This window comes from Urocampus carinirostris, chromosome 6, assembly GCF_059441175.1.
Source record: "Urocampus carinirostris isolate Australia breed hairy pipefish chromosome 6, RoL_Ucar_1.0, whole genome shotgun sequence".
Taxonomy (NCBI): Eukaryota; Metazoa; Chordata; class Actinopteri; order Syngnathiformes; family Syngnathidae; genus Urocampus; species Urocampus carinirostris.
This window is the reverse complement of record NC_142354.1, coordinates 40,725,820-40,782,696: the sequence shown is the minus strand read 5'-3', so window position 1 is coordinate 40,782,696 and position 56,877 is coordinate 40,725,820. Positions and strand designations below refer to the sequence as shown.

The 56,877-nt window shown below is 42.0% G+C and overlaps 1 protein-coding gene and 2 pseudogenes across 1 annotated transcript; 2 read left to right on the top strand and 1 right to left on the bottom strand.

Annotated features, from left to right (window-relative positions):
* Window positions 1–7,292: 7,292 nt before the first annotated feature.
* Window positions 7,293–56,501, bottom strand: ppm1j (protein phosphatase, Mg2+/Mn2+ dependent, 1J). The gene is made up of 10 exons (XM_088339005.1): window positions 56,031–56,501; window positions 37,998–38,112; window positions 25,821–26,153; window positions 24,518–24,630; window positions 20,284–20,368; window positions 18,035–18,153; window positions 16,316–16,379; window positions 14,923–15,030; window positions 12,882–13,033; window positions 7,293–7,440 (listed from the first exon to the last, which is right to left on the bottom strand). Exons 1-10 carry the CDS (start codon window positions 56,321–56,323, stop codon window positions 7,293–7,295), a joined length of 1,530 nt encoding a protein of 509 aa, XP_088195131.1. The 5' UTR covers window positions 56,324–56,501.
* Window positions 22,755–22,874, top strand: LOC148364809 (U2 spliceosomal RNA; annotated as a pseudogene).
* On the top strand, window positions 23,121–23,280 carry LOC148364808 (U2 spliceosomal RNA; annotated as a pseudogene).
* Window positions 56,502–56,877: the final 376 nt, after the last annotated feature.

The following is a 56,877-nucleotide window of genomic DNA, read 5'->3' as shown; positions in this document are numbered from 1 at the left end:
GGCCACCTAAGCACACACGGGGAGAACATGCAAACTCCGCAAAGGAAGGTTGGTAGCTGGATTTGAACCCATGACCTCAGAACTGTGCCGCACACGCGCTAACCACCGCGCCGCCGTGCTGCCCAGAAGATGGATTAATGGTTTAAAAAATAACATATATCGATGTTGTCCAAATGATAAATTTTGTGGGTAATGCTTAATGTCCAATGTCTAATATAAACATTTTTCACATTCTTTGATTGCCGAGATTTGGCCCTGCTCTGAAGAGCAGGATGACGCTTTACACCGACCAAATAATGAAGGTGCTGTATCCATACCTGTCAAGCTCCAGGGCTCCATGTCCGTACAAACTGTCGTATTTTCCCGTACAAAATACAAAATAATTGTAAACTATATCTTTTTTTTTTCGGAATGATGTATGATGGGAAACCCCCAGATTTCCTTGTGCGTCGTACTTGTCTTAAAATCCATAAAAAACGTACTTTGTACGGCAAAAACGTACAGGTTGACAGGTATGTGTATCTGAGTCAGATCAAGAGGCCTTTCTTGCTACTGGTAACTATGGAAACCAGTGCTATCTGTTTCATGTGGGGGATTAAATCCCTACCCCAAAAACGGCATGGGAAGGGATGAGGGACAAGCTGTAGTTGCCCAAGACACACCACAGGAAGTTGTGCCTCAACAATCCATGAACATAAATGTGGAGAAAAAGAACTAGTTTTTGAAAAGGGTAACTAATTAGCAATTTTGGAGTTTTGATGGAAACATTTTATTGCAGGTTGAGGTTCAAGCCTCAGCCGAGTCATACCTAAGACTTAAACATTGGTACCTGTTGCCTCCCTGCTTGGCGTTCAGCAATAGGGGTTGGAATTGGGGGGTTTGGTCACCTAATGACTCCCAACACCTCAGTTGGGTTGAGCGAGGGGGCTGGGAATCCCCTCCTCTGAAGCAATCTCCCAGAAAGAGTCAGAAAGGACTCTAGCCACCCCCCATTTGGGGGATATGGCTGTGGTATATACTGGACTGTCTCAGAAAATTAGAATATTGTGATAAAGTTCTTTATTTTCTGTAATGCAATTAAAAAAACAAAAATGTCATACATTCTGGATTCATTACACATCAACTGAACTATTTCAAGCCTTTTATTATTTGAATATTGCTGATTTTGGCTTACAGCTGAAAAAAACTCAAAAATCCTATCTCAAAATATTAGAATACTTCCTCAGACCAAGTAAAAAAATAATTGTATAACAGCAAAACTAAATCAAACATTTGAAAATGTCCATTGATGCACTCAGTACTTGGTTGGGAATCCTTTTGCACGGATTACTGCATCAATCCGGCGTGGCATGGAGACAATCAGCCTGTGGCATTGCTGAGGTGTTATTGATGCCCAGGATGCTTCGATAGCGGCCTTCAGCTCATTTGCATTTGTAGGTCTGGTGTCTTTCATCTTCTTCTTAACTATACCCCACAAATTCTCGATGGGGTTCAGGTCAGGGGAATTAGCAGGCCAATCAAGGACAGTGATGCCATGGTCAGTGCACCAGTTACTGGTGGTTTTGGCACTGTGGGCAGGTGCCAGATCATGCTGGAAAATGAAATCCTCATCTCCATAGAGCTTTTCAGCAGATGGAAGCATGTAGTGCTCTAAAATCTCTTGGTACACAGTTGCATTTACTCTGGACTTGATGAAACACAGTGGACCAACACCAGCAGCTGACATGGCTCCTCAAACCATTGCTGACTGTGGGAACTTCACACTGGATTTCAAGCAACTTGGATTTTGCTCCTCTCCAGCCTTTCTCCAGACTCTGGCGCCTTGACTTCCAAATGAAATGCAAAACTTGCTTTCGTCTGAAAAGAGGACTTTGGACCACTCTGCAACTGTCCAGTGCTTCTTCTCCATAGCCCAAGTCAGACGCTTCTTCCGTTGTCTTGAGTTCAGAAGTGGCTTGACCATGGGAATACGGCTATTGTAGCCCATTTACCGGACACGTCTGTGAACTGTGGCTTTTGATACCTGGACTCCAGCTTCAGCCCACTGTCTTTGAAGCTCTGGAAGGGGCTCTTCTTCACAATTTTGTTAAGGCTGCGGTCATCTCTCTTGGTTGTGCAGCGTTTCCGGCCACATTTTTCCCTTCCAACAGACTTTTTGTGGATATGCTTTGAAACTGCACTCTGTGAACAGCCTGCTCTTTGAGAAATTTCTTTTTGTGTCTTACCCTCCTGATGGAGGGTATCAATGATGGTCCTCTGGACAGCAGTCAGATCAGCAGTCTTCCCCATACTTGTGATTTAGTTTACTGAACCAAGCTGAGTGTTTTTAAGGCTCAGGAAACCCTCGCAAGGTGTTTCGAGTTAATTAGATGATTCAGGTGATTAGTTGAATAGCCTACTTGTATACTTTTTCATGATATTCTAATATTTTGAGATAGGATTTTTGAGTTTTCTTAAGCTGTAAGCCAAATTCAGCAATATGAAAAATTAAAAGGCTTAAAATAGTTCAGTTGATGTGTAATGAATCCAGAATGTATGACATTTTTGTTTTTTTAATTGCATTACAGAAAATAAAGAACTTTATCACAATATTCTAATTTTCTGAGACAGTCCAGTATATATATAAGAAACACAAAATCCTTTACTGGACAAAGACCCTTTGAGCCGTTTTCGAAAGCAAATGACGTAATGTCATAGCCACAAAGTTTGTTTTTCAACAAAAATATAAAAGCCACAAGTGACACAATGTGATAATCAACATTTCAGAACAAAATTGTTTTTCCCTATTAATTTAGGATTTGGTATTAGTATAGTCACATGCCCTGCCCATAAATGCCAGGGTCCAGCTCCTCTCTGAAGAGTGGACTAACACTTTACATCGAAAAACAACAGGGACCAGATGATGAAGGTGCAGTATCTGAGACAGACCAGGAGGCTTAAACAGTGTTCTCCAAATGTAATTGAATAAAGATGCAAAATTGATTTTTAAAAATATGACTGTACAGTATCTGCAAGCCTTCTGCCAATAATATGTTAGAGAAAAGATTATAAAAAGTCGGTTCGGGCAAATAATACTTAATGCTGTGTAACATTGCACCTTTATTATGAAATTTAACATGATATGTAAATACATATTAATGTGTGGTGTCAAAGGAAAGGAATCGGACGACAAAGGATACATTACCCTACCTTTCAACCTGTACGTTTTTGCTGTACAAAGTACGTTTATTATGCATTTTAAGACATGTACGGCGTACAACAAAACCTGTACGGTAAAACGCAAACTTGTCAATTATGGGTACCATCTGGTATACACCGACTATCACGAAACGTCAAATCAATCAAGTCTAACGAGTTCGCCGCGGAAGCCTCTATCTCGGTATCGTTTTTTTCGTTGCAAACGAAGCGAACGGTTTGATGCTAATGTGCGCATGCGTCTGCCGCCTGGGGATTTCCCATCATGCATCATTCCGGAAAAAAAAAAAAAATATGGTGTACAATTATTTTGTACGAGAAAATACGACAGTTTGTAAGGGCATGGAGCCGTGGAGGTTGACAGGTATGCATTACTGTAGCGTCTGCCTGAGAGGAGTCCTTAATAATTTTCTATCACCATTCTTCTATACCAGAAGAGGTCAGATGTGCACACCCAGGAGTTAGAAGGAGTGGGCTCTCTATTTACAGTCACCAATGATGATAAGTAGAGCTTGATCCGTACTTTTCCTCCTGAAGTCGAGTATATGCACCATCAACCAAAATAGAGCAGGTGTCATAACAATCTGTCTTTTGCATTTTTTTGTGCCAAAAAGGGACACCACTTAAATTCCAATATTTTTTTCCACCTACCTCAAAGGTTTAAACAATATTTTAAAGGTGATTAGGCGAAATTGATTATAATAAAATATTAATGTTTATTAGCCTGAGCTGAAAAACTCAGGGCCAGAATGGAGACAGGAACCACTTGCGTGCGTTTCTCATAGTTTTATCCGGAGGAAGGGAAAGGATTGTACACCCGATCCGGAGATCGCTGGTCGCGGGGAGCAGCGGGCTCAGACACGGAAGTGTTATTTCCGTGGCGAGCGATGGCGGTGTCAAGAGCCGAAAAAAACAGGTCAGTAGCAGGGGAGCAAAATTCGTGGTCGAGATCAGAAAATGGGCCGAAGCTGGGAAACAGACGGGAGCCAGAACAGGAGAGAGTCTGGGTCGAAAAGCTTGCCTAGCGCAAGCTGAGGTTTGCAGATGGACTGACAACAAGTGACAGAAAGACGGGGGTTTAAATAGTGACACGGAGCCAATCAGTGTCCGAGTCAGATGGCGCCAAGGAGCGTGCAGAGGTGCCTCGCATCAATAATCATGACATTCACATACAGCAACACGTGGAATCAAAATACTAGACAGTGTGCCTTATTCTCTGTAGTATTTTTTTCAACTTGATGTATTGATATGTTAACATATTCCGATAGAACAATCTGAATAACCACAGTATATTTAGTTCAAAAACCAGTGTAGGCAAATATCTAAAATGATTTATTGGGTTTAACTGTCATTTGAACTATAGCAAAGTGAATGGCACACTTGCACTCAAATTGCTGAGAATTTTACAGCAGCTTTACTTGACGAGAACTTCTAATAAGAATGGATAAAGCATTCTAACTGTTAAACACAGGATAGGAAACTTCTTAACAAGATACCAGCGTGGTTTGATAGCTAATTCCATCATTATCTCCTATTCTTAATTACAACTCCAAACATGCAGGGTTGGGTAGGGTTGCTTTAACTGGATTACTTTCAATTACTTTTGGATTACTCCTATACCAAATATTCTAATAAAAGACAAAAGAAACTAAATAGGAATAAAATGATGACTCACAACACGTGGTAAGCTTTCTCTCCTGGCTTTGATCTCTTTGATCTCCGGCAAAACGAACATAAAATGCGACAGAAACAAAATGAAAATAAATCCAAACAGCTTGCCGACATCATTTTTGCCAAAAAGGTTGCAGACACTGCCTCGAAGAATCCAACATAAATGTTTGACATCTTGCTACTTCGGGTAACCAAAAACCTCAAAATGTCTGTGAAAAAATGAGAAGTAAAATGGTGCATTTTGGTCACACCGACCCTGCGTGATTTGCATTCTTCCATGTACTTTCTAACGCTCATTTTCGGTTGGACCAAACAATACAGTGACATATAATTGTCAAAGAAATACCCACTGTCCCTTTAAGGCTTTTAAGCCTTTGCAGAAAAATACTGCTAGCAGGGGCGATATTCAAATATACCAAACAAACACATATGCGTCATGTTAAAAACAGTAAATGATAGCCAGGGGAGACAAACAGGAATATTGTGATTTATTTTCAAAGAGGAACTTAACAGCATTCACATTTCAGTCACTTTTTCTAGTTTTCTTCCAAAACAAGCACTTATGGATGAGATACAAAATAAAACATTTCTAAAACTCATTTAAAAATATATGGACAATCTAAATAACAATCATAATGACACAAATTATAAAGATCCAGTAGATTTCAGGTCAAGTCCCTCAGATGGTGTGATAATACAAACGCTTCAGTCGTCTTTCGATAAGGCATATGTGTGAATTTGATCACAGCTTATTATACCTAAACATTACTGTCATCAGTGTTCCCTCTAAGCTGCGCGCGTGCGCAATTGCGCACTGCTCGCACATTATCAGCGCACAAGAAAATCTAGCCAGCGCACAAAAATCAGGGCTCAAAATTGCTAAATAAGAAGCGATTAAGTCAAAGTTAGAGTGCATGAAAGTAAAAATACACGGGTTCCCCTGACTTTGTGTCCCAAATGTGGTATTTTGAAGTCCAGTCGAATTAGAACGAAGTTTAGTAAAGTTAGTAGAGTTTGTCAAGAACCGGCTTCTTCGGCTCGGCTCACTAAAAGGAACCGGCTCTTTCGGGTCCTAAAAGGCTCTTCAGGTTGTTTTTGCTTCTTTAATCCCAACATGACCAATTATTATGTAAAATTATGCACAAAATGACTTAAAGGAGGGGGGGAATAGAACAAAAAAGAAAAAAATACCAAAATGGAAAAGTAGTGAAAAGCTGAGAAATAAGGAAACAAAAGGAAGAGAAAAAAAGAAGGAACAATTTAGAAAAGAGACAGAAAAAAAGAAAAGAAAGAAATGTAGGAAAAAAAGAAAATAGAGAACAAAAAGAAAAAAGTAACAGCTCGGAAAAAATAAACACAATGACATTTTTTTTAAAGGAATTTTTAAAAAGTAGAAAAAAACGCAGAAAAAAGAAGAAAAAGTTTGTGTTGCATTCAAATAATTTCTAATTATATCAAGTGAATCTTGTTGCCAACATTGTACTTCCACAAAAAAATGTGATTAAGTACAGTTCTGTATCTTACAACCGACTCAATAAGCCCCGAAAAATGTTAATATTATGCGACAAAATATATCAGGAAATAAAAAGAAAAGGATATCTTGTGAAAGAATTGTAAGAATTGTAAGAACAAACGACCTTTACAATAGTACATGAGTCAATTCATTCCAAAAAGAAAAATAATTTTACATTGCTGGAAACTCAGCAAAATGTAACTTGATGTCAAGTTTTGGACATGTTTGATAATGAATTATCTTGCCACACTTGGGATTATGGTTGCTCACTGTTGTTTCAAGCGCTGCTCACCGACTTTGTGTGAACGCTCAGACCCGTAAGGAAAATTACAGGGAACATTGACTGTCATCCTAAAATAACATAAAACAACGATTCTGATCGTTGGTGATTAACATGTAGAGTGTCTGCTTTTTCATAATATAAAAAAAACGACACCATGTGTGCAAACATTCTTCTCGTGCTCTTCTACCCTCGTGGAGAATACAGACTGCTAATGATCATGTGGCGCAGGGAAAGATCCATTCATCTATTTCGACCCCATGCCTTCTCCATTCCAAGATGTCTTTACCTTATCTTAGTGCCACAATGGACATCTCTTTGGTTTCCTCACATTATCGGCGCTACAAAGAGGCTCATTTATACAAAAAGGGAAACACGTTTGTGCGATGCACCCTCCATGCTGAGTTGTTAAAGCTGCTCTCCAGCCATGAATGGAAAGAAAAAAATATTACGCACAGGAGGAACCCCAGGCACCGAGCAAAACAACACTGCTGGAAAATGTCCTGTTAGTAATCAGAAGGTGTAGGGTCCGATAGATTTAGAGGTGGATGAAGGTTCTGCTCGGACCTGAGTCTTCTTCCGTAGGGGCTAGGGGGATGTGGTCATTCCTTTTTGTATTTAAATCAGAAAAGTTCATGTCTCTGCCTCATGTCCTGCAAGTGGAACCACAAACACAGTGATGTCATCGCCCGAACCCAGCCTGTCGTTGGGAAGGCGCCAGCCACGCTCTTTGAGAACTCCCCGGGAGCGCATCAGCAGGTCCTGTGCCGCCAGTGTGTACCTGAAAAACGAAGAAGCCACATTTCATGAACGTAGCTGAGCTATTTTCACTGACGCAAGCACAGGAAAATAAACACAACGAGCAGATCTTCATCTAATTTCATCTCATCTCATCTTATCAGCCGTACCGCTTATCCTCATTAGGGTCGCAGGGGGGCTTGAACCCATCCCAGCCATCTCCGGGCAGTGGGCAGGGGACACCCTGAACTGGTTGCCAGCTAATCGCAGGGCACACAGGGACAGACAACTCATTCGCTCATTCACACCTAGGGACAATTTGGACTGGCCAATTCACCTGAAATGCATGTTTTTGGTACGTGGGAGGAAACCGGAGTGCCCGGAGGAAACCCACGCAAGCTCGAGGAGAACATACAAACTCCGCACAGGAAGTCTGGAGCTGGATTTGAACCCACGACAGGTTCCCATGACATGAACTGTGCCGCACAAGCGCTAACTACTGCGCCGCTGTGCTGCCCCGAGCAGATCTTAAATACCGTAAATTCCGCACTATAAGCCGCAACTTTTCCCCCAAACTTTCAACCCTGCGGCAAATTCAGTGATGCGGCCAATTTATGTAATTTTTCTAACGGCCGCCAGCGGCGCTCGAGTACAAAAGGTAAGATATAGACCGGTGGAATATATGCGCCGAGGAAGACTGCAACTTCACTAAAACTGGCCGCATGCGAAAGGCAACTTTTTCGCAAGTCTGCCAGTGGATCCTGACAGCGTGGGGCAGCATAAAAAAACCCACCATCACCAACGGGTTCCGAAAAGCCGGTCTGCTGCGTGACGCAGAGGAGGGCACAGAATTAGGAGTGGATGGGAGCGTGGGACGACGTCTATATAACAAAGTTTCTTTCCGACACTGAGGAAGACGACTTTGATGGCTTCAGTTCTAAGGAGGAAGATGAGGACGGTTTACCGTGATTTTTACAAGTACGGTATGTTTTTTTAACAGACCCGTTTACTGTGTTGCGAGCGTGTTGCTAGCATGTGGCTACCATTAACTGCCCGAATGAAAGTTTTATTATTATTATTAAAGCTTTGAAAACTCTCTCGGTGTACCGTCTTTCTTTGTAAATATGTGTAACTATGTATAATATGTACTTGCAACTGTATATTTTTGTAATGTATTTATTTGAGACACTTATTCTGATATGTTTTGGACAGGCAAATTAAAAAGAAGGGGCGTAACAAACGCGGGCTGACAGGAAGTGGGGACCGGTAAAGGTGAGTGTTTGTGGACACGGCGGACAATAGTGGATATATATTTTTCCCACCCTTACCTTTGGAAATATACACTTTTTTCCTTGGGTTACTTTCAACGGGACCCGGACTCTGCAGGTCTGCATCAAACCTTAAGTACCGGTATCATATTCCGTTCATTTTGCCGGCTGTGATTTTTGGACTGTGTACTTTAATGAAGGATATTCAGTTACAATCGTGTGACTTAAATTCAGGTCTGGGTTAATTTTGTGTTTGTGTTACACTTTTTAATGTGGGCGCATGCGGCTTATATACAGGTGCAGCTTGTGTAAGTACAAAATCGGTTATCCTCTTAAAATGTGGTGGGTGCGGCTTATAATCAAGTGCGCTCTATAGTCCGGAATTTACGGTAATCTGCTGTTGGCCTCGGCTCTTAAAGTGGGACACTAACTCACATAGCTAACCCGAAAAAGCCCTTCTTCACAAAGGTACTGTCATTGCATACTGCATACATAAAGAGGGGAAAAAAGCAGAGATGATAGATTTCCTAATGGAGTGGTTTTATAATCCCTTGGTTAATTTTACATATTTTCCATCTTGTTTTATTTTTAATTAAAAATTAAAGTGGCGTTAGGGTCAATGTTCCCTGTAATTTTCCACGGGTCTGAGCGTTCACACAAAGTCGGTGAGCAATGCTTGAAACAACAGTGAGCAACAGCAATCCTAAGTGTGGCAACTAAATCATTATCAAACATGTCCAAAACTTGACATCACGTTACATTTTGCTGAGTTTCCGGCAATGCAAAATTACTTTTCACTTTTGAATGAATTGATTAATGTACGATTGATTGCAAAGGTTGCAGGGCCTACGAAAGTCATTTGTTTTTCTCATTTCTCTCCACATAGCCAAGATATTTTTTTTTTTCAGTCTCATGCGCTTGTATAGGGTACTTATCGCCCTGGGGAAGAAACTGTCTCTTAGCCTGTTAGTCTTTGTTTTACTTACATGCTGAGAAAATACAGGTCTCTCTCTCTCTTTTTATTTTATTTTTTTAATTTTTTTGCCTTAGATTCAAGGCTCGGTGGCCTTTGGGGGGTATGGCGCCCGCACCGAGACTGGGAGGTTGTGGTTCAAGCCTCGGCTGAGTCATACCTAATACTTAAACATTGGTACCCGTTGCCTCCCTGCTTGGCGTTCAGCATTAGGGGTTGGAATTGGGGGGTTTGGTCACCTAATGACTCCCAACACCTCAGTTGGGTTGAGCGAGGGGGCTGGGAATCCCCTCCTCTAAATCAATCACCCAAAAAGAGTCAGAAATGACTCTAGCCACCTCCCACTAGGGGGATATGGCTGTGGTATATATATATATATGGATTCAATTTGAGCAATGATCTCAAATGGGGTTAAGTAAAGGCACTCTGGTAGTATCACAAGTGAAGTTTTATGGAACGTGGAAAGAGACAGAAAAGGCAGGACTCCCACTGACAGTGTTAAAGACAGACCAGAAAATCCTAGGGATAAAATTCAATGCGGATGGAGGAGGCGAGACCAACTGGGATGACGTGAGAAGGAAAGTTAAGCAAAGACTTTTTTTTGGTCACTAAGAAAACTGACAATAGAGGGGAAGGTCCTAATCATCAGAGCGATCGTCCTCCCACTGCTTTTGTCAATCAGTTTAGTTTTTATGCCCAAAAGAAGCTGTTACAACTGGACCGAGCTATCTTTCGCTTTGTCTGGGGCTCAAAGTGGGAAAGGATAAAAAGCCACCCTCCCAAATGACTACATTTTGTGCAGGCTTGGGGAGTAACGGAATACGTAGAACGGCAAAAATGATGTTGGATTTATTTTCATTTTGTTTCTGTCGCATTTAATGTTCGTTTTGCCGGAGATCAAAGAGATCAAAGCCAGGAGAGAAAGCTTACCACGTGTTGTGAGCCATCATTTTATTCATATTTAGTTTCTTTTGTCTTTTATTAGCATATTTGGTATCAGAGTAATCCAAAAGTAATTGAAAGTAATCCAGTTAAAGTAACCCTACCCAACCCTGGCTGTACAATATTCTAATGGAGCATTATTGGAATTAGTTCGGCCAAAACAACATTGTAGAACAATTGACCAATGACATGCGCCTTCAAGATAAAAAAAGTTTAGATAACGTAGTACTGTGAGTAAAAATAGTGTGATGAGATAAAATCGAATGCCTTTTTCTATGTCATCCAGATTCCTAGTGGTATTTTGAATAAACATTGGATTTGGGCCATTATTATCATTATCATTAGTAGCAGTATTACTCACGGCTCACAGATCCTATAACCAACAGCGTAATTGGGGCACTACTTCCTTTGGTGTGTCTTGGGCAATTACAGCCAAGCGGTACCCATTACTCTCCAGTCTGTTTTTTATTTTGGCAAGGGGTTTGATCCTGGTTTCCGTGGTTACCAGTAGGAGGGGAAGCCTACTGATCTGACTCAGACACAGCACCTTCATCATCCGGTCGCCATTGTTTTTCAGTGTAAACCGGCATCCCACTTTTCAAAGATCATCCAGGCCTCGGTATTGACATGCAACGGTGTGTGACAATACTGATCCTAGATCATTGTAAAAAAACAATTTTGTTCCGGAATTTTGAGTATCACATGATACATTATGCATTGCATCACTTGTGGCTATCATATTTTACTATCGGGATCTGGATTCAATTTCCGGTGCATCCACTGTTGAGAAAACGAGGTTGGCAGTATTTGGCAGCATAGGGGCGGCAGTGGCTCAGGAGGTAGAGCGCTCGTCTTGGGATCAAGAGATCGCAGTTCGAATCCCGGCTCCTCCTTACATGTTGAAGTGTCCTTGGGTAAGACACTGAACCCCTAATACCCCCAATAAGCAGGTTAGCGCCTTACATGGCTGCACGGCCGCTATTGGGAAATGTGAAGCACACTGTAAAGCGCTTTGGGAAGTCTTGACTTGAAAAGCGCTATATAAATGCAGATCATTTAATTTCATTGTCGACTGTCAACCATTGCTTAAATCTGGTAATTTACCACATCATAAACTTTGAAGGTTTTTTGGGGTAAAAAAGTGTGTTTACACAAATAGATACCAGTATAAGCAAAATTCAAGGGCAACTTCTTGTCTTTCTGTGCAGGCCGGTACTGAAGACCCACAGCCTGGTACCTGTCTGCACTTTGGTGGTTGCCAACCACTGATGTACTTGATGCTTTGCTAAAGAATTACAGTGGAACCTCGGTTTTCGAACGCCTCTCAGTTCGAACAAATCGGAGTTCGACCAAAAATTTCCAGAAATTCTTGCTTCGCTGTTCGGTCAAAAAATTGGAGTTCGAACGCCGGTAATGTGAGTGAGTACGCTAGGGTGCGATGCTGAGCGGCGTACAGGTGTAGATCGCCCCCACCCCTCGTGACCAACTGTTATCACGTGTGCACTTGCCTCTTTTTGCTTTCGCTTTTTATATCGGTGAACGGAGTGTTTTAGCCCCTAACTATGCCTCCGAAGAAGGTCGGTGCAAGCAGGACAGGTGAAAAAAGAAAAGTTGTTTGTACAACTATTGCCTTTAAGAAAGACATAATAGCCAAATATGAAAGAGGTGTGCGAGTGTCTGATCTTGCCTGCGCCTTCTGCTGACCACCACAAAAGTAAGAAATCCTATTCATAATTCTTTTTTGTATCCTTTTTTTATTTTTACACGTTCATGTTAGCGTAATCTTTTGTACGGAAGATAACGATAACACGAATGTACGATTAGCCTGGGTTAGCTTTATGATTACGTTGAACATTTAGGTAAACATTCAGGGTGTTGGAACGGAGCCCAAAAGTCAGGGTGTTGGAACGGAGCCTCCTTTCCAATGAAGCGCTAGCCACTTGTTGTAGAGACCCGGGTGCTAAATGACTTGTAAACGACCTGATTTTTTTATTTTTACACCTTCATGTTAGCGTAATCTTTCGTACGGAAGATTACGATGACGCGAACGTACGATTAGCCTGGGTTTGCTTCATGTTTACGTTAAACATTCAGGGTAAACATTCAGGGTGTTGGAACGGATTAAAACGATTTACATTATTTTTAATGGGAAAATTGATTTCGGTGATTGAACAAATCGGTTCTCGAACAGGGTCCTGGAACGGATAATGGTCGAGAACCGAGGTTCCACTGTTATTCATCTCTGTTCCGTTTCAGTTGCCACCAGTGCCAAGCTTTCCCCTTAACAATGACTGTAATTACCTCATGGGATCTGACGGATCACAAGACGCTAAGTAGGCCAAAACTGCTTCCGCCACCTCTTTGTCTGTGGTGACATCCCAAAGACCATCCGTGCCCATGACCAAGACGTCGTCTGGGCCGTGTTTGTTGTTGTCAAAGTCGTAGACCTGCACCTGTAAGATCAGTGTTGATTCATGTGTTATCTAACTGATTTGGGTTGTAGCAAGGTCTTAAAGTACATTCAGGTAACTTGATATCCATGCTTTTTGAAATATAGGTTGTCTCAAAAAAATGCAACCAACACACTTTAACAGATAATTATTTATTTTTTACTTTTTTCAAGACTGAACCGATTGAACTGAGTGATGGCATCTAAACTTCCTTGGACTTAATGGAAACTTTTCCAGTAGAGTGGAACCTCGGTTTTCGAACGCCTCTCAGTTCAAACAAATCGGAGCCTGACCAAAAATTTCGAGAAATTCTTGCTTCGCTGTTCGGTCAAAAAAATCAGAGTTCGGACGCCGGTAATGCATGAGTGCGTACGCTAGGGTGCGATGCTGTGCGGCGTACGGGTGTTTTAGCCCCTTATTATGCCTCCAAAGAAAGTCAGTGCAAGCAGCAAAGTTGCTACAGGTGAAAAAAGAAAAGTAGTGCGTACAACTATTGCATTTAAGAAAGAAATGATGGCAAAATATGAAGGAGGTGTGAGAGTGTCAGATCTTGCTAGGGAATACAGCATGGCTAAATCTACGATCAGTACGATACTAAAGAATAAGGAGGCTGTGAAATCTAGCGAATGAGTGCTATAAGCCAGCAACGGCCGCAAGTTTTGGAAGAGGTTGAAAAACTTTTGATCATTTTTCTCTCCCCACCGTCCACCTGCGCCTCCTACTGACCACCACAAAGGTAAGAAATCCTATTCATAATTCTTTTCTTTATCCTTTATTTTTACACGTTCATGTTAGCGTAATCTTTCGTACAGAAGATTACGATAACAGAACGTACGATTAGCCTGGGTTAGCTTTATGTTTACGTTAAACATTCAAGGTAAACATTCAGGGTTTTGGAACGGAGCCCAACATTCAAGGTGTTGGAACGGAGCCCCCTTTCCAATGAACCGCTCACCACTTGTTGTGGAGACCCGGGTGCTAAATGACTTGTAAACGACCTGATTTTTTTATTTTTACACGTTCATGTTAGCGTAATCTTTCGTAAGGAAGAATACGATAACGTGAACGTACGATTAGCCTGGGTTAGCTTTACGTTAAACATTCAAGGTAAACATTCAGGGTGTTGGGACGGATTAAAACTATTTACATTATTTTTAATGGGAAAAATGATTTCGGTGATCGAACAACATGCTGTCTTCAAAATACATCCATCCATTAGACCCGGTTAATGGGGAACAAAACCACCCGCTAAAAGTGAAAATCTGCGAAGTAGCGACGCCCCTTCAAAAAAAAAAAGAAAAAAAAGAAAAAAATCTCAACTCATCTCATTATCTGCACCGCTTATCCTCAGTAGGGTCGCGGGGGTTCTGGAGCCCATCCCAGCTATCCTCGGGCAGTGGGAAGGGGACACCCTGAACTGGTTGCCAGCCAATCGCAGGGCACATAGGAACAGACAACCATTCACTCGCTCATTCACACCTAGGGACAATTTGAACCGGCCAATTAACATGACATGGATGCTTTAGGAATGTGGGAGGAAACCGGAGTGCCCGGAGGAAACCCACGCAAGCACGGGGAGAACATGCAAACTCCACACAGGGGGTTAAATCTCAGGACCTCAGAACTGTGCCGCACACGCGCTAACCACTGCGCTACCGTGCTGCCTCAAAATACATTATCTCAGAAAACAGAAAAAAAATTGGAATACGGTATACCAAAGAAATATATGTAGATTCTATACAAAAACACGTAATATCCCTACACATTTGGATGTTTGAAAATATGGGATTACCTTTAAGACAAACCTATACAAATGGCTAGTAAACAAGTTAGAGGTAAACGGTTTCTCTTAAAGTTGTTTTTTGCTAATATGTATGAAAGTAGGTGCTCACCTCGGGTACGCAGGAAAGAAATGGTTTGATATAAATGTTGGAGCTATACACCTTCAGTTCATGATCCCCCAAACCACGAGTCACTCCAATAGTCGCCATTACCCTTGCCTGTTAACAACAAACACAGAATTGAATACAATTGTATTTGAGAAAGGCACAAACCACTCACTATCCAAACATAACACCATATCTTTGAATAGAGCATTTACCTTACAACCTCTGATTAAAAGTAGCAAAGAATACCAATGGATACCTCTCTTAAATGACATTTGTCATTTATCATCTGCAGGGTTGGGTAGGATTACTTTAACTGGATTACTTTCAATTACTTTTGGATTACTCCAATACCAAATATGCTAATAAAAGACAAAAGAAACTAAATATGAATAAAATTGCAAAATTTTGTGCAGGCTTGGGGATTAACGGAATACATGGAACGGCAAAAATGATGTTGGCAAGCTGGATTTATTTTCATTTTGTTTCTGTCGCATTTTATGTTAGTTTTGCCAGAGATCAAAGAGATCAAAGTCAGGAGAGAAAGCTTACCACGTGTTGTGAGTCATCATTTGATTCATATTTAGTTTCTTTTGTCTTTTATTAGCATATTTGGTATTGGAGTAATCCAAAAGTCATTGAAAGTAATCCAGTTAAAGTAACCCTACCCAACCCTGATCATCTGTGTTCATAGTGTTGTATTTTTAATCCATTTACCACATGCTGAGAAAAACGGCAGGGCAACCGTCTTTATTCATAAAAAAGTTCTTTAAAAAATGTTTTCCCGCTGCGGCAGAACGTTGTCAATCACAGGAGAATTTTGGACCTTCAGTAGGTATCCAATTCAAGACAAATGGGTCACAATTTATTCCTGCTACAAGATTGGTTTAAGAATGATCCTCTTTTGAAGAAAAATCCATTCATGACCAGGGTTGGGTAGGGTTACTTTAACTGGATTACTTTCAAATACTTTTGGATTACTCCGATACCAAATGTGCTAATAAAATACAAAATAAACTAAATCTGAATACAATTGTGACTCACAACACGTGGTAAGCTTTCTCTCCTGGCTTTGATCTCTTTGATCTCCGGCAAAACTAACAGCTTGCCAACTACAATTTTTCCATTCCGTGTATTCCGTTACTCCCCAAGCCTGCATAAAATTTAGTGATTTTATTCATATTTAGTTTATTAGCATATTTGGTATTGGAGTAATCCAAAAGTAATCAAGTTAAAGTAACCCTACCCAACCCTGTTCATGAAAATTTATATTTCTCAGGCTAGCAGTTATATATTTTGCCCAATCACATTTCAGGACTGCAGGGGTTAAACGCTGTTCTTGTTTTTCTTAAATTTGCCTGCAAAGTGCAAGTGTCAAGTCTTTGAATATGTAACTTACCTTTTTTCCTTCTCCGTATATTAGGGGAAATTTCAGATCATCTTCAACAACTGTCTTGTAAGCCCTGCAACAAAACAGGCGCCCCAAAATGTCAGTTATTGTTTATCTCGTAGAGATATTTAAGAGGTGGACCATAACTACTGATTACATGGATGGTCCAGCATTTGTTCAAAATGCTATTGCTAAATTTTACAAACAATTCCTTATTTGTTTTCCTTTTTTGACTTCTGTTTTCTTTCTTTTTTCCTTTTTCTAATTTTAATTTCTTCGTTTCCTTATTCATTTATGCCTCTTTTTTTGTAATTAGAGAAGAGGAAAAAACTGGGAAGAAAATACAACAAAAAAGAGAAGAAAAAGGATTTTTTACTCGCTTTATTATTTTTTCTTCCCCCCCTTTTTTCCCCACAATAAAGACATCAAGACATTTTGGGAATTATGTTTTTTAAAATACTTTAGTAAAAGTACTGTTAATTAACATTTTCCACAGTGATTTAGGATCTGGTATCAGTGTCATCATACGTGTGCTGGAAGGCGTTGGGAGCAAATTGGGCTGCAAGGTCAGTCTAATCTCTGAAGAGCGGTAGCATGCTTTACAACGAAAAGAACGGAAACCAGATGATGAAGGTGCCGTATTTTAGTCATATCAGGAGGATTCTCCTGCTACTGGTAACCAAGGAAACCAGTACAGTGGAACCTCGCTAGTTCGCGGTTCCACTTTTGCGGGTTCAGAGCTTCGCCGGTCTAAAAAATATACCTTACCTTCTCAATAAAAGCATTTATTGACTTGAGCAAGCGCGAGCTTATGTCAACTGAGGACACGGTGTGGACACTCTTATTGTGAAGGGGAGGCCCTGACACAATGCTTAGTCATGTTAAGTTACCGCTACGCTCACCCCCCCCCTTCAACTCCTCCCACCTCACCCCCTTCTTATGTGGCGCTCACTTTATCATGGAGGAACTCGGCGACGCGACGTAAGTATATTCTCTACTGTCACATTTCATCTCAATTCTGACTTTATTATACCAAAAGCGAGCTGTTTGTACTTCCTAAACACGGCTAATTGTGTGTGGTTTCGTGTATTTGTTGTAAAAGCCATTCGATAAAATGAACACAGACGATTTTTTTAACTGTTGTTTCCCAAAACGCTTCACAAACACTCATCAAATATCACATTTTCACTGTTTTTATTTTCAATATCCAACCGGTAGTGTTAACAAGCGCAATAAGCTGCGATGGCTGCATGTGGTTGAGAGCGGCTAATACAATCATACTGAATGGTTCGTAGTGGTTTCGCCGCAGTCCTATTCCGTGTAAATTGATTATGTAAGACATGGCTACACTTGTGGGTCATGTTTTGGTACATTCAGTTCCAGTGTGAAGAGTTCTGGATGAGTCACCCAATAACTCTTTGCCATCATGCCAGCGATCACTTCGGTTTAATGGCGGGGGGATATACTGTATACCTGTATACGTTCTTTTAAGCATTTTTGAAGGGGCGCCGCTACTTCGCGGATTTTCAGTTTTTGCGAGTGGTCTCAGTCGCCATTAACCGCGATAACCGAGGGAATACTGTACTTCACTGTCTGTTTCATATGGAGGAACAAACCTTCAACCTAAATAAACCAGCCTGAAAAGGGATGGTCCTGCATTCAAGGGATCGGTGAACTGTGCACACGAACCCAACGAAGGTGGCAGCTGTTGCTCTCGTAGGTGCTTACCAGCCACTCATGGTGTGGTCTCTGTAGAGAATCTTCTTGCCCAGTTCACTTTGCTGGATTCTGCGTGGGAACTCTATGTGAGTGAACTCGTTGCCGAGGAGCTCCGGCCTCAGGAAGCCCTGCAAACACGCCAAGAACGCACATGACAAAATGTAATGAGTCCGACATACCATTGTTAGCAAGATCAAACTATTGTGTTTTGTGTTTCCTCTGGACCTAGCAACTGCACGAAAGCAAATTCTGCGACGAGCGTTTTTGTTCTGTTCCACGTCCTCTTTGTCAAAACCAAAAAAAGGTCCAAACAAGTGATGTGCCGCCCTTCTTCTGTGCAAGCTACGTACCCTTCTCGTTTGTTGACTGTGGGACCATGTTTACGGAGTCCGCCATGACATTCAATGAGCTCACATTGTGGGTGTGGCATAGTGTGGTGCTTCCAAACCTTGATTGGCCTCCATTGGCTAGTGATATTATTAAAACTTGCCTCTGATTGGTCGGTGCTTTTAAAACTCGAACAGTAACAATTTTGGTCGGCCAAAACTCCCATAGGTCACTACAAACCCTTGGCTGTACCGCCCACTTTAGGAACCACTGATCTAATTGAATCAAAGAATAATGCTTTTGTTACATCAAACGGACTACCCAAATAGTTAAATCAATATAAGGTTTCCTCGTTTTCCTCATGTCGAGGTTTTTGAGTTTTTCCTTGCCCTCATGTTGGTTCCAGATCAGGGGATGGTGTAATAATAGTCTAAAAAAATAGTCTGTGTAATAACACGTGAAGCCCTTTGAGACTCTTTGTGCTTAAGGGCTATACAAATAAAAATGACTTGACTTGACTTATGAATAAATAAAAGCAAACCAAAAAATAGAAAATGTAAATATTGTTCAACAAGAATGTAGATTACAACTCCACCATGATCTTTGTGGGAGAAATAACATGTTGCTGCCGTTTATAATCGTTAAGTTTAGTCAAATCTCATTCTTCTATTACCAATTACAGTGGAACCTCGGTTTTCGAAAGCCTCTCAGTTCGAACAAATCGGAGTCCGACCAAAAATTTCGAGAAATTCTTGCTTCGCTGTTCGGTCAAAAAATCGGAGTTCGAACGCCGGTAATGCGTGAGTTCGTACGCTAGGGTGCGATGCTGAGCGGTGTACGGGTGTAGATCGCTCTTTTCGTGACCAACTGTTATCACGTGCGGACGTGCTTTGTTTTGCTTTCGCTTTTAATAAAGGTGTACCAAGTGTTTTAGCCCCTAATTATGCCTCCGAAGAAAGTCAGTGCAAGCAGCAAAGTTGCTACAGGTGAAAAAAGAAAAGTAGTGCGTACAACTATTGCATTTAAGAAAGAAATAATAGCAAAATATGAAGGAGGTGTGCGAGCGCCTTCTGCTGACCATCACAAAGGTAAGAAATCCTATTCATAATTCTTTTCTTTATCCTTTATTTTTATTTTTACACGTTCATGTTAGCGTAATCTTTCGTTCGGAAGATTACGATAACGCGAATGTACGATTAGCCTGGGTTAGCTTCATGTTTATGTTAAACATTCAGGGTGTTGGAACGGAGCCCAACATTTAGGGTGTTGTCCAATGAACCGCTCACCACTTGTTGTGGAGACCCGGGTGCTAAATGACTTTTAAACGACCTGATTTTTTTATTTTTACACGTTCATGTTAGCGTAATCTTTCGTACGGAAGATTACGATAACGCGAACGTACGATTAGCCTGGGTTAGCTTCATGTTTACGTTAAACATTCAAGGTAAACATTCAGGGTGTTGGAACGGATTAAAACGATTTACATTATTTTTAATGGGAAAATTGATTTCGGTGATCGAACGAATCGGTTTTCGAACAGGGTTCTGGAACGGATTATGGTCGAGAACCGAGGTTCCACTGTATTTTAAACCGGCATGTTTCACTGTACAATGGTAAGTAGCTTTGATTGACGTAGTTATTATGATTAAGCATGAAGTTCCTGAATAAACCTTAAAGTTCTGCTGTGCAGGTTCAAAATGTCAATTTTTGACTTGTCCCCCATTCCCAAAACATTCATGTAAGTACAGGTCGAGTCTCTTTTATTGTATAGCCCTTAATCATAAAGAGTCTTAAAGGGCTGCACAGACCTCCATTTCAAAATACAGTGGTCCAGTTATTATCATTTCACAGTTGCACATAAAAACACAAACCGGTTTCCTATCAGAACTAAATATCAGAAGAACTTATTCTTAAACAAGTAAATAAAGTACCAGATACTGTAGCCGTTGTCTCTCTGACTCTGGTGTGAACTCGTTGGTCATGGGAACAATTTCCTTATTCCGGATTATTATAGCCCTGCAGTGAGAAGAGACCCGTTACCAAGGGATGATAAAAAAGTTTTTTCCAAAGCAACAATTTCAAAGTATATCGTCTCATATCCGTCAACTTTGACGATAATTATTGTACGTGTTTTTTGGTCAAATATTTGTTCTTATTTTTTTGCTAAGAGTAAAACAATGCAATTTAAAATAACACAATAAAAAACGTCATTTTTTGACAATAGGGAAGCTTTATCAAAATAATCTGCCCTTTGTGTTTTTAGAAAAGTGTAGTAAACACAAAAAACTTAGTAAGGCATGCAAAGTCCAAAAACAGCTAAAGAATGAAATAAACCCAAGAACTGTCGAAAAATGGCTCTTGGTAACTACTCATCAATCTTCTGCAAAAAAAAATCCTGCTCTCAAACAGACATTTAGGCTCGGTGCCCAACTTAATGCATACCTGTTAACTTATAATATTTAAATGTATTTCATATGCAGTGTTCATTTACCTCTGAAAAGTGATGGGTCCCGGGGACTCGCATGCTCAAAAATCTATGGGTCCCAACAGAGATCTATGGGTCCCCCAAATTTTGTGTGCTCCACGCCCTTACAAACTGTCGTATTTTCCTTTACAAAATACAAAAAAAACTTTTTTTTTTCAAACATGTTTATTTATGTAGTTTAACATGTTATATTGTACATGTGTTTCCTTATATCATATATATTGTTAATGAAAATTTTGTTGTGAGACACTGAGTTGCTCGACATGAATGAGGTTTATTTTTAAAAAAGTTAAAAAATGAAGTCGCTTGGACGTTCACTGTAGAAGGAAAAAATGCATGCAAATATAATTAAGTAGAATAATACATTTTCTTATTCAAATTATGAATTCATTTTATGCATTAAATTATTGTTGGTAATATACTGATTAAAAGGGATCACCACAAACCTGTCTTTTTTCATTTTCTCCTTGCATACTTTCTTTTTTTCTTAACTTCTTTATACAGTATCATCATTCGTAATATAATGCATCAAAGCAAGTGAGCCGTTTGAGAGCCGGCTCTTTAATGAGTTGAGCCGAAAGAGCCGGTTCTCTAAAAAGAGACGGATTTTCACTACACAACTCGAACTCGAGATCGGCGTGCAGACGAAAACTCGAACCGTGAGACCAAAACAACAATGGCGGATCTTCCTGACAAAAAGTTTGGAGTGCGGTAAATCTTTGTTAAAAAATGATAATGACAACTTCGTGTCAAAAAGTTGCGTCCCGGGGACGCACGTTGATTTGACACGATGCGTCCCCAGCAAAAATAATACGTCTAAGATGCAGGGACGTAGGAAAACACTGCATATGAATCTTTGGTTCTTTTAAGAGGCACGGTTTATGGTTTTCGGGGTACCCTTAACAACAACATAGCAGACAATTATGTCAACGCCCTTTAAGTATGGCTTATGTTATGTAAAATAAGTGCTAATATCGCAACCTACGAGTATTTAAAAAAAAAAATCTATAATAGTTCACACATTTTTGCCTGTAATTCGAATAAAAATGTTTATTAATGAAGGGTTTTTTAACTACCGTAAATTACGGACTATAGAGCGCACCTGATTATAAGCCGCACCCACCACATTTTAAGAGGATAATCGCTTTTGTACTTACACAAGCCGCACCTGTATATAGGCCGCATGCGGCCACAGTAAATTAACCCAAACCCGACTTTGAGTCCCGTGGTTGTAGCTGAGGGGTTTTTAAGGGTTATTTCCATTATCCGTTATCGGTCAGGTCAGTTCATAATACGCTACAAAGCCTAGGAGCCGGGACACTTACTAACGTACACAGTTTAAAAACCACAGCCGGCAAAATGTGTCGAAAATGATACCGGTTTGATGCAGACCTGCAGAGTCCAGGTCCCGTTGTAAATAATCCAAGGAAAAAAAAAGTATATTTCCAAAGGTGAGGGTGGGAAAAATATATATCCACTATTGTCCGCTGCGTCCACAAACACGTCTCACCTTTACTCCACTTCCCATCAGCCCCCGTTGTTTTCGCCCCTTTTTTTTGATTCGCCCGTGGAAAACATATCAGAATAAGTCTCTATAATAAATACATTACAAAAATATACAGTTGCAAATACATATTGTACATGGTTACACATATTTACAAAGAAAGACGGTACACCGAGAGAGTTTTCAAAGCTTTAATAATAATATTATGACTTTCATCCCAAACCGTGCCTGTGAAGGGTAGCAAAACGCTACTAGGAACACGCTCGCAACACAATTAACGGGTGTGTTAAAAAAAAATATGCAGTACTTGTTATTGCACTGTGTACAATATCTGTAGTCACGATCGCAGCAAGGCTTTGTCCTTAGCTTGGCCTTGTTGTTTTTGGACTGTGGCTTTGATGCTATGTCAGTCCTTAGCTTGGCCTTTGCCATGATCTTTGATTTTTGCAATCTGGAGATGGAATAAGAGCTTGCTCTGTCCACTCCACACATCGGCCCGGTATTGCAGTACCTCCGGGAACGGTGCATTCGCAATGATCGCAGCAAGGCTTTAGGGCTAGGACCTTAGCTTGGCCTTTTGGCTGAGAGTAAGTGTCCCGGCTCCTAGGCTTTGTAGCGTATTATGAACTGACCGATAACGGATAATGAATAACGAAGATAGAACAATAACCCTTAAAAACCCCAAAACCCCAATCACTCTTAGGGATCATTTCTATAGTTTTTGACTTGTGAAATGTGTCTTTTAGACTCTGTACTTTAATAAAGGACATTGATGCTAGGTCCTTAGCTTGGCCTTCTTGGCCTTGCTTGGCCTTTTGATGCTAGGTCCTTAGCTTGACCTCTTTGATTTTTGCATTTCGGAGATGGAATATGAGCTTGCTCTGTCCACTCCACGCATCGGCCCGGTATTGCAGTACCTCCGGGAACGGTGCATTCGCAATGATCGCAGCAAGGCTTTAGGGCTAGGACCTTAGCTTGGCCTTTTGGCTGAGAGTAAGTGTCCCGGCTCCTAGGCTTTGTAGCGTATTATGAACTGACCGATAACGGATAATGGATAATGAATAACGAAGATAGATCAATAACCCTTAAAAACCCCAAAACCCCATCACGGTTAACCGTCCACATCTTACTCCTTACAACTGACGTCATCAAAGTCGTCTTCCCCAGCATGGGAAAGAGACTTCGTCATATAGATGTCGTCCCACGCTACCTTATTCAAAAACACGCTAGCAACACACTAGCAAAGTAAAGTTTACGTGCAGTAGCTCTGTTTCCTTCTTTATCGGACTGCTCGATTGCTTATAGCTTGAAAGCTGCGTCATGTGCCTTTCTTATTGCAATTTACATGGTGAGGATATGTCTACGCTAATTTAAATTGTGCACAAGCTAAGAAGTTGCAGTCTTCCTCGGCGCATATACAGTATTCCACCGGTCTAAATCTTACCTTTTGTACTCGAGCGCCGCTGGCGGCCGTTAGAAAAATTACATGAATTGGCCGCATCACTGGATAAGCCGCAGGGTTGAACATTTGGGGAAAAAGTAGCGGCTTATAGTCCGGAATTTACGGTACTAGGAGGCTGTAAATAATACACAATGCTCATTTAAGGGACAATTCTAATCAGTATAAAAGGAGGGTGCAGTAAGCATTAATAACACCAAGGTGACAATAATGCAAACATAACAGAGTTCTAAAAACACTTTTGGTGCCTTTTACGCTCACAACAACCAGTTCATTTGAAGAAAAAAAACAGGCCTAACTATTTTAAGATTATTCTAAATAAGAAATAGGTGTCTGTGTTTCTAAAAGTTTAAAATATATTTTTTGGAACTGAGGTCATTCTTGGTCACGACTTTTGATTTTTAAGTTCGGTTTGAATTGGATTTTGGTCCGAGTTCAGTTGAGATCATTCAACGAAAGGTAAAGGATGTGAAATCGTAGTATGCCAATGGTTATATATCCACTCATTTATTTAGGTACTTATCCTCAGAAAGAAGACACTAGTGTGTACAAACTAAACATTAACGTTAACTATATTTCCTTATAAATAGACAGTCATGCCGAAATGTATGATGTTTTCATATTAAAGCTCTCTTTTTTAGATGCAGGTAAAGATTAGACCTGCCATAGATTAGGAAACTGCACCCAAAATACGAAAAAAAACCAGATGGATCTCACCTGCTGTCTCCAGCATTCGCCACATAGAGTTTTCCCATCAGATGTATAGCAGCTAAGGCACAGCAGCCACCAGAAATGGCATACGAAGTTTTCTCCTTTTCGATCAGGTCGTCCTGAAGACCAAAAGTAAATAATTATGCTTAATACTGCCACAAAGACAGTAAACAATAATTAACAAACAAAAAAAAATACAACACAAACAATACAAATACCGTAAATTCCGGACTATAGAGCGCACCTGATTATAAGCCGCACCCACCACATTTTAGGATCAAATCCGGTTTTGTACACACACAAGCCACTCCTGTATATAAGCCGCGCATGCGCGTCCACATTATAAACAGTAGCACAAGCACAAACTTTGACCAAGCTGATCTTCAAATCCCGCGATTGAAGCTAAATGTCCTCCACTGAATAACACAGTCCATAAATCATAGCCGGCATGATGAACTCAAAATGATACAGGTACTTATGGTTTGCTGCAGACCTGCATATTTTGGGTACCCGTTGATAGTAATCCAAGGAAAAAAAGTGTTTATTTCCAAAGGTAAGGGTGGGAAAAATATATATCTACTATTGTCTGCTGCGTCCACAAACACTCACCTTTATTGGTCCCCACCTCCCATCAGCCCGCGTTTGCTCCGCCCCTCTTTTTGATTCGCTCATGGAGAATAAGTGTCTCAAATAAATACAAATAAATACATTAAGAAAATATACAGTTGCAAATACATATTACACATATTTACAAAAGAAAGACGGTACACCGAGAGAGTTTTCAAAGCTTTAATAATAATAATATAACTTTCATCCTAAACCGTGCCTGTGAAAGGTACCAACCCAATACTACTAACACGCTCGCAACGCATCAAGCGTACCTGCTGAAAAAAGCTGTACCGCAAATGCGAAATTCATGCTAAACCATTCTCATCTTTCTCCTTATAACTGACGTCATCAAGGTTGTTTTCCTCAATGTCGGAAAGTACCTATGTCGAACGTACAATTCGAACATAAACTGAGAGGATGTAGTCTACATCGGCGCACTTATTCCACCGGTTTAAATCTTTCCTTTTGTACTCGAGTGCCGCTGGTGGCCGTTAGAAAAATTACATAAATTGGCCGCATCACAGAATAAGCCGCAGGGCTGAACATTTGGGAAAAAAGTAGCGGCTTATAGTCCGGAATTTACGGTAATAACAATCACTGATTCCATGAGAGCCATTGTCTGATGCTCGGACCCCCTGATGACACTTGAACAGTTTTGATCATTTCCATAGTGACTGTTATTTTTTTCATGTTTTCTCACCATCTGCCTGAATGCTGTCTCAATGACACCCATCACCAGGCTCTCCAGACTGACGACCTTCTCCATGTGATAGCGCACCGTCAGATCGCTGACAGCTTCGGTTTCCTCAGCTTCCTGCGCTCCCCCTTTCTTGATATCGGCCTGGTAAGGACTGCCGTTCTTGGCCAAGCAGATGGGGGGCGGCGCGCCCCCATTGTTTTTCAGAATGTGGAAGATCTCGCCCAGTCGGTCCCGGATGAGCCGGTGGAGAAGCTTGGAAGCCATGATGGCAGCACCAGAACCCGCGTGTCCATCAAAGACACCCCAGAAGTAGAGGGGTATTCCTGTGCCATCCTAAAAGAAAGTACAAATTCTTAGTTTTTGTAATTTATAGTAAATATAATCATCATCAAAATTATTATGATATCTAATATAGACAAGTGAATTGATAAGAGTGCTACAGTTGTGGTGTTCAGTTAAATAAATTACAACAACAACAATGTACATTCTCATGTCCTTTTTGCATAGGTCACAGGAGTCTAATTTGTGTCACGTCGGGCGCGGTTGCCATGGCGCCAAGTCGGTCCCAGACGGGTGGCGCTGGATTCTGGCGCGGTTGCCGCGGCGCCCAATCGGCCCCGCCCATGGACACTGGCTGAGGCGCATTGACTGATTGCTTTTTGGAGTACTTAAACGCGTTCCTTCTAACTGTGCTTTGCCTGAGCGTTTGTTAAATTTTGTTAAACCTGTGAGATTTTTGTGAAGCTTCTGTGAGATTTAGTTCTGTTTGGCTCTGAGAAATGCCTAGTCTGTAGGTTTGCCTGCGTTTGATCCTGTTTTGTTTTTGGTCTTTTCTTTTGTTTGGATTTCTAATCCACTCCGCGACCATCGATCCCCGGATCGAGTGTGCGCACCCTCCTCATCCTCCCCCAATAAATTGTGAGTACGTCTACGCGAATGGGTCCTTATTTCCTGTTTCCCGCTCCGCTACATGACAATTTGCTTTAAACCACTAAGCTGTATGTGCATTAGTTAAATATACTGGACTGTCTCAGAAAATTAGAATATTGTGATAAAGTTCTTTATTTTCTGTAATGCAATTAAATAAACAAAAATGTCATACATTCTGGATTCATTACACATCAACTGAACTATTTCAAGCCTTTTATTATTTGAATATTGCTGATTTTGGCTTAGAGCTGAAAAAAACTCAAAAATCCTATCTCAAAATATTAGAATACTTCCTCAGACCAAGTAAAAAAATAATTTTATAACAGCAAAACTAAATCAAACATTTGAAAATGTCCATTGATGCACTCAGTACTTGGTTGGGAATCCTTTTGCACGGATTACTGCATCAATCCGGCGTGGCATGGAGGCAATCAGCCTGTGGCATTGCTGAGGTGTTATTGATGCCCAAAACACAATAAAAAAAAATAAAAAAAAAATTGTGAAGAAGAGCCGCTTCCAGAATTTGAGGGAGCTTCAAAGACAGTGGGCTGAAGCTGGAGTCCAGGTATCAAAAGCCACAGTTCACAGACGTGTCCGGGAAATGGGCTACAATAGCCGTATTCCCATGGTCAAGCCACTTCTGAACTCAAGACAACGGAAGAAGCGTCTGTTTGATTTAGTTTTGCTGTTATAAAATTATTTTTTTACTTGGTCTGAGGAAGTATTCTAATATTTTGAGATAGGATTTTTGAGTTTTTTTTCAGCTGTAAGCCAAAATCAGCAATATTCAAATAATAAAAGGCTTGAAATAGTTCAGTTGATGTGTAATGAATCCAGAATGTATGACATTTTTGTTTTTTTAATTGCATTACAGAAAATAAAGAACTTTATCACAATATTCTAATTTTCTGAGACAGTCCAGTATAACATAGATTACCCGTTTTTTAGCAATTTGGGTTGCAGGGAATCATTTGGAGAATATATCTTAGCTGTTAGTGATACGGAAAACGAGTGCTTTAGAGCTTTAGAGCACAATATAAGAATACAAACTATGGAGATTCAAAGTGACCAAAACTCACCATTTTACTTCTCATTTTTTTGCACAGCCTTTTCAAGGTTTTGGGGCACATGTAACAGTGAGATGGCAGACATTTATGTCAGCTTCCTTCAGGTCAGGGGTCTCCAACGTGGTGCACATGGGCACCAGAGTGCCCACCAAGGCCAGCTGAGGTGCCTGCGGACTTTCTAGTAAAGTTAGTTTTTAGCAGTTGAGTGAGTCAATTAAACCCTACTCGCAATAATTTACCTGGTGAAAAGGCAGTAACAATATAGTAAAAACTTAAGTTATTATTTCAGAAATGCATATCATACTGAGTGCCCTTTGTGATAGTTTGCAATAAAAAAAACTCTCATCACAAAAAAGGTTGGAGACCCCTACTTTGGGTAGAGCTTATCATGAAAAAGCTGCAGTCAATCATGGACAATTCATCACATCCACTACACAGCATTATATCCAGACAGAAGAGCAGCTTCAGCGACAGACTGCTGTCACTGTCTTGTACCACGGACAGGCTGAAGATTTTTTCTTCCTCATGCCATGAGGCTCTTTAACTCCACCCGGCGGAGTAAAGGCCCACATTAAACCACACCCCCTATATTGCATATTACCATATTTTTTTTGCATTGTGTATTCTGTGTAGCACTATCTAGATACTCTATATAACACGCTACAGTGGGTATTAGCACGTCGCATTGGGTATTTGTACCGTATTTTCCGCACTATATGGCGCACCATGTTATAAGGCGCACCTTCAATGAATGATATATTTTAAAACTTATGCCATACATAAGACGCACCCCATTATAAGGCGCTATAAGTGCATGCTGGTTTAAGATCAGGTAATTGTGCAATTTTGTAATTGTAATCCTGTGCAGTCCTTCGAGACATTTTTGGGATTAAGGGCTATTTACGGTAAATAAATGTGACGACTTGACTACAGTAGAGAATGTAGTTACTTTATGCAACCTCTAGATGTTGCCACGCTCAAGGGAATGTCAACAAAATATTCAAAAAGGTCAAACTTTATTAACAAACAAGCTTTCCACAACTCCATTCACTCCCAAAATAAATAAACAGCCGTTTTATTATTTTCTCTGAGGTAAAGCATTTTCGTGACACATCTTTGAACAACATCGACATATCATTTTATTTTTTGTCCATTTAGTCAACACGCAAAGAAAAAAACGTCTGATACTGTTATTTTAAATGAAACGTTAGTGCAATCGCAATAAAGTGACACTCGTAATGTGCAAAAACAACGAGTGCAAAGCAATAACATAATAACTGTAAAATGTAAAACGTAAACACACAAAAGAAAAACAAAGATCACTCTATAAGCTCCTCATCGACGAATCCCTCGAATTCTTCTTCTGCTGTGTTCGAATTGACCATATCTCAGTGAATGGGCCATCCAACACGTCCGGTGTTTTTGTGCCAGCGCTGTTGCCTTCATACGTATAGTTATCGTACTGACACTTCTGCTTGCCGCTCTTTGTTGAACAACCCACTGTTCAAGTGTCTCCTCTAACTCTGGCCATCTTGCTTTATTGCCACGGAAACTTTGTTGAGTTTTCCTTACTTGGCGGAGCTTATCTTCATCCTTTCTCCACTTCCGTACCATCGATTCATTTAAGTTTAACTCTCTCGCTGCCGCCCGAGACGAAGGTTCAGGGCGACGAAACGGTGCTCCCACCGGCTACCTTTTTCCCCGGCCAAACGCGTCCGTCGGCCGGAGCCATCGAGGGGCCGCGTAGCGCGCGCGTGGGCCGGCCCCCGGACACCGGAGTCCCTCCCGGGGCTCCGGACACCGGGGGTTCGGTTCCGGGCGGTCCGCCGCGGTCTCCTCTGTCGTGACTGATCGCTTTGAGTTTAAACTCGGCGTTGTACGTGTGTCTCTTAACAGGAGCCATTTTCTTATACAAATGCACGTATGAAAGAGAATCTCGCTCTCTCTCTCTCTCTCTCTCTCTCGCTCTCTCTCTCTCTCTCTCAAACGTGACATTCTGAATAATTCTGCGTTTGTTTAAGGTAAATTGTGCTTTACATCTTCACCAGTCATAACCCTGGATTCAGACAAATACTGTATTTGTTGAATATGAATTAAGCAGTTTAATGGGGTAGCCATTTTGCCACTTAGTAAACAAATACAACACGAGCCCCGGCAACTACCAATCGTTTAATATTTCCCAGTATGCACAGCGCGAAAAATGGAGTCGGCGGCTGTTTCTCGTAGTTGCGAGACCTTGCGAATTTAATATTGAGCCATATATAAGGCGCACTGTGTTATAAGGCGCATGGTCAGCTTTTGAAAAAAAATAAGACTTTTAGGTGCGCCTTATAGTGCGGAAAATACGGTATATTGTATTCTTTAGCTTTATTATTGTATTGTTCTCAGCGCAGGGATGCTGCTGGAAATGTGAATTTCCCTGCGGGAATGAATAAAGTATCTATTCATCTATCTATCTATCTATCTATCTGTCTATCTATCTATCTATCTATCAAGGTTTCTTCATTTTCCTCATGTTGAGGTTTTGGAGTTTTTCCTTGCACTCATGTCGGTTCCAGATCAGGGGATGGTGTAATAATAGTCTGAAAAAATAGTCTGTGTAATAACCTGTGAAGCCCTTTGAGACTCTTTGTGATTAAGGGCTAAACAAATAAAAATGACTAGACTTGACTTGACTTAATCAAAATAAATGGTGATTCTTAACCTGGGAGTATTTTAAAATGCTTTGTACGATAGTTTTCCTTATTTTTTAAATGAATCTTACTTTTTAAATAAATTGCATTTTTTAAAATCAGGAGGCACTAAATAGTACAGACTGTCTCTTTGAGTCTATTTTTTCACCACCAGGTAAATTGAGTTGAGAGCCCTGTCATTGTCCTTGTAAGATGAGGTTCATTTTAAGATGAAATCTTTGACTTGCTGTTGCTTTGTTTTTTCTACATACTGATGTTAAATTCACTACGTCCAAAGCGGTAAAGGGATAGGAAAAAATACTCGTTCACGGCACAGCATGTAACTGATGTCCAGGGATGGGTAGAGTTACTTTAACTGGATTATTTTCAATTACTTTTGGATTACTCCAATACCAAACATGCTAATAAAAGACAAAAGAAACTAAATATGAATAAAATGATGACTCACAGCACGTGGTAAGCTTTCTATCCTGGCTTTGATCTCTTTGATCTCCGGCAAAACTAACATAAAATGCGACAGAAACAAAATGAAAATAAATCCAAACAGCTTGCCATCATCATTTTTGCCGTTCCATGTATTCTGTTACTCCGCAAGCCTGCACAAAATTTAGTCATTTTATTCATATTTAGTTTCTTTTGTCTTTTATTAGCATATTTGGTATTGGAGTAATCCAAAAGTAATTGAAAGTAATCCAGTTAAAGTAACTCTACCCAACCCTGTGTCTCATGTCATGTTGACCCACACCTTTACTGCATGAAGTCTAAACTATTGGTTAACACAGTGACCAATAATGAAAGGGATCATATAGTTGTAGACAGGATCCATCCATCCATTATCTTCCGCTTATCAGGGGTCAGATCGCAGGGGCAGAAGCCTCAGCGCGGATGCCCAGACCTCTTTATGGCCAACCACTTTGTTCTGCTTATCCAAAGGGTCCCAAGGTGTTCCCAGGCCGTCCTAGAGATGTAGTCTCACCAGCATGTCCTGGGTCGTCCCCGGGGCCTCCTGCCAGTAAGACATGCACGAAACACCTCCCAAGGGAGATGTCCAGGAGGTATCTTTGTAAGATGCCCAAACCACCTCAACTGGCTCCTCTTAATGCGAAGGAGCAACGGCTCTGCTCCCAGTCCCTCCCGGATGAGCTTCTTGTGACGCAACAATGGTTGCTGACTAGTCAAAATGTTATATTTTGGGATTTTGGTTGTTTTGTAAAGCAGAAAAAGTGAAGTACCAGTATATCACCACTAGATGACATAGTCTCACAGGTCAGAGAGGGGTGATTTGGGGCAAGTCTCACGGGAACCCACGTGATTTAATGAGACTTGTTCAATAAATCACTCTTAATGGCAACAAGTAAATGGTGTCGTGTGAGACTGACATTTACCATCTATTTTGCAGGTGAGATAATAAGTGGTACAACTGATGATGATGATGATGATGATGTTTATACTGGTAACACACTTACTGTGAGGGTGATAATATGTGAAAATATGTTTGTAAAGGTTGTTTGTGATGTCTGTAAAGTTTACAAAAAGTGAAATAGTACGAGTGAGTCGTCCGTTAGCATAAGCAACAGAGTGAGGTATGCTACGTTATGCGGGGCTGGGTTAAGAGTGTACTGGGATGTTAATATGTATATTTGGTTACCATATAACACAAAGTGAGTTGTTTTGGAAGGTACAGTTATGGTGTTTTTGTTAAATGATTCTTGAAAAGTACCAATTGATGGAAATGTTATTTTGTATTTATATGTTAAAAGGGATATCACGTGGTTGAATGAGACTTGTTCAATAAATCACTCTTAATGGCAACAAGTAAATGGTGTCGTGTGAGACTGACATTTACCATCTATCTTGCAGATTAGGTAAAAGAACAACAAAACCAAAAGAAAAACACAAAAATATATAAAACAAATGTGTAACACCAGCTGGAGCTAGACCATCCACCTGTGTCCTGTTACATTCTCACCTTACCTCTAAGGGAGAGCACAGCCACCCTGCGGAGGAAACTTATTTCAGGTGCTCTGGGATGTTCCTTTCAGAATGTTTATTTCAAGTAACCACATTATATGTCCAGGCTCTTAATGATTCCCGGCTTAAATCACCAAGTCATTCTGTCTTTTGTTCATCCATATTTTTTCAAGATTTGAGACTATGCGCAATGATATAATCAAAGCTATCTTTTCACTACTGTCTCAAAAATCATATCTACAGTGTTCTCGTTTGCCCGCGTCCCTGCGTCCTAGAGGCATCATTTTTGCTGGGGACGCATGGTGTCAAATCAACGTGCGTCCCCGGGACGCAACTTTTTTGACACAAAATTGTCATTATTACCCGATTACTTTTATTTTTAACAAAGATTTAACACACTCCAAATTTTTGTCAGGCAGATCCGCCATTGTTGTTTTGGTCTCGCGGTTCGAGTTTTCGTCTGCACGACGATCTCGGCAAACGAGATCTCGTTGCTTCCAGATTACGTCATTGTTGTGGTGGTTGTCGTCGAGGGAAGGTGAAGGTTAAGTATGCCTCCGAAAAAACAGTATTAGGTGAAAATCAACACAAAATTGGTAATTTCTTCAATGTCTGTTAGAAGTCGAAACATAATGCAGAAAGTGATAACGGCAATAATTCCGGCGCGAAAAAATGGCGGAGAAATTCTTCGGAAGATCAGGAGGAAGGAAAACACGTGTGGTGAAGTGAACGATTCGACGAAATAAAATAAAAGAATACTCCTAGCAAGAAAAGGACTTTTCTGCCAAAATGGACTAAACTATATTCCTGGTTACGCTATGAGGAGGATGATAATTGAGGCTACATGTTCAGCTGTACATACTGCAGGTTGTGAGAGGGGTTTCAGCGTCCAAAACAGCACCCTCACAAAAAAAGCAAAACCGCCCCAATATCGTTACACAACACCAACTTACCAAACAATTGTGGCGGGACAGCAAACCACGAAGAATATATGAACTGAAAAATCTGAAGTAATAATTTTCTTTGTATTACCAATTAACTGTGATGATTAAAACTGAATGAATATACCGATTTATATTATATATTTGTCGCTGATTTACAATTTCAACCTGGATAAAACTAAATTTTGGGGACCCATAGATCTCTGTTAGGACCCAAAGATTTTTGAGCATGCGAGTCCCCGGGACCCATCACTTTTCACAGGTAAAATGAACACTATATCTACATTGTTGGCCTTTTGTTTGTGTTGATATTTTGACATATTTTATTGTAAACATTACAGTCATTGAAACAGAATCAAACAGACAAAAAAATAAAAGAAGTCTTATTGGAATGATGATGTGACGATGCGTTATTTAGTTCTGAGATCCACGCTGCATGAATCCAGTCTGATAAATACTGTCTTGCAAAGTGCTACTTTGTTTACCTTTCAATTACGGCAAACCTAATACAAATATGTGTGTGCAAGAGTACAACTTAGTGTAGCCTTAATGTCAGTTATATATCTGATTTTAGATTCATGAGTTGATAGCCTGTCTAAAATCAATTTACCTGCAACCACAGAATAAAGATGCTAACAAAGGTTTGTCAGAGACCTACCTACTCAAGTTAAAAGGCTTACTTGGGAGGCTAACAGGTAGGCTAGTAAAAATCCAATGAGTGCAAATAATACAATGACAAACCTCGGAGCCGTATTCACAGAACTCAGCGACAATCACAGCTGTGGAATGTAAGAAGTAGTTAAACCGGTGCTACAAGCACAACTTAGGCAAACTACAGTTGTAAAATTGAAGAAGATAGTGGTCACACATGTCAGTATCCTCTAAGAAAAGGATTAATTGTAATGATCAATTACCGGACCTTTTTGATGCTACTGGGCATTTATTGTTACTGAGATCCATGGTGTATCTTAGTAACAGTAAAGTTTTTGGGGATCGACTTTGGTTTTTCACCATTTGCAGCAGGATTCAGTTCTTGTCTCCAAGAAATCAATGGCGATTGTCTGTTTCCTGTTTTCTGAATTCTGTACTGTATGTTCTCTCTTTTATCGCTTTTGCTTAACTTTACCTTATGTTTTACCCTCAGCTGTTGTCCCTTCTCTAGTTTTCCCCACGCCTTTTCCTCCTATTGAAAATTCCCTCTTCTATTTACTAGAACTCCATCACCTTGGTTCCTTACTAGCTCATTGACTTTTTGTAACGTTCCAAGCACTCCTGTCACAGTGCTATTATCTACTTAGTGTACCGAACCCCTGCCTGACCTGTGGGACTATAAATATCACCTAATGCATTTTTTGACTTTTGACTTATCTGCTAGGACTCACTGGATTTCTGAACCTTTTGCTTGGCACAAGAACAATGTTGCCTATCTATTTAGTAGCGCTTTTTTGCCTCTGGTGCTTTAGATGTTTGTTGCCTCGCAGCCTGCTGTTCCATGAGACAAACCATGCCCAAAAAAGCACAACTGTTTAATCCTACTAATTGTTTTTGTCTGATTTTTTCACCGTAAAATTTCGAGGGTAAGCCACAACTTTTTCCCCAAGCTTTCAACCCTGCGGCTTATGCAATGTTGCAGCCAATTTATGCACTTTTTCTAAGGGACGCCAGGGGCGCCCGAGCAGTAAAAATAAGAAAGAGACATGGGAAATATTTGTGTAGAGGAAGACGCAAATTTAATGTAACTTCGTGCATGAATAAAATGAAATGATCTGCATTTATATAGCACTTTTCAAGTCAATGAAGATTTCCCAAAGCGCTTTACAATGTGCTTCACATTTACCCAATAGCGTCCGTGCAGCCATGTAAGGCGCAAACCTGCTTATTGAGGGAATTAGGGGTTCAGTGTCTTACCCAAGGACACTTCGACATGTAACACAGAGGATTCGAACTGCAATCTCTTGATCCCAGGACGAGCGCTCTACCTCCTGAGCTACTGCCGCCCTAAAAACTAGCATGAACAAACCCTTATCATGGAAAAAGTGTCGAGCGAAAGGGGAGCGCTAACTACCATATTAGAAACATTTTTTTGACTCTGTAGGTAAATGGAAACATTGAGGCTAAACGAACGAATTACAAGAAGCAACTTCCAACAAAGCAGAAATGTTTGAGGTGGATTTCTAGCTATCTGTCGGCATTATCATGTGTTTTGGAATGAATATATCACATGTTTGGAATCTATTGATTGTCGTTGATGTAACAAAGCCATTTTCGCGGACATTTAAAGAAGTTGAAGACGGGCAAGGGACGTAAGGGTGAGTTACGCCGGCCTTATAGTTTTATAGTCTTGTATTGGGGCGGCAGTGGCTCAGGAGGTAGAGCGCTCGTCTTGGGATCAAGAGATCACAGTTCGAATCCTGGCTCCTCCGTGTTACATGTCGAAGTGTCCTTGGGTAAGACACTGAACCCTTAATACCCCCAATAAGCAGGTTAGCGCCTTACATGGCTGCACGGCCGCAACTGGGAAATGTGGAGCACATTGTAAAGCGCTTTGGGAAGTCTTGACTTGAAAAGCGCTATATTAATGCCGATCATTTCATTTCATTGTATCAGACTGATCGAGAAGTTTACCTGATGAGTGTATTTTGAAAATGTCATCATATCTTTAATTCCAAGAGTGTAAGCTGTCCAATAATGTGTGGCATGACGTGTTTCAGTGACTGGTAAAATAATCCCTCCATGATCTGCACTGCGTATCCATAGTAGGGTCACGGGGGTGCTGGAGCCCATCCCAGCTATCTTCGGGCAGTTGGCAGGGGACACCCTGAACCGGTAGCCAGCCAGTCGCAGGGCACGCAGAGACAGACACCTTTCACACTGAGGGACAATTTGGACCGGCCATTTAACCTGACATGCATGTTTTTGGAATGTGGGAGGAAACCGGAGTGCCCGGTGGAAACCCACACATACACAGGGAGAACATGCAAATTGCAATGTTGCTGATGAAATCATACTGACACATGTTTGTTTTTCAAAAGTCTGAACTTTGAGGGGTTAAGGTACCGTATATTATTAAAACTCTTTCTGTGTACCGTCTTTCTTTGTGAATATCTCATGTTTCAATGTAGGTACGTGTGGCTTATAGTCAGGTGCGACTTATGTATTAAAAAAAATCCTTAAAAAATGTATTGGGTGTGGCTTCTAATGAGGTGTCAAATTTTACAGTTGTTTATATGGAACTTCTGTATAACAAGTCAATACTTAAACTGGGTCATAAGCAATGTTCACTCTAAGCTGCGCGCGTGCGCAATCGCGAACTGCCCGCACATTCTCAGCGCACAAGAAAATCTAGCTTGCTCACAAAAACGAGGGCTCAAAATTGCTAATTAAGAAGCGAATTAAGTCAAAGTTACGTTGCATGAAGGTAAAAATACACAGGTTCCCCTAATGCTGTGTTCTGAATGCAGTATTTTGAAGTCAATGTCGAAGAAGAACGAAGTTGAGTAAAGTCACTAGAGTTTTTCGAGAACCGGCTTCTTCGGCTCGGCTCACTAAAAAGAACCGGCTCTTTAGGTTGTTTTTGCTTCTTTAATCCCAACATGACCAAATGTTATGTAAAATTATGCACAAAATGACTTAAAGGGAGGGGGCAATATAACAAAAAAGAAAAAAATACCAAAATGAAAAAGTTGTAAAAGCTGAGAAAAAAAAGAAACAAAAGGAAGAGGAAAAAAGAAGGAAACATTTAGAAAAAGCCAGAAAAAAATAAAAGAAAGAAACAAAGGAAAAAAGTAAATAGAGAACAAAAACAAAAAAGTAACACAATGAGGAAAAAAAAAAGGAAAGGAACAGGGAAAAAGAAGAAAAAGTTTGCGTTGCATTCAAATAATTTCCAATTATACCAAGTCAATCTTGTTGCCAACATTGTACTTCCACTAAAAAATGTGATTAAATACAGTTGTGTATCGCGCAACCGACGAAATAAGCCCCCAAAAATGTTAGTATTATGCGACAAAAGATACCAGGAAAATAAAGAAATAGAAATCTTATGAAAGAATTGTTGTAAAAACAAATGATGTTTGTAGGCCGTAAAATCTTTGCAATAATACATGAGTCAATTCATTCAAAAGTGAAAAAAAAAATTTGCATTGCCGGAAATTCAGCAAAATGTAACGTGATGTCAAGTTTTGGACATGCTTGATAATGACTTAGTTGCCACACTTGGGATTGCCGTTGCTCACTGTTGTTTCTAGCGTTGCTCAACGACTTTGTGTGAACGCTCAGACCCGTAAGGAAAATTACAGGGAACATTGGTCATAAGCATGATGAATTTACTTGAAAAACTAACCCACAGGGTAATTTGCTTTAATGTTCACAATACTTTTTACTTATATTGCTATTTACTGGCGTTTGAAGCAGAATTCTGAAGGGACGGATGTCTGTGGAATTTTCGCCACTCAGTGTGACTTTGCCATCAAGACAATATAGCTTACACTATGAATGATAAGCTAGTGTCGCTTGCCAGACTTTTTATTGTTTGTCTCCTCTTTCAGCCTTGCTGCAGTTTTGCCCTTGGCTTACCCCGTTATCGTCCAGAAAAGTAGAATTGCGCTGTTTGCCATTGGGTTTCCTTACAAACAACTTCTCGCAGGATGCCTGGTCTTCGTTCAGCATGCTCTTGCCGGCGTTGATCACCCTGGCACGAAAGAGACGAGGTTAACAGCAGAAAAAAGTAAAAGTTTTTTTCACTCTTTTGTACGGCCTGGAGATATGTCCCGCAGAGAACTTGCAAAATGGATTAATTATGAACGTTTGACTGCAGAGGAAAATGCTGTTCAAGTAGCGCGCTGTTTTTGCTTTAACAAAAACTTTGGTTAGGAAAAAAAAAAAACATTTTAATAATTAGCGAAAACACAAGATTTAGATAGATAGATGGATAGATATACTTTATTCATCCTCGTAGGGAAATTCACACTTCCAGCTGTCTACCCCGTTGTTTATTAACAGATGAACATGATGCCCTAGGGGTGCTTGTTGCGGAGTGGATGACGTCACACGCTAGTCCAAAAGTTCGACATCCCTGCGGCAGATGGAAAACTTTTCTTGTGTCCAGGGATACACCACCTTGTGTTAGCGAGTTCGCCTCCTCTCCGATTCGCGTAGGCTTTCGTGTCTCTGTATAGCGGCGCTGAAGCTGGATAGCTCCGGGTAGCTCCGGGTGGCTACACGTTAGCGTCCGGGGTGCTAAACGTGAGCCACGTCTCCGCAAAACACAGCAACTGCGCTCCCTGTGCGCTTCGATGTTTTCCACCAGCACTCGTTGGTCTTATTTGGTAGTGAGTTCACATTTACCATGATTACGGATGGTACCGAAGACTTATAACGCCGCTAGCCGCTTAGCTAGCTCTTCTTCCACCATAGGCCCCCTCATCACGCCGGCACGAGAATTCTTCAGGGCAGGGAGTTGATTCCTCGAATAAACGCATTTTTGTGCGCTAAAACCCATGTCCATAGGATAGAAAGTCATCCAAAGTGCAGTTGTCAAACAGGAAGAAAAACACCGAAGATAGCAGCAGACAATAAAACAATAAAACACAGAAAGTGAGAGATAACAGGGCAGCTGCTGGAAAAGGCAGCTGCTGGAAAAGGCAGCCGCTCGCTGGCGGCGCCGCTTTGATCTTTTATCCGATAAACATTCATTTTTCAAAATACCCATGGGTTGCAAGATTTGCTTTTATTTTGCAAAATATGAACTTCACCTAAAGAGAGCTGACATAAGTGTCCTCCATCTTGCTGCAACAGGAACTCAAAAACATTTTTTTGAACGTCTGGGCAAATTATGCATTTTTGGTCACTTTAAATATCCATAGTTTGTATCCTTCCTCGGGCTTTTTAGCACTTTAGTTGTACTACACAACACAGGGACATCTAGTGGTCAAATAATACATAGTGTCCTTTTAAAAAATACAAACAAAAGGAAAGTGAAACACAACCTCAAACTGCTTGCCTTCCAAATGCTCACAAAAAGGCCTGATCGAGCATGAATGGACAAATCCAAATCTGGATTATATTTTTCATCCCAAAAGAAAAAAAAGGCCTTTTTTCCTTATCTAATCAGTTGAAAGCAGAAGATTGGCACTGTGGGGATGGCGTACATTAGGACTAATGCCTTGTGAGACTAAAGAGCTTGTGACAGTAATTTCAACTTTCTGGTAAATCCAAAGCCTGCTTGGCTACTGCACAGAAAGGCTCCAAATATTGGTTATGGGTTCCCTTGACTACTATAGAAAACCCCCCACATATTTTCATTGTCATAGACTGCTGAAATAAAATGAATTTTGGAGATACAGTTTTTTCACTTGATGGTAAATTGGTCAAAATAGACCCTAGGGATAAGCATGGGAGTGAACGGCAACCAACTGTGTCATGTCCAGCATGGTCGCCGTGGCGACCGGCTGGCCCCGCCCCTTTGGCACCGGCTGTAGCAGATTTCCTAATTTGCGTGTGTGCTTCTTAAAGGCGGGGTTGGGGATTGCCGGTTGCGGGTTTCATTGCATTACTTTGCATTATTCTGTTCTGTTTGTCTTGAGGAAACCTGTACTTGCCCGTTCTGAGTAAAAGCCTGTTTTGTGAGCATTCCTAGTCTGAGTTCCTGTTTGCCTGTAAGCCTGTTTTTGTTTTTGTCCCTGAGTGTTGGACGACTTTTATTTCCTTAATAAAAGTAACTGATCGTTAACGCGAATGAGTTCACCCTTCCTGCCTCTTGCCTCCGATCTGGTCCGGTCTCGTGACAAACTGCACAAAGTCAGCTGGGATAGGCACCAGCACCTCCCACAAACATAGTGAGGATTAGTGTCTGAAAAATGAATAAACCATTTATATTTTAAATCAAATCATGATATTGTAAAACTGCTTGGATTTAAAAGTGTTTGCGAGAAAACCAACTGCAGGTTACACAAACACTGCAAATTGACATAAAATGTGAATTTTCGTAGCATCCAGATGAAAGTAGGAGGATTAATTCTGCTCTGCCAACATACACGATCTGGTTGCATGGTATTTATTTAACTATCGTGACTTCTGACTACAATTTTTATTGTCAAACAGGACAATATCTGTGTAATGCAGCCTGGGCATCCTGGAAGGGGGATTACCTTCTCAAGGTTTCTTCATTTTCCTCATTTTGAGGTTTTTGAGTTTTTCCTTGCCCTCATGTAGGTTTTAGATCAGGGAATGGTGTAAAAATAGTCTGTAGTTTGCAAGAGTATGTAGTCTGTGCAGCCCTTTGAGACTCTTTGTGATTAAGGGGTATACAAATAAACACGACTTAACTTGAGTTGACATCATGTGGGTGATTATATACTTGATTTTGTTACAATAGTGTCATGAAGCCGGACCAGGGAGGCAGGAAGGGTGAACTCAATTGCGTAACGATCAGTTACTTTTATTTTGAAAATAAAAGTTGTCCAACACGCGGGGACAAAAACAAAACAAAAACAGGCTTACAGGCAATCAGAAACTTAGACTGTGTCATGGTCGCCTTGGTGACCGGTCTGCCCCGCCCCCTGGGCACCAGCTGAAGCAGTTCAACTAATTGCGTGTCTGCTATTTAAGGCTGGATTGTGGGTTTTGCGGGTGCTGGCTCATTATACCTTTTCTGTTCTGTCATGCCTTGTCCTATTTAGCTGAGTTGGAAGAAACCTGTGTTTGCACGTTTTTGTTAAAGCCTGTTTGTTCTGTCTTGTCCCTGAGTTTTGGACAACTTTTATTTTGGTAAATAAAAGTTTTTTTTCTCCCTTCCTGCCTCCTGCCTCCGTTCTGCTCCGGTCTCACCCCTTCCACTCCGTGACATAATGAGCCAGCCAAAAATGAACTCAGCGAACGATCCCAGCGTGATTTGGGGAGAGCTGGAGGACGCCGTTTGGCAAGCACCCATTGAGGTAACCTTCCCTGCCCGTTCGAACCACGGCCCCGCCCGTCGTGGCCAATGCTGTGCCTCGAATGGGGTCCCGGGAGGATTTGACGCCTGCCAGTCCGACTCCGCGGCCTGCCAGTCCGACTCCGCGGCCTGCCAGTCCGACTCCGCCGCCTGCCAGTCCGACTCCGCGGCCTGCCAGTCCGACTCCGCGGCCTGCCAGTCCGACTCCGCCGCCTGCCAGTCCGACTCCGACTCCGCCGCCTGCCAGTCCGACTCTGCCGCATGCCATTCCGACTCCGACTCCGCCGCATGCCAGTCCGACTCCGATTCCGCTGCATGCCAGTCCGACTCCGACTCCGCCGCCTGCCAGTCCGACTCTGCCGCATGCCATTCCGACTCCGACTCCGCCGCATGCCAGTCCGACTCCGATTCCGCTGCATGCCAGTCCGACTCCGACTCAGCCGCATGCCAGTCCGACTCCGACTCCGCCGCATGCCAGTCCGACTCCGACTCCGCTGCATGCCAGTCCGACTCCGACTCCGCTGCCTGCCAGTCCGACTCCGATTCCGCTGCATGCCAGTCCGACTCCGACTCAGCCGCATGCCAGTCCGACTCCGACTCCGCCGCATGCCAGTCCGACTCCGACTCCGCTGCATGCCAGTCCGACTCCGACTCCGCTGCCTGCCAGTCCGACCCCGACTCCGCTGCCTGCCAGTCCGACTCCGCCTGCCCTGTTTCCGCCTGTCCTGTTCGACTTCCCCGCCTGTCCTGTTCGACTCCCCCGCCCGTCCTGAGTCCAACTCCCTTGTTTACCTGTCCTGTTTTCGCCGGTTCTGCCTGTCTGTTTTCGCCTGTCCAGTTTGCCCGCCGGAGCCCCCCTGCCGAGCGCCGATTCCTATCCGCCCGACGCAGATGGCGCCTGCCTCTCCCCGTTCCTGCGTGTTCGGAGGAGGGAGCGGGGTTGCCCCAATCGTGAGCGTCTAACCATTCCGGGGCGCGAGGTAGTAATTTTTTCTTTTTTGGGACCTCGGGAGCTGTCCCTTAAAGGGGGGGCTCTGTCATGGTCGCCTTGGCGACCGGTCTGCCCCGCCCCCTGGGCACCAGCTGAAGCAGTTCAACTAATTGCGTGTCTGCTATTTAAGGCTGGATTGTGGGTTTTGCGGGTGCTGGCTCATTATACCTTTTCTGTTCTGTCATGCCTTGTCCTGTTTAGTTGAGTTGGAAGAAACCTGTGTTTGCACGTTTTTGTTAAAGCCTGTTTGTTCTGTCTTGTTGTTGTTTTGGACAACTTTTATTTTGGTAAATAAAAGTTTTTGATCGTCACGCAATTGAGTTCTCCCTTCCTGCCTCCGTTCTGCTCCGGTCTCACCCCTTCCACTCCGTGACAGACTGGGAAATACTCACAAACAGGCTTAAAGTTACTAACTCATGACAGGTCAAACAAAACAGAACAAAGCAAAACAGAGCAATGCAGAACAATGCAATGATCTCCCAACCGGCAGTCCCAAAACCCGCCCTTAAGAATCACACACGCAGTTAAGACAATCTGTTACAGCCGGTGTCAAGGGGCAGGACCAGTTGGTTGTCATGGCGACCATGCTGGACATGACAAATAGTGAATATGTTTAACAGCAAGTATATCATTTTTGGGCAAAACATCTTTCTCTGTGAGAAGATACAGATATAAGTGTGATCATTTGATCATAATAACTGTAATGTGATAAGGTTTTGTTCTCTGTCCTAGTAATCTTTGCAGAAAGAATGATAATTATAGGGGACTTTAACTTTCTCATGCTTATTGTTGCGTTTCAGTGGCTAATTGATACATTTGATTTTAATCAATTAATTGACTCGACATGTGATTTTTGTTTTGTTTTTTTCCCCAAAGATTATTTTCAAAAACTTATGGTCAAGTTAAAGTCAAATGGTATTTGTTTGTGCAGTGGGGGTTGAATTCCAAAATGAACCCATGATAGGCAAAATTTGTGATGCAGAAACCTTTACTTTTTTAAGTTATTGTACGGTTAAATACACTACAATTCATTGAAATCAGACACAAAACCTTTTTACAAGCCCAACAATTTGTTTAACAAATAAAAGTACGCTAAACTGAAAAAAATTATTTTATTTATATCCAATATTTACTATTTTCACGACCGTTTAGCCAATCAGAAAACAATGCACATTAAAAATTTGTGAGGTAAGGTAACCGTGAGAAGTAAACTGCATTATAGCGAGAAATTACTCAATACCCCAAGGATCGGCAAACCATGAAGGTTGAAAGAGCCATGACGAACCAAAGAAAACAAGAAATACAAACATTTCTGGAGCAGCAAAGAGTGTAAAGCCTTGTATACACCTATTTTTATATCAAGACCAAAGGGGGATACATACTTGAAAGTAAGTGATTTAATATGCATTCTAATGGTGTTTAAAGCCCTGGAAATGTCATGATTGCCAATCTGGAGTAACTGCGGCAGCTTGATTAGCGCCAACAGCCCGGACAGTTGATTGGTGGACACTCCCTTTTTAAACTCCCGGCTTCCTCTCAGTGATTGTCAGATCGTTGCGAACTGTTGTATTCCACTCAGTGAGAATTCCCGTACGACTAGGTTTCTGCTAAACCTGTTTCCTGCCTGATCTTCTTTATTGACCCGTTTCTGGACCTGATTAAGCCCGTTCTGCGTGCGCCCTTTTACCTGACCCGTTTTGCCTCGTTACCTGCCTGCCTCCTGCCTGCGACCCCTATTACGAACTCGACATCGCCTCCGATCTCCAGCCCCGGCCAAACAACTTACTATTCCCGCCTGTCTTCGTCCAACACGGAAGTGTCACTCCCACCCCGCTCGCTCCTGTTTTCCGTCAGTCCTCGGATCAAGCAAGCAAGCCTTACTCTCCCTCTCTTTTTAAATAAAAACAGAGAAACGCTATTAAGACCTGTGTCCGTTCTGGTCTGTGACAGGAAAGAGTGAAGAATGGATGTGTCCTCTTACACAAAACCGCAAAATGACAAACCAACATGCAAATAAACCCCCACATTTTTTCCATTTTAAACATTCCTGAAAAAGTTCCAGGGAGCCACTAGGGAAGCGCTAAAGAGCCAAATGTGCCTCAAGAGCCGCAGGCTGCTGACCCTTTGTCTAGCCCAGGGTCAGAAACGTTTTTGACCCAAGGAACCGTAATAGAAAATTATTTTTATTACTTTAATTTTATTTTTTATGGAGAGAGCCGGGCAGCATGGGGGCTTGGCGGTTAGCATGCAGCCACAGGGTGCATAGGTTTAGGGTTCAAGTCAAGCAACCGCAGACTCTCCGTGTGGAGTTTGCATGTTCTTCCCGTGCCTGCGTGGGTTTTCTTCAGGCACTCCGCTTTCCTCCCAAAATCCAAAAACATGCATGTCAGGTGAATTGGCCGGTCCAAATTGTCCCTAGGTGTGAATGAGCGAGCGAATTGTCTGTCTCTGTGTGTCCTGCGACTGGCTGGCAACCAGTTCCGAATATCTCCTGGCCAGTGCCCAAAGATGGCGGGGATGGGCTCCAGCACCCCCGCGGCCCTATTGAGGATAAGCGGTGCAGATAATGGATGGAGAGACCCGTTTGAAATATTTAAAAAATAATGTCATCAAACCTGCCAAACCAGCCAGCCAGAAAATATCCAATTTTTTAGCACATTTTGATAATTGATGATTTGATAAAATGTATTAATAACGCCAGAGCCTTTGTCCCATATCAACAAACAGGGTTGGGTAGGGTTACTTTAACTGGATTACTTTCGATTACTTTTGGATTACTCCAATACCAAATATGCTAATAAAAGACAAAATAAACTCAATATGAATAAAATAATGACTCACAACACGTGGTAAGCTTTCTCTCCTGGCTTTGATCTCTTTGATCTCCGGCAAAACTAACATAAAATGCGACAGAAACAAAATGAAAATAAATATTTATATATATTAAGTATATTTGGTATTGGGGTAATCCAAAAGTAATTGAAAGTAATCCAGTTAAAGTAACCCTACCCAACCATGTCAACAAATATACCACTTTAAACTTGTCTCCTCCCACAATTACTTTAGATCATTGAGGCTCATTTCGACACTCCAGTTTTTTCCTCAATTAAGGTTTTAAATCAAGGTGCACAAACAAGAGTTCTTAAGTAAAAATGTCACAAAATACTGCAACCGAGAATACCGACTTATTCACCTTCAGTGTGGACGGCGCTGGGCAGAGAGAAGTGTGCTGTGTGCAAAGCTCTGTCCACCATTCCTGTTCACCCAATCAAATTGCTCTCTGTGCTTGGATAGTGTTTCTAGCCGATTGATTTTCCTGTATTATTTCATTTCCAAGCCATATGTACTCATGGAAAGAGCCATAGCTTCCTGACCCCTGTTGTAGCCCTTAAACATAGAACGTATTAGGAGGAGGTAGAGCGCTCAAGAGGTCGCAGTTCGAATCCCGGCTCCTTCGTGTTATATGTCGAAGTGTCCCTGGGTAAGACACTGAACCCCTAATGCCCCCAATAAGCAGGTTAGCGCCTCACATGGCTGCACGGCCGCTATTGGGAAATGTGAAACACAATGTAAAGCGCTTTGGGAAGTCGTGACTTGAAAAGCGCTATATAAATGCAGATCATTTCATTTCATTTTATCAAAATTAAAACCAAATAATTCCTCTCACCTGCAAATCCCCACCGTTTAATGTAAATTGGGGCACTTTGAAATAGCAAGAAAATGTGAGTCATACTTTTCAAATGAGCCTACACACTTTTCATTCAAGCTTACATCAGCGGCGTGGGAGGGTGGGATTTAAAAATAAATCAACGAGCGGACCTTGTGACCGAAAAAGCGACATGAGTAAAGGTGAAAAGGACAACTGTGTGTGTTAGAACTGGTAAAGAACTCAAAAGGAATTTTTTCAGTTAGCAAAACAAATGCACAGGGTTGGGTAGGGTTACTTTAACTGGATTACTTTCAATAACTTTTGGATTACTCCAATACCAAATATGCTAATAAAAGGACATTTTTCAGTTCGCAAAACAAATGCACAGGATTGGGTAGGGTTACTTTAACTGGATTACTTTCAATGACTTTTGGATTACTCCAATACCAAATATGCTAATAAAAGACAAAAGAAACTAAATATGAATAAAATGACAAAATTTTGTGCAGGCTTGGGGAGTAACGGAACACATGGAACGGCAAAAATGATGTTGGCAAGCTAGAGGAGAAGAACACCCATGTGCGGATGCTGTTCCTAGACTTCAGTTCAGCATTCAACACCATCATCCCACAACATCTGGTAGACAAAACGAGACTCCTGGGTTTCAACACCCCCCTGCGGAACTGGCTGCTGGACTTCCTCAGTGACAGACCCCAATCAGTGCGGATAGGTCAGAACATCTCAGATGTCATCTACCTCAGCACGGACTCCCCCCAAGGCTGTGTCCTGAGCCCCTTGCTGTTCACCTTGATGACACACGACTGCGTCCCTAGGTCCGCCAGAAACCACATCGTGAAGTATGCTGACGACACAATAGTGGTGGGCCTCATCAGGGACGACAACGACCTGGCCTACAGAGAGGAGGTGGAGCAGTTGGTGGCCTGGTGCAGGGACAACAGCCTGGTCCTGAATGTTGACAAAACTAAAGAGATCATTGTCGACTTTAGGAAAAACCAGCCCAAACATGCCCCACTTTGCATCAACAACAAGGCTGTGGAGGTTGTCAGCAGTATCAAGTTCCTAGGGGTGCACATTACAAACAAACTCACCTGGTCCGTGAACACTGCATCACTGGTTAAGAGGGCACAGCAGCGCCTGTACTTCCTGCGGAGGATGAGGAGAGCCCGCCTGCCCCCACCCTCCCTCATCACATTCTACAGGGGCACCATAGAGAGTATCCTGACCAGCTGTATCTCTGTGTGGTGTGGAGGCTGCAGCGCTACCGACTGGGGTAGTGTGAGGAGGGTAACGAGGACAGCAGAGAAAATAATCGGGACTACACTTCCCTCCATTCAGGACATTGGCCAGAAGCGCTGCCTATCCCATGCTAAGAACATTATCGGGGACCCCTCTCACCCCCATCATGGACTGTTCACTCTGCTAGCCTCTGGGAAGAGGTACTGCAGTGTGCGGTGCAGGACCACCAGGTTCCACAGTAGTCTAGTCCCCCTGGCCATTAGACTGTTAAATGGTCAATCTAACATATAGTTAACCTAAACCTTAACGGCTGCTAATCTGACTTTTTGCACTACTGGCAGTTCTTTATAGCTTGCCACTCCTTGCACATTTGCTCTCTGCACTATTGTACTTACAGCGTTATTGTTACAGTGTTAATGTTACTGTTTACCTGACTTGTTAACCTGAATGCCCATTTTGCACATCTGGTTAGCTACTCCTCTTGCACTATCGGCACTATGGTAAAATACTATACGTAGCCATAATACAATACAACTTTTATTTATATCTGTACATTAAAGGAAACTGTGCGGGTCAGATGTATCGACATTTCGTTCTGTATACACGTGTACTAGAATGACAATAAAGTAGATCTGAATCTGAATCTGAATCTGTTTTGATTTATTTTCATTTTGTTTCCCTCGCATTTTATGTTGGTTTTGACGGAGATCAAAGAGATCAAAGCCAGGAGAGAAAGCTTACCACGTGTTGTGAGTCATCATTTTATTCATATTTAGTTTCTTTTGTCTTTTGTTAGCATATTTGGTATTGGAGTAATCCAAAAGTAATTGAAAGTCTCATCTCATCTCATCAGCCGTACCGCTTATCCTCATTAGGGTCGCGGGGGGGCTGGAGCCCATCCCAGCCATCTCCGGGCAGTGGGCAGGGGACACCCTGAACTGGTTGCCAGCCAATCGCATAATTGAAAGTAATCCAGTTAAAGTAACCCTACCCAACCCTGCAAATACATATACAAAAAACAAAAAACAATTCCTGCCGTGGTTCCATAAAATGTATAGAAGTACAAATGATACGTACTATGTGATGACTTCCTTAGTTTGCTTCAGTGAAAACGTTTTCAATAACGTTTGCATCCTCTTATAGCAATTGTCATCTGTTCCAGTAAAAATCACGCCTACCTCCAATCACATATTTGCATATCTTTTTTTTTTTGCTGTAGAGTTTATGTCTGAACACTTGTGTTGTTGTAGCAATCTGGGTGCCATAACGTGAAATATAAATAAAACAAAACAGACAAAAAATGAAATACATTAATAATGCATCCCATCCATGTTATGACAGTTTGATGAACTGTTTGGCATCTCTAAAGCGCTTTGGGAGGTCTTCATTGACTTGAAAAGCACAAGAAGAAGACGAAGAAGAAGAGCACAAGAAGAAGAAGAAAAAGAAGACCACAAGAAGAAGAAGAAGAGGAAGAAGAAAAGAAGAGCGCAAGAAGAAGAAGAAGAAGAGCACAAGAAGAAGAGCACAAGAAGAAAAAGAAGAATAAGAGCAAAAGAAGAAGAAGAAGAAAAAGAAGAGCACAAGAAGAAGAAGAAGAAGAAAAAGAAGAGCACAAGAAGAAGAAGAAGAAGAAGAAGAAGAAGAGCACAAGAAGAAGAAGAAGAAGAAGAGCACAAAAAGGAGAAGAAGAAGAAGAGCACAAGAAGAAGAAAAAGAAGAAGAGCACAAGAAGAAGAAGAAGAAGAAGAGCACAAGAAGAAGAAGAAGAGCACAAGAAGAGCACAAGAAGAGCACAAGAAGAGCACAAGAAGAGCACAAGAAGAGCACAAGAAGAGCACAAGAAGAGCACAAGAAGAGCACAAGAAGAAAAATACATGAACTATCATGTAAACGTGCATTTTTTAAAATACTAACAAGTCAAGGCATTTGCTTTTTTTTATATAACATGAGGCTCACTTAGAGTGAGCTGCCATAATTTCCACCATCTTTGTCAAGAAACGGACCAGGAAGTCGGAACTCATATGCGTAGACGATCTGTCACTTTAATTAGGAAATAAAAGTTGTTCAACACACAAACGGACCAAAAACAAAACAAAACAGGTTTAAAGGCAATCAAAATTACAAACTAAGCATTACTCAGATCAAACAGGCATGAACAGGTCTTCAACAAGGTAAAGCAATGGTCTAGCAACGGGCAGTCCCAAAAGGAGCGTTCAAGTACTCCAAAAGCAATCAGTCCAATGCGTCTCAGCTGGTGTCGAGGGGCGGGGCCAGCTGGGCGCCATGACAACCGTGCAGGACATGACAATCTTGCTACTACAGGTACCCCCAAAAACCAAAAACCTTATGAAAGGCAGTACAAAAAAATGAGAAGAATATTATATTGGTTTGGTCACTTTGAGTTTCCGTAGTTTGTATGCCTCCTTGTGTGTTTTAACACGTGATTCAAAATGTTTCTATGTTGAATCATGCTGAAGAATATAACTCAAAGCCAATTTAAAAACCATGCATCCAGTATTATCACTTTGTTGTATTTGAGTGTCCTGAATGTAATTATTTTTCCAAAATAATTTAAAAAAGATAAGGAGGGTTAAGACTGACTTCTTAAACTACTAATTGTGTTTCTTACCCTCCTGCAGAAACCTGAATCCTGCAAATGTGCCTTTTATACAATAAGCCCGTGAAGCAATTAGATGAAAGCTTTTCAGACTAAGTGCACTTTCGTGGTTCTATTAGTATCGAACGTGTTGGCGCACAGGATTGGGTAGGGTTACTTTAACTTGATTACTTTCAATTACTTTTGGATTGCTCCAATACCAAATATGCTAATAAAAGACAAAAGAAACTAAATATAAATAAAATGACCACATTTTGTGCAGGCTTGGGGAGTAACGGTAAAATTATGTTGGCAAACTGTTTGGAACGGCGGCACAGTGGTTAGCGCATGTGGGTTCAAATCCAGCTCCAGACTTCCTGTGCGGAGTTTGTATGTTCTCCCCGTGCTTGCGTGGGTTTCCTCCGGGCACTCCTCCCACATTCCAAAAACATGCATTTCAGGTGAATTGGCCGGTCCAAATTGTCCCTAGGTGTGAATGAGCGAGTGAGTTGTCTGTCTCCGTGTGCCCTGCGATTGGCTGGCAACCAGTTCAGGGTGTCCCATGCCCACTGCCCGATGATTGCTGGGATGGGCTCCAGCAACCCCGCGACCCTACTGAGGATAAGCGGTGTAGCTGATGAAATGAACTGTTTGGATTTATTTTCATTTTGTTTCTCTCGCATTTTATGTTAGTTTTGCCGGAGATCAAAGAGATCAAAGCCAGGAGAGAAAGCTTACCACGTGTTGTGAGTCATCATTTTATTCATATTTAGTTTCTTTTGTCTTTTATTAGCATATTTGGTATTGGAGTAATCCAAAAATAATTGAAAGTCATCAAGTTAAAGTGACCCTACCCAACCCTCTTGGCGCATCAGTTAGCATCGATGAAAACCAGTTCAATGCAAAAACTTGTAATTCTGTGTGCACACACGGGGAACAACTGAACTGTCACTCTAATTAATCTAGCTAAGTTCATTACAGCGACTTCTGTTGTCCCCATATGCACTCCCTTGAGAGTCCTGGCATGACTGAGTGTGTTTTTGTCCTACCCTCTCCTCAAAGTTCACTGCTGACAAACTCACACACAGACAGTGGAATGTGAGGAAGTGTTTTCATCCACAGCAGGGAATGTTTCAGCACATTCTGGACAAGTGATTATTTTTGCACTGGCTGGTGTACAGGTGTGGCGATAGTGGTCCCGAACCACCGGATGGAGGCTCAGTAATGTCTTTTGGGCTGTTATGTATTTTATTAAATACTGTAAATTCCGGACTATAAACCGCACCTGATTATAAGCCGCACCCACCGCGTTTCGGGAGGAAAACTGATTTTGTACATACAAAGGCCGCACCTAAATATTAGCCGCATGCGCCCACATTGAAAAAACGCAACACAAACACGAAATTAACCCATACCCAATACAGTCCAAGAAACAAGGCCGTCAAAATCAACGGAAAACGATACCGGTACTTAACATTTAATGCAGACATGCAGAGTCCAGGTGCCCGTTGAAAGTAATCCAAAGAAAAAAGTGTATATTTCCAAAGGTAAGGGTGGGAAAAATATATATACACTATTGTCGGCCGCGCCCACAAACTGTCACGGTCGCCTTGGTGACCAGTCTGCCCCGCCCCCTGGGCAACAGCTGAAAGCAGTTCCACTAATGGTGGATCTGTATTTAAGGCTGCATGGTGGGCTCTGCGGTTGCGGGTTCATTAATACTCATTCTTCACAATCCCGGTCTGTTATGCCTTGTCCTGTTTTAGTCTGTTATGCCTTGTCCTGTTGAGTTCGTGCCGGAGGAACTCTGTATTGTTCTGTTTTGCCTCGGAGTATTGGGCGACTTTTATTTTATTAAATAAAACCTATGGATCGTCAACGCATTTGAGTTCTCCCTTCATGCCTCCTGCCTTTTTCTGGTCCGGTCTTCCCTTCCACGACACCACGCCTCGTGACAGAATGAACCCGCCAACAATTGAACTCAGCGAACGATCCCAGCGCGACTTGGGGAGAGCTGGAGTGCGCAGTTTGGCAGGCGCCTACTGAGTTGGCCTTCCCTGCCCATTCGAACCACGGCCCCGCCCGTCGTGGCCCTTGCTGTGCCTCGAATGGGGTCCCAGGAAGAATTGACGCCTGCCTGCCCGACTCCCGTGCCGATTGCCTGCTATTCCCTCTCCCCTGCGTGCAAGTCCTACTCCGACTCCGCTGCCCGTCGGGCCAACTCCGACTCCGCTGCCCGTCGGGCCGACTCCGACTCCCAAGCCTGCCTGTTCGACTCCCAAGCCTGCCTGTTCGACTCCCAAGCCTGCCTGTTCGACTCCCAAGCCTGCCTGTTCGACTCCCAAGCCTGCCTGTTCGACTCCCAAGCCTGCCTGTTCGACTCCCAAGCCTGCCTGTTCGACTCCCAAGCCTGCCTGTTCGACTCCCAAGCCTGCCTGTTCGACTCCCATGCCTGCCTGTTCGACTCCCATGCCTGCCTGTTCGACTCCCATGCCTGCCTGTTCGACTCCCATGCCTGCCTTGAGTCTCCCTGTACTGATTTTGTTCAGTCTTTCCTGTCCTGTCTTGTCTGTTCTGAATCTGATCCCCCCCTGAGTCTGACTCTTCTGAATCTGATCCCCCCCTGAGTCTGACTCTTCTGAATCTGATCCCCCCCTGAGTCTGACTCTTCTGCATCGGCCTGACCTGAGTGCGACTCTTCTGCATCGGCCTGACCTGAGTGCGACTCTTCTGCATCGGCCTGACCTGAGTGCGACTCTTCTGCATCGGCCTGACCTGAGTGCGACTCTTCTGCATCGGCCTGACCTGTTTACCTGTTCTGATTCTGCCCTGATTTTGCCTGTCTGTTATCCCCTGTCCAGCTTGCCCGCCGGACCCCCCCTGCCGAGCGCCGATTCCGATCCGCCCGACGCAGATGGCGCCTGCCTCTCCCCGTTCCTGCGTGTTCGGAGGAGGGAGCGGGGTTGCCCCAATCGTGAGCGTCGAACCATTCCGGGGCGTGAGGTTGTAATTTTTTTCTTTTTTGGGACCTCGGGAGCTGTCCCTTAAGAGGGGGGCTCTGTCACGGTCGCCTTGGTGACCAGTCTGCCCCGCCCCCTGGGCAACAGCTGAAAGCAGTTCCACTAATGGTGGATCTGTATTTAAGGCTGCATGGTGGGCTCTGCGGTTGCGGGTTCATTAATACTCATTCTTCACAATCCCGGTCTGTTATGCCTTGTCCTGTTTTAGTCTGTTATGCCTTGTCCTGTTGAGTTCGTGCCGGAGGAACTCTGTATTGTTCTGTTTTGCCTCGGAGTATTGGGCGACTTTTATTTTATTAAATAAAACCTATGGATCGTCAACGCATTTGAGTTCTCCCTTCATGCCTCCTGCCTTTTTCTGGTCCGGTCTTCCCTTCCACGACACCACGCCTCGTGACACAAACACGTCTCACCTTTACTCCACTTCCCGTCAGCCCGCGTTTGCCCCGCCCCTTCTTTCTCATTTGCTCATGCAAAACATCAGAATAAGTTTCTAAAATAACTACATTACAAAACTATACAGTTGCAAATACATATTATACATGGTTGCACATATTTACAAAGAAAGACGGTACACGGAGAGAGTTTTCAAAGCATTAATAATAATATTATAACTTTCATCCCAAACCGTGCCTGTGAAGGGTAGCAAAACGCTACTAGCAACACGCTCGCAACATAGTAAACAGCGCTGTTCAAAAAACAATTCGAACTTGCAGTAAGCACGGTAGACCGTCCTCATCTTCCTCATTTTAACTGACATCATCAAAGTCATCTTCCTTCAGTATGGGAAAGAGACTTTGTCATGTAGACGTCGTACCACGCTCCCTTAATCAAAAACACGCTAGCGTCACGCTCGCAAAGTAAAGTTTACGTGCGGTAGCTCTGTCTCCTTCTATATCGGACTGCTCGATTGCGTTTAGCTTGAAAGTTGCATCATGTGCCTTTCTTTTTGCAATTTGCATGATGAGCACATGTCCACGCTAATTTAATTTGTGCACAAGTTAAGAAGTTGCAGTCTAGATCTTACCTTTTGTACTCGAGCGCCTCTGGCGGCCGTTAGAAAATTACATAAATTGGCCGCATCACTGAATAAGCCGCAGGGTTGAAAGTTTGGGGGAAAAGTAGCGGCTTATAGTCCGGAATTTACAGAACATATTTTACACAAATATAACATATTTAAGAATGATGACATTAAAGTAACAAACTGAGTAACAATCATCCCAACTTTTCTAGTCAGTGTACCAAACCCCTTCTTGACCTTATGGACTATAAATACCGCCTGATGAACAGTTGGAGTGTTGACTTTCTGCTTGGACTCAACTGGATCTCAGAACTTTTCAACTGCCTATCTGATAACACTTGATTGCCCCTGGTGTTCTGGATGCCGTTGCTTTGCTGCCTGCCTTTCCATGTGATAAACCATGCGCTAATAAAGGACAACCATTTATTGTACGAATCTGTGCTTCGGCATTGTGTTTCCACACAATTCTGAGAGACTCCCTGACAGTAAGAAAGCCAGCAGTTGAAATGTGCAAAATAAATCCAAATAGAGTTAATATTTCCTTCTCAACTGCAAATTTAAAACAAAAGAAAATACAATGAGTGATGTAAACAAGAAAGCGACGTGCAGCTAAACACAAATGTGATTGGTATCCTTAACTTGAAGTTATCTTTCAAAGTTAAGTTAAGATAAAAGGTTTCCTTCACCTTGTGTGGCGTTATCTGCAATGTGACGTGGACAAAATGAAGTTGTGCAAGAAGTCTGACATACTCAAAAACAGGTAGGACCACAATACAGATATTACAGAAGGGATAATATAATATAAATATGTCCGTGTATAGTTAACCCTATTTTATCACAAGGGTTACGTTCCAAAAAGAACCTGTGATAGGCAAAATTTGTGAAACTGAACCCATTATATTTTAAGACGGCGGCATGCACGGTTGCAGTGGCTACTGGCTCTCCTGTTAATTGGTACTTTTTTTTAAATTATTTTTTTTATATTTAAATACTCTATGATACATTGAAAGCAAAAAACAAACCCTTTCAATCATCCATCCATCCATCCATTATCTGCACCGCTTATCCTCAGTAGGGTCGGCAGGGGGGACACCCTCAACTGCTTGCCAGTCAGTCGCATGGAAGCTCAATCATGTGTATAGCAAATGAAAGTTCTATCTAACCTTTTTTTTTTTAACAAATGACTACTTCTACTGTCAAATAATGATGTAATTATCAATGTGAACTGAAAGCTTTAAACTGTTGGGATCAACACTGCACCACCGCAACCTGAGCAAAAAGTTTAGTTATGCCTCTAAGAAAACAGTCTTCTATTGGTCGATCTCATCTAAAAGGCTAGTCTGCTATTGGTTTTGCGTCACAGCTTCATGGAAATGCCAATATGCTACTGGTTGAACTACCTCCCACAATGCATATCCCTTCATTCAGTTCAGTATATTGAGTGGTTCGTAAAGACATTGTGAGACGGTGATCCAATACTGTATTTCTTGTACTGAATTGATCTGCTATGTGTCCCAAGGCTTGACGTACTTCTAATGGGGGGAAGCAAAAACACAATAACCAGGAAACCGAAGATTGTGATTATCAAGAAATACAATTATGACTCACAACACGTGGTAAGCTTTCTCTCCTGGCTTTGATCTCTTTAAACTCGGGCAAAACTAACATAAAATGCGACAGAAACAAAATGAAAATAAATCCAAACAGCTTTTTGCCGTTCCATGTATTCCGTTACTCCCCAAGCCTGCACAAAATTTTGTAAATTTATTCATATTTAGTTTATTTTGTCTTTTATTAGCATATTTGGTATGGGAGTAATCCAAAAGTAATTGAAAGTAATCAAGTTAAAGTAATCCTACCCAACCCTGACCAAAACATAAAACGTCAGAAATCAAAAGCAGAACTTAATAGAATTGAGTAGTACATATAGTACTTATGAGTGTAATACTTGGGGAAATACCTCTGCGGTAGAACCGGATGGAGCCAGAACAGCACCACCATTGGATTTTAATGCCTGCTGCAGATGCGGCAATGACGAGCATCCCGAAATCGCACTTGGCGATGACGCACACGTGAAATGAAAGCACCGCAAATAACAAAGTCAACAAAGAAGCCCTTAATGGCAGCAAGTCACTCACTCGGCGTATCCGGTGTGCCAGGGGAGCTTGCAGCCCCGTTTGAGCGTCAGCACCGGCCGGGAGGCGTGCTCCGTGGAGTACTGCAGCAACTCCGGGGTAAGCTCCAGGAAATCCGGGCGTCCGTAAGGGAAACGCGGCGGCAGGCCGTCGGCTCCCCCGGACTGCGAGCTTCCTCCGCCTCCACCTCCTCCGCCGCCGTGATGGTTGTGATGGTGGCGATGGTGTCCGTGGGGCAGCATCCCTCCCACCAGCGTGGACATGGCGCTCTTCACTTTGCTGATCATCGTCGGCATGGAAAAATCAAAGTCAAAGAGGAGAGACAAATCAAAGGCTTCGCGCTAGTCGGGTAAACGGAAGACGCAGTCTGTGACGACGAGCATTTCAGGAAGCGATGGCGCTTTTGCTTTTTTTTCAAATGTTCTTCCTCTGAGCACCCGACCTGCAGGCGGCGTTTGTCACACGGCCCTCCCCTCGCCAGCTCCTCAAAATACTGTATAAATAAACCTGACGGAGCGTCCACAAAAAACACAGTTTTGAAAATCCCGGTGCTCTCGAACGCATCAGGTTCATCTTCTATCTTGAATGAATGAATGTATGAATGAAAACTTTTATTTCGAACATTAAAATAAAAACAGGACACAAACAATGAGTCAACAACAAAATAATGTCACATACATGCTCGAAATCAAATCCAAATTTGAATGAATGAATGAATGAAAACTTTTAATTCGAACATTAAAATATTGTTTGAACTACCTCCCACAATGCAAATCCCTTCATTCAGTTCAGTATATTGAATGAATAAATGAAAACTTTTATTTCGAACATTAAAATAAAAACAGGACAA

What these genes read in the sequence shown, in the direction of transcription:
- ppm1j (XM_088339005.1), bottom strand. Translation starts at nt 56,323, where the DNA reads ATGCCGACGATGATCAGCAAAGTGAAGAGCGCCATGTCCACGCTGGTG. An exon ending in CTTTTCTGGACGATAACGGG is followed by an intron (nt 26,154 to 37,997) that starts GTAAGCCAAGGG and finishes ACTTTCTTTTAG; the next exon opens with GATGGCACAGGAATACCCCT. An exon ending in GATCCGTCAGATCCCATGAG is followed by an intron (nt 7,441 to 12,881) that starts GTAATTACAGTC and finishes TTCGTTTTTCAG; the next exon opens with GTACACACTGGCGGCACAGG.